Genomic DNA, 72,089 nt, shown 5'->3' on the forward strand with positions numbered 1-72,089 from the left:
CTTAGCTCCCGTATGCTCTGGGTATGGAATAAATAGCTTGTGTGTGTGAATGTCTCCTCTGCTAGAAAGTGATCCCTTTGAGGGTGGAGACCATGTCATGTTCATCTTTACAGTCTGAGTGCCCCTCAGAGAGCTGACACATAGTAAATACTAAAAAAATACTGAATATAAACTGATTTGTTTTCTTCTTTCATTCTTGCTCTTCTTTTTTTTATTTTCTTTCTTCTTTTCTATTTCTTTCTTCTTCTTTCTTTCTCCCCTCCTTCCTTCTTCCTTCCTTCCTTCCTTCTTTTTTCCTCCTTCCTTCCTCCTTTCCTTATCCTTCGTTGCTTTCTTTCTTATTTTCTTCTTTCTTTCTTTCTCTTTCTTTCTTTCCTTCTTCTTTCTTTCCTCTTTCTGTCTTCTTCTTTTCTTTCTTTCTTTTCTTCTTTATTCTTCTTCTTTCTTCTTCTCTCTTTCTTTTATTTCCTTTCCTTCTACTTCCTTCCTTCCTTCCTTCCTTATTCCCCTTTTTCCTTCCTTTTCCTTCTTCTTTCTTTTTTTTTCTTTCTTTCTTTCTTTCTTTCTTCTTTCTTCTTTCTTTCTTTCTTTTTCTTTCTTTTTCTTTCTTTTGTGTGTATGTATGCACACACACAATAAAGGTGGGGCAGTAGGAAATCCATGTACTGGAGACCACAACAAATGGCAAAGAGTTTGAGACCAAAGTTCCTGCATGAAAGAGAGCACTAAAGAAGGTAGGAAGAGGTAGAAAGGAATTGAGGTCTAGGAAGCACCTATTGTAAGCCAGGCTTATGAGTCTCAGAGAGCGTAAGTCACTTGCCCAAGGTCACAAGACTAATAAGTAGCAGGGAGAAAGTTGAAGGGAGTAAAAAAAGACCAATAGGTTTGGGTGAGCTATGGAAATACAGGAAGAAGGGAGAGGAGTGAGTGGTTAGCCAGGCAAAATAATAATATCTAATATTTATTAAACATTTTTCTATGGACCTGGAATATTCTAAGTGCTAAAAATGGATGAACCTATTTAATCCTCACAAGGCATCAATGAGTTATGTACTATTATTATCTTAATTTTATATACATAGAAGGAAAAGCCCAAGTTACCACAGCTAGGAAGTGTCAGAGCCAAAGTTCAAATTCATGAATTCTAGCTCTCTATAGCAGAAAGAACTTTTGTCTGAAGATCTAAAGGATTAGAATTAAACCCTAGCTCTGCCCTTAAGTCACTCTGCAGCCTTTCCCCTCCTGAAATCAGGTTCAATATTTGCAATATAGTATGTAATAAAATGTAAACCAGGAGCTTCAATTAGCGGACTTTAAAGTTCTTCCAGTGCATTCATTCAGTCAGTCCCCAAATTGTTACATCCTCAACGCCAGGCCCTCTGTGAGCTAAACACCATCTTTTCCTCGTAGAACTCCTGTTTTAAGGGAGGAAGGAAGATCACACTAATCTTCGCTGAGTCTGGGGATGTGTTGCCTGTGTGTGTATGTGGGCATATGTGTGTGTGTGTAAGTCCAGAAGGGAATGGGATGTTTAGCCTGGTGCAGTCAGGCTGCTCTCAGAATTGTAGAGGAGGCGAAAGACCAGGGAGTGGCCTATCTTGTGCTCTCTGTGTCCCCTAGATGCTTCCCACGATCTTACTCCAAGGATTTCCACTGGAAACCACACTTTCAGCTTGTATTTGCTAGCCTCAGTGGATAAATAGCTTCTTTGTAAGGAATAATAACTTGGCATCTGCAGTCCATAAGTGTTTCTGAATCAAGGCTCCTAAAGGGATCCAGGGTAGGGGACACATCCTGATGACACAGAGGGGCACAGCTGGGAATTTTGACAGGAAGTAGCATGAAAGAGTTTGGGAGACAAGTGGGAGCAGGAGGGAAGAGGTTAGAAAGGAGGGAAGGAGGAAACCAAGGGGTGGACAGGAGGAGTGAGGGAGAGAGGGAAGTCTTCCTAGCTGGTCTGTGGAAACTGAGTTATCTATAAATACTTCTCTACAGACTTTCGGTTTTGGAGCCCCACAGGCTTCAGGTGACTTATCTAAGAATACAACATAATGACACAACAAGGTGAGTGTCAACTCTAGCATTATCTCTTCTGTGTGGTGGCTTCTAAAGGGTGTAGAGAACCCAGGAGGCTCAGACAAGCACTGAATACAGCCTTCACCTAGGAAGTTTTATTTTTCCTCCATGCTCTGAACTTTCAGCAGCCATTTTTGTGCTATGTGCCATTACCATCAGGTCCAAGCTGTCTCTCAACCAGTTTTTACTATGAGGCCTGCTAATAAGTCGCAGGCTGTTCCCTTTGCCTTCCCAGAGGCAAAGAACACCAGTGGTGGAATTTCATGCATTGGGCCAGGTGATAGGGAAATATATTCTAAGATCTGGAATGATAGTCATGTAATAAAGATGCCACCATTCCCGCTTCCTGTGCCTGTGCACAAATCACTAATTGATCATACCACTTTCTTCTACAGCACTTAGATACTGCGTGGCAGTATCCTCTGGCAATGAGTAAGCATTAGAATAACAAAAATTATATTTATTTGCAACTCTGCTTAGGCTTATCAGATCATGCTAAGTAGTCAACTACTTGCTTCATATGTGCAAAAGCCAATGGTTGGAAGAATCTTTCAGTCCTTAAGGGCTTATTCAGTGAATATTCTTCTATCTATCCTGAGCACTACCCTAGAAAGACCGAGAAAAGATAGCCATCACCAAGGTTCTTAGATCTCATCTAACGCAACTAAGGCACTTAGACTGCTTGCTCTGGTAAGTTTAGTGTTTGAGCTTCATACAGGCTAGAGCAAAAAAGGGAAATATGGTGGGCTACATAATTTCTTTGTTTGAGAAAAGAAAAGTTATTTATGCTAAACAAAGATTCCCCTGATGTATATGAAAAGAGAACATGAATTATTTCCTTTCAACTTTGCAACAACCATGTTAGATAATATTTATTTTGAAGATGATTAAATTAAATATCATAGTGATAAATAATCCTGCCCAAGGTCAACATCTAAGATATGATAGAGTCAAGATTTGACCAAGATTTGATCAATTTTAGTCTAAAGAACCTTTCGACATACTATGTTGCCTCCAAAAGTAACACAGAATGACATAATGGAATTTCAGTCAACTTATTCCACAAATATATATTGAGTTCTTGCTATATTCTAGGAGGAACTGCTCTAGGCACTGTGTGAAACAAGACAGTGAGGATTCTTGCACTTATGGAGCTTAAGCCTTAGGTCTGGAGGCCTAGGAGTCAAAGAGGACACAGGCAGTACTCAAATTATTACTCAATATACTATTGTAAACTATGAAGGTGGTAGTAAGGTGAAATACAGGGAGCCAGTAAAGCATATCACAGAGGGGATTTGATGAACTCTTGGAGATTTTAGTTGAAATCTATAGGTGAAGAAAGGTAGAGAGAGTAATCAAACATTCTGGGCTGATGGAAAAACGTGTGCAAAACCTGTAACAAAGGAGGACCTGTTAAAAGGTGAGTATGTCAGGAACACAGAGCATGAGGAGACTGATTTGGTTGAAGAACGAAATCTCTCAACTACTCATTGTCTCACCTTGGGATAATCGTAATAGTCTCCTAAGAAGTCTCCTTGCCACTATTTTAGTCCCACTCCATTCTACTGGCTTTGAGGTTTCAACTCAGAGAGAAGAACCAATTGTTTCTCAGCTCCTTCAGGGATCTGGAACAGGAGGGATAGGAGACAGGGTCTCCTAACTGCTTTTCCTACTTTCACATGTTCCTTTTTAACTCATCCTTCTTTAGCTACTAGAATGATCTTTCTAACACAGAGATCCACATGCCACTCTCCTTCTCAAAACCACTCATAGGGCAGGTGTGGTGGCTCACGCCTATAATCCCAGCACTTTGGGAGGCCGAGGTGGGTGGATGGATCATCTGAGGTCAGGAGTTCGACACCTACCCGGCCAACATAGTGAAACCCCGTCTCTATTAAAAATACAAAAATTAGTCAGTCGTGGTGGTGGGTGCTTGTAGTCCCAGCTACTCGGGAGACTGAGGCAGGAGAATCACTTGAACCGGGGAATCGGCAGTTGTAGTGAGCCAAGATCACGTCATTGCACTCCAGCCTGGGCAACAGAGTGAGACTTTGTCTCAAAACAACAATAACAACCACCACCACCACCACAACAACAGCAATATTCAAAGGCTCCTCTTATTCTCTAGAATAAAGTCTAACTATTGAACAAAGCATTCAAGTTCCTCTAAGTTCTGATCCTATCCTCCAGTGGCTTCCCACTTCATTCAGAATAAAAGCCAAAATTCTTATTGTGGATTACAAGACCCTACATGCTCCGCCTCCCACCTTGCCCTATAATCCTAACCTCTCTGTCCTTGTGTCCTACTACTCATCCTTGCTCACTCTGCCACAGTCTTCCAACTTATTCCTTGAACATAAGAAGTATGTTCCCACCCTGGGATCCTTGTACTTATCACTCCCTCTGCCTGGAACTCTCTACTCCAGATATTCACATGGCTGATTTGTTATTTTTTTCAGCTTTTTATTCAAATGTCATCTTCTCAGTCATCGTACCTTATTTAAAATTACAGCCCCAGCAGGCCCCCACATCCCATCCTTTTATCTGCTTTACTTTCCACCATACCATTTAATATGAGTATATAATATTTTTGTATTTACTGTGTAAATTCCTATACTAAAAACTAAGCTGCATGAAGGCAGCAAGTTTTGTTTGTTGTTCACTGTCATATTCCTGACACTACCTTTACCTTCCCATCTGGATGTATTCTTCACACATCTTAATGTAGTGCTCCCACAGTGTTATATATTTATCCCTATGGTAGCACTAATCACTCTGGACAATATCTTTCTATTTCTTTCTCTATTTCCCTCACTAGTTCTGGAGCTTCATGTGGTATTTTCATGGAGTCAGTGTCTATTATTTAATTTACTTTCTAAAGTTTCATTTTGTTTTTAATTGACACTACACCTAGATTTTAGAGCTGAGGTACAGGACTTTGCACTTGAAGAAGATTAATACATCTTGTCAGCTGTGGTGTGAAACCCCAGTCTACATGCACCCTCCTTCGACTGAGGATATTACCCTGGGCTCGTGTTTCCTGACCCTACCCATTTACAGCCTGTTTGCATTTGTAACTTTGATTGAAATATTCTCTAGCCCTCAACAAAACAATTGGTAAAATTATTGGGCAAAATGTTAAGATAGGGTTGGGGAGGGAGTGCTTTGTGTCAAACTACCAAAGATGTCATCTGGAAGGACTCTACTGTATAGGTCCATTCATGCAGTCACCTCCACACACATCAGCCTGAGCTATTCTCTACGTGAGTTTTTTATATTTTCTTAGATTTCTCACAGAAGGCAAAGAGGCCTGAACCATCCCATACACACACCCTCTGGGCTCCAACAATGATGTTTCCATTTCACGGGATGCTCAGAGGCTTGAGGAGCGCCAACATCAAGGCACTTAAGTTAATTGGATAGTGTCAGAGGCCTTCTCTCTCCCAGGTCCTGTGAGTAGTAGTCTGAGAGATCTTGAGGGCAAGCATCTTATCTTTCATTTCTATATCCCTGTTACCTGTTAAGGGCTTAGCACAAAGTAGGCACTTATCCTGTGATTGAATGGATGAATGACCAAATAAACCAATAAATAAAATTGCTCATAATCTAGAATACCAGAGGGAAAAAGAAAGCTACTTCTTAGGGCTATCTAGCAAAAAGCAGCAGGTGCTAGCAGCCAAAGATCAAAAGGAGAAAACAAAGGTAAGAGTCTAGAGGCCATGTAACTTCCTCACTCTTGTATTCCAGGTTATCCACTTACATTTTCCTGATGAAATTATTAAGAAACCATTCAAAGTTCAAAGGAAATCTATGCTCATGAGAATATAGGAAAATAAGAAACCTTGTCTTCTACTGAGAAGCATATAAATTGCTCTGGAAAGCAGTCTCAATGCAGCAATTCCATCCCTAGGAGCTAAACCTAAGGAGATGGAGAGACTATTAGACTACAAGCTCCAGCACAGCAGGAAATTGACATGTTTTACCCACCATATTTCCCCAGAGCCTAGCACAATAAGTACCTGTAAGCATTCAATCAATCTTTCCTGAATAAGTACATTTTAAAACACGTATTTTATACACAAGAATATTTTTTAATTTTTAAGTGTTAATATAATCCAATTCATCATTTTTTCCTTTTTTAATGATTCATGATTTTTTCACCCTAAGAACACCTTGAATAACCCAGTGGTTCTCAACTTGAGGGCTAGTCATTTTGTAGGGGACATTTGGCAATGTCTAGAGATTTTCTTTCTGTTTTTTTTTTTTTTTTTTATTTTTGAAAATGGAGTCTCCTTATGTCACCCAAGCCGAAGTACGTTGCCTATTCACAGGCATGATCACATAATAGCACACTGTGACCTCAAACTTCTAGTTTCATGTGATCATCCCACCTCAGCCACCAGTGTAGCTGGGAGTTCACATGTCCACCATCACACCTGGCTACACAAGAGTACTTATTATGATGTTTGTACTACTGAAAAATTATCCCTGGGACAAAGCTCCCAGAGAGAGGAGCAGGCTGCCATCTTTGCTGTTTGGCCAACTTAGACTTTCTTGCTTTCAGTCTTTGCAGAGTCTGAAGCGACTAGGGCTTGCAGTGGCCTCCCAGCACAGCACAGCTGCTCTACAAGTGGCCAGACTGCTTTTTAAAGTGGGTCCTTGATCCATTTCTCCTCACTGGGCAGGATCTCCCAGCTGGGGTCTCCAGCCTTCTTCCTACAGGTGCATTCAGGCTGGCAACAGGTCCATACCTCCCTGTGATGGAGTTCCCAGAGGGAGGGGCAGGCCACCATCTTTGTTGTTTTGCAGTCTTCTCTGTTGGTACTTTCAGGTACTGGAAAATTCAAAGTGACTAGGGACTGGGCCAGAACCCCATCATACTGCAACAGCCTTGTGGAAAAGTGCCCAGACTGTTACATAGGTGCCCATTCCCATATTTCCTCACTGGGCAAGTCCTCCAGGCCTGGACCTTTAGCCAACCCCCGCCAGGGTTATCGAGTCAGTAGCAACTCTGAAGCTCCCTGGACAAAGCTCCCAGTGGGAAGGTTGAGTTGCCATCTTTGCTGTCTTTCAGCCCTTTCCCTTGCTGTCTCCAGGTTTGGAAGAGTCTGTGGGGACCAAGGGCTGGTTTGGAACCCCAGCACAGAGTAACTATCTCACAGAAAAGTGGCCAGACTGTTCTCCATGCAGGTCGTGGTTCTCACTTCTCCTCAATGGGCAGAGCCACCCAACCTGAGACTCCAGCACAACCAACCTGCCCTTACCTGATCACCATAATCAGAGGCAGGCCAGCATTTCTCTGAGGAGGAAATCACAGAGTCAATGCACAACCACTCCACCACTACAGTTGCAGTAGTACAGCCATAACAGTCCTCAGACTTCAGACTAGGCAGGGAATAAAAGGTCTAGTCATTACACTGGCACTTCCAGCACACCACAACCATTATACGAAGTACAGCATAGCCCCTCTTCCCTGTAAACCTACAGCACCCACTCTTCACCAGGCAGGGGCCCTGGCTCATGAATGCAGAACAGCCACCCCACCCATGGATAAGTATGCCCACTGGTAGTGGCCCAGAGTTTCCCCAGGGAGAGGCTATCAGAAGCATATGACAGCCCCTCCACCACTGCCATAGTAACAGTTCTATCCCTGCTGCCCTTCATCTGGAGAAGAAACAAAGAGCTTGAGGGCTACATGCAAGCTTATGGCATGCCACAGGTACCATACAGAGAGGCGAACGATCTCTCCTCCCTGTGAGCCTTCTGCCCTTGCTTCCCAACAAGTGGAACCCCAAGCTCACAACAGCAGTGCAGCCACCCCACACCAGTGACTGAACACCCCCAATAACAGTGGCTCTGTGTTTCTTGGAGGCAGAGCTCCCACAGCAACTGAAAGCTTCTCTACCACTGCTTCTGCAGTGGAACTGCTCTTGCTCCTCTTACACTAATGAAGGAGCAAAGACTCTAAGTGCCTTATCTACACCTCCAACAAACTGCACTCAACCCAAAGAGAGGAGGCTAGTCCATCTCCCATGGGTTCCACTTACTTCCTTGCTGATCACCACACAGAGAACCCCTCATTTAGGCCCACAGCACAGACCTTCCATCCTGGGCTAATTGCACCAAGCAATTGCTGACCTGCAGCTCTCGGGTGGAACCCCCGGGAGGCAAGCAAAGGACTCTTGGTCACAGCCACTACTAAGGTCCCTTCCTCTGTTGCCTCCAAATTGGAGCATGGGGACATAAACCCAGATATCACCCTAGAGCTGTGGTGGGCAGCCCAAAAATGCCCAGCCACAACCTATGGCCAGCACTCAAGTGGGAGAGGAGCGCACACTTTCAGACCATTGAGAGGGAGCACAGCTGCAACTGTGAGGAAATATAGGGGAGCCATGTGACTGGGAACGAGTCTATCAACTAACCAATATACCTAAAAACTACCTATAGATCATGCCCCAAAGCTTCAACACAAAGAAAAATACCTCACTAACATACACCCCTGTGAAACCAAAGGCAAGAAGTCAGCTGCAAATAAGGACCCTGCACAAAGCCTCAGTCCTGTGAAAACATTCAGAAAAGAAGTCCATCAACTGTGCTCAATCTACAATGCAGTAAAGGAACACTCACAGGCAGAGATGAGAAAGAACCAACACAAGAACTCTGGAAGTGCAAATGGCCTGAGTGCTGTACATCCTCCAAACAACCACGACAGTTCTCCAACAAGGGTTCTTAATGAGGCTGAGCTGGCTGAGATGACAGAAATAGAATTCAGAATATGAATAGGAATGAAGATAATCAAGATTCAGGAGAATGGCAAAACCCAATGCATGGAAACTAAGAATCACAATAAAATGATACAGGAGCTGAAAGATGAAATAGCCAGTATACCCGAACAAATATGACAGAGCTGGGAAACACACTAAAAGCATTTCACAATGCAATCACCAGTATTAACAGCAAGACAGACCAAGCTGAGGAAAGAATCTCAGAAACTGAAGACTGGCTCTCTGAAATAAGACAATCAGACAAAAACAAAGAGAAAAGAACGAAAAGAAATCAACAACACCTCCAAGAAATATGAGATGACGTAAAGAGGCCAAATCTATGAATCAATAGCATCCCTGAAAGGGATGAAGAGAAAGCAAAAAACTTGGAAAACATATTTCAGGATTATGCCCATAAAAACTTCCCCAACTTTGCTAGAGAGGCCAACAGTCAAATTCAGGAAATACAGAGAACCACTGCAAGATTCTACACAGCAATATCATCCTCAAGACACATAATGATCAGCATTTCCAAGGTTGAAATGAAAGACAGAATGTTAAAGACAGCTAGACAGAAAAGGCAGGTCACCTACAAAAGGCATACCACAGGCTAACAGCACATCTCTCAGCTGAAACCCTACAACCCAGAACATATTGGGGCCTATATTCAACATTCTTAAAGAAAAAAAGTCTTCAAGCAAGAATTTCATATCCAGCCAAACAAAGCTTTCTAAGTAAAGGAGAAATAATATCCTTTCCAAATAAACAAATGTTGAGGGAGTTTATTAACACAAGACCTGCCTTACCAGAGATCTTGAAAGAAGCACTAAATATAGAAAGGGAAGACTGCTTCCAGCCAATATAAAAATGCACTTAAATACAGAGACCAGTGACACTCTAAAGCAATCACACAATCTGGCATAATAACCAGCTAACAACACAATGATGGGATCAAATCCACACATATCAATACTGACCTTGAATGTAAACAAGCTAAATATCCCAATTAAAAGGCACAGAGTGGTAAGCTGGATAAAAAACAAGACCTAATGGTATGCTGTCTTCAGGAGACCCATCTAACATAGAATGAAACCCATAGGCTCAAAATAAAGGGATAGAGAAAAATCTAACAAGCAAATAGAAATCAGAAAAAAAGGAGGGTTTGCAATCTTAATTTCAAACAAAACAGACTTTAAACCCACAAAGATCAAAAAAGACAAAGAAGAGCATTATATAATGGTAAAGGGTTCAATTCAACAAGAAGACATAACTATCCTAAATATATATGCACCCAACAAAGGAGCACCCAGATTTCTAAAGCAAATTCTGAGAGACCTACAAAGAGACTTAGACTCCCACACAATAATAGTAGGATACTTCAACACCTCACTGACTGAAGTAGACAGCTCATCAAGGCAGAAGATTAACAAAGATATTTAGAACCTGAACTTAACATTGGATGTAATGTATCTAATAAACCTCTGCATAACTCTTTACCCAAAAACAACAGAATATATACTCTTCTCATCACCACATTACACATCTCCTTAAATAAACCACATACTTGGATATAAAACAATCCTCAGCAGGTGCAAATGAAACTAAAGCATACCAAACACACTCTGAGACCACAACATAATAAAATAGTAGTTCAGATATTTAAAATAACTCAAAACCATGCAATTACATGGTAATTAAACAACATGTTCCTGAATGACTTTTGGATAAATCATTAAATTAAGGCAGAAATCAAGAAGTTCTTTGAAACTAATGAGAACAAAGATACAACATACCAGAATCTCTGGGACACAGCTAAGGCAGTGTTAAGGGACAAATTCCTAGCACTAAATGCCCACATTAAAAAGTTAGAAATATCTTACATTAACAAGATAACATCATAACTGAAAGAATTAGAGAAGCAAGAGCAAATCAATCTCAAAGCTAGCAGAAGACAAAAACAACCAAAATTAAGGCTAAACTGAAGGAAATTGAGACAGGAAAAATGATTCAAAAGATCAATGAATACAGGAGTTGGTTTTTTTGAAGAAATTAATATGGTAGGCCACTAGTTAGAATAATAAATAAGAAAACAGAAAGGATTCAAATAAACACAATTATAAATGACAAAGAGGATGTTACCCCTGACCCCACTGAAATAAAAGTAACAAGCAGAAACTACCATGAACACCTCTATGCACACAAACTAGAAAACCTAGAAGAGAGGAATATACTCCTGGACACATACACCCTCCCAAGACTGAACCAAGAAAAAATTGATTCCCTGAACAGACCAATAATGAGCTCTGAAATTGAATCATAAATAAATAGCCTACCAATCAAAAAAAGTCCAGAACCAGATGGATTCACAGCTGAATTCTAACAGATGTACAAAGAAGGGCTGGCACCATTCCTACTGAAACTATTCCAAAAATTCAAGAAGGAGGGAACTCCTCCCCAATGCATTCCATGAGATCAGCATCATCTTGATAACAAAATCTGGTAAAACACAACAAAAAAAAGAAAAGGTAGGGCCAATATCCTTGATGAACATTGTAGTAAACATCCTCAACAAAATACTTGCAAACTGAATTCAGCAGGAAATTAAAAAACTAATCCACCATGATCAAGTAGACATCATCCCCAGAATGCAAGGTTGGTTCAACAAGCAAATTAATAAATGAGATTAATGACATAAAAAAAAACTAAAGACAAAAAACACATGATTATCTCAATATATGCAGAAAAGGCTTTCAACAAAATTCAAAACCCCTTCATGTTAAAACTTATCAATAAACTATGTATTGAAAGAACATACCTGAAAATACTAAGAATCATCTATGACAAAACCACAGCAAACATCATACTGAATGGGCAAAAGCTGGAAGCATTCCCATTGAAAACTTGCACAAGACAAGGATGCTCTCTCTCACCACTCCTATTTTAACATGGTCTTGGAAGTCCTGGCCAAAGCAAACAAGCAAGATAAAGAAATAAAGGACATCTAAATAGAAAGAGAGGAAGTCAAACTAACCCTGTTTACAGACAACATAATTCTATATCTGGAAAACCCCATACTCTCTGCCCAAAAGCTCCTTCACCTGATAAACAACTTCAGAAAAGTCTCATGATAGAAAATTAATGTCCCAAAAGCACTAGAATTCCTATACACCAACGATACCTAAGCTGACAGCCAAATCAGGAGCAAAAATCTCATTCACAATTGCCACAAAAGAATAAAATGCATAGGGATACACCTAAGCAGGGAGGTGAAAGATTGCTACAATGAAAATTACACTCAAAGAAATCAGAGATGAAACCAAAAAATAGAAAAACATTTCATGCTCACGGATAAGAAGAATCAATATCACTAAAATGGCCATACTACCTGAAGCACTTAATAGATTCAATGCTATTCCTATCAAACTATCAATGACATTCTTCACAGAACTAAAAAAACTCTTTAAAATTCATACAGAACCAACTAAGAGTCTGAATAGCCAAGACAATCCTAAGCAAAAAGAACAAAGCAGGAAGTTTCCCGTTACCTGACTTCTAACTCTTCCGCAGGGCTACAGTAACCAAAACAGCATGGTACTGGTGCAAAACAAACACATAGACCCATGGAATGGAATAGAGAGCCCAGATATAAGGCCACACACCTACAACCATTAACAATGACAAGCAATAGATAAAGGACTCTTTATTCAATAAATGCTCCTGGAATAACTGGCTAACCATATGCAGAAGATTGAAACTGAATCCTTTCCTTACACTATACACAAAAATCAATTCAAGATTGGTTAATTACGTAAATGTAAAATTCCAAATTTTAAAAACCCTGGAAAACAACCTAGACAATACCATTCAGGACAGAGGAACGGGCAAAGATTTCATGATGAAGACACCAAAGTAATCACAACAAAAGCAAAAGTTGACAAATGGAATGTAAACTTAAGACCTTCTGTGCAGCAAAAGCAGCTATCAGATTAAACAGACAACCTACAGAATGGGAGAAAATTTTTGCAAACTATCCATTTGACAAAGGTCTAATATCCAGCATGTATAAAGAACTTGCAAATTTATGAGAAAATAAACAAACAAACCCATTAAAAAGTGGGCAAAAGACATGAACAGACACTTTTCAAAAGAAGACACACAGGCTGGGTGCCATGGCTCATGCCTGTAATCCCAGCACTTTGGGAGGCTGAGGCTGGTGGATCACCTGAGGTCAGGAGTTCAAGACAAGCTTGGCTAACATGGTGAAACCCCATCTCTACCAAAAATACAAAAAATAGCCAGGCATAGTGGCACATGTCTGTAATTCCAGCTATTCGAGAGGCTGAGGAAGGAGAATCACTTGAACCCAGGAGGTGGAGGTTGCAGTGAGCCAAGGTTGTGCCACTGCACTCCAGCCTGTACAATAGAGTGAGACTCTGTCTCAAAAGAAGAAGAAGAAGAAGAAGACCCACATGCGACCAACAAGCATATAAAAAAAGCTCAATGTCACTGATAACTAGAGAAATTCAAATCAAAACCACAATGACATACCATCTCACATATCAGAATGGCTATTATTAAAGTAAAAAAATTACTGTTGGGGATGAGATTCCAGAGAAAAGGGAATGCTTATACATTGTTGGTGGAAGTGTAAATTGGGTCAATCATCGTCAAAGCCATGTGGTAATTCCTCAAAGAGCTAAAAACAGAAGTATCATTCGACCTAGCAATTCTATGACTGGGTACATACCCAGAGAAATATAAATGGTTCTTTTATAAAGATGCATGCACATGAATGTTCATCACAGCACTATTCACAATGGCAAAGACATGAAATCAACCTAAATGACCATCAGTGATAGACTGGATAAAGAAAATGCAGCACATATACGCCATGGAATAATATCCAGCCATAAAAAAGAATGAGATTGTGTCTTTCGCAGGAATATGAGCGGAGCTGATGGCAATTATCCTTAGCAAACCAATGCAGGAACAGAAAACTGAATAGTGCATGTTCTTCTGATAAGTAGGAGATAAATGGTGAAAACTCATGGACACAAAGAATCAACAGACACTGGGAAAATAAAAGCTAAAAAGAAAGAAAAATTAGAAGCAACCTAAATACCTCCCAAGAGAAGTACCTATGGGATGTTATGTCATTAGCAATGATGCTTTAGATCTGAATGTTTTGCCAATGCATATTTTCAATAGTATAACATTGCATTAGACACACACACACACACACACACACACACACACACACACACACACACGTGAGTTTGCCGATCTAAGATTTTCAACAGAATGTCAAATAATGGTTTGTGCCTGAATGGTGGGACTGTAAGAATCTTGAACATGCCTTCCTTTTTTAAAATGTTTTACCATGTATATGTATTCTTCTAAAATAAAGTGTTAACATAAAAAGATATAAGCTTTTAAGGGGACTGGTAAGAAGGAGGCTCTTGGAATATCACAGCCCTTTTTGCCATCAGTCTTTTCTCCAAGACTGTCAGGAATACAGCCAGTTTTAAAGAGCTGACTGCTGACGGTCACTGTTGGAATCAGGCCAGCCCTCCAAGGATGAAGAAGGGGTTGTGACATAAATGACTAGAGGCCCGTTGATCCTGAAAACTCCTGAGCCATCAGAGGAATCAGGTTGATGTGCTGATGTGCCCTTGCTTGGCCTGACATCCCAGGGCTTCATCTCTGGTAGTCAACTGGAAATCTTACTCTATCCACAGCTGAATGAGCCAGCCAGTGTGTGGGGTTCTCCCTGGCAGAGGCCCAGGTAGGCTGAGGGAGATGTTGCTATTGGAATTGCTTTCTCCATCAAGCAGCAGTGAGCTGCTGGTGCTTACTGATCAAGGTCATTTTTATACCACAGGCTTTGAGAACTGCCCCCAGGAGCACCCACAGAAGGTGGCCCCTACCCTCCTGAAGGAATGAATGAGGGACTTGATGTCTCAACAAAATAGCAAAACAGTCTCATATAGAGAGAAGAGAGGAAATTACTACTAAAGTTTGAAAGCTAAAAAAGATGGAGCAATATTTCAGGCCATGGAGTTAGGCTCCAAAAAGATGTCAACAGGCTGAAGTAAGTGGTTGAACCTGATCAGATGATTGACAGTTACAAATGGAGAGGCCTGCATTTGAGTGCAGAAAACCAACTGACTCTTCACAGGATGGAAGAGACTGTCCTACACACAGTTTGCAGAACAGGAACTTGAGATTTTGCCTTACAGGCATCATCACTGAGATGATAAAGCCCAAAAAATCTAATGGGAACTTAGGCTGCAATAACATATGAATAGTGTTTAAATCAAGGGAAGCAACAGTCCTTTTCCACTCTGTACTGGTTAGACCCTTACTGAGGGACTTCCTTTTGGCTCAGACTACCACACATTAAGTGGGTGCATACAGAAGGGAGTGAACAAACAAGGGTGTATGAATATTCTGTATGCATATGTAGGATGTGTAGAGAAAGAAGGGAGTGAACAAACAAGGGTGGGGGCTGAAAGAATTTGGAACTATGGCCATTTATGCTAGTGTTTTAGTCCATTTTGTGTTGCTATAAAGGGATACCTGAGACTAGGTAATTTATGAAGAAAATAGGTTAATTGGCTCATGGTTCTGCAGGCTGCATAAGCATAGTGCTGCTGTCTGCTTGGATCCTGGTGAGGCCACAGGAAGTTTACAATCATGGTGGAGGACGAAGAGAGAGCAAGAGAGTGAAGAGGGGTCCTGGACCTTTTAAAACAACCAGCTCTTTCATGAACTAACTGAGCGAGAACTGATTCGTCACCAAGGAGCTAGTACTAAGCCATTCATGAGGGATTTGACCCCAGGTTCAAACACTTCCCACTAGGCTCCACTTCCAACATTGGAGGCCACATTTCGACATGAGATTTGGAGGAGACAGACATCCAAATCATATCAGCTGGAGAAGAGAAGACTTAAGAGAAGTGGTCTTTTTGTAGACCTCTAAGATATTGTCAGGAACAGAGAGAGCAGATGGAGTCTGAGAGGCTTCAGAAGGCAGAAACGAGACCCTCGGGTGGGAACCAGCAGGAAACAAACTTCAGCTCAACACAAGGAAGGAATTTTTAACTAAGCAGCCTATAAATGAAACAGGTTGAGAGGAGACACAAGGAGTTGTCTGAGAGACAGGCAGACAGACAGACAAGACAGAACTTTCAGGAAGGTGGGGCCAGATGAGGGAAGAAGTGGGGAGTGGGTAGAAGAGGCCAGACTGCCTTAAATGTACATTCACTGGAACTCTCATTACAATGACAAAGCTCTCATTATAGTGACTTTAATAGTTAAACAATCTTTGGATTTCTAAGTGCTTCCTAAATACTGATTATTTTTTAATTGATTCCACCTGAAAGGTACTAAATTGTCCAGTAAATCATTTATCTCTTCCTTGGGGGTTAGGTATTTGTTTTACACAAGGAGAGAGCACAGCACCTGTCCAAGTATCTCACCATCCAGGGAAGACAGCTACAAATCTAGACAGCAATAGCCTTCTGACTCCCCACACCAGCTTCCAGCCTGCCCCTGGGACGCAATTTCCAACCTTGCAACAAAGAGTGCTACAATATCACCTTGGTATGCGGTGCAAAGAGCAGGCAGCAGCTGTGAAGGCAGGCCAAGGGGGTGGGGGGATAAGTACTTAACTAACCAACACACTTGCCAGGATCAGAACCTAAAAACACCAAAAAACTCTCAAGATGAGAGTTTCCTGTTAACTGGACACTCCCCTATTCATTCTCTTATTTAATCCTCACTCATTCATTAAACAGCTTTTCACTGAGTACGCACTATATGTCAATCACTGTTCTAGGCACTGGGCATGCAGAAGTGAATAAAGCAATCAAAGATCCCTGCCCTCATGGAGCTGACATTTCAACTGGAAAGACAATAAGCAAATAAATTATAAAGTATGCAAGAAAGTAATAAATGCTATGAAAATATGTAAAGCTGCATAGAGGGAATTAAAAGTACCCAGCGAGGTTCTCTCCCTGTTTTACTGATTTAAAAACCCGAGTTTTGAGAAGAGAAATGAACTCGCTAGTATAGTAACCCAGTCTGTGGGACTTTTTTCTATTTTGTCATACTGTCTTCAGGGACACACAACTAAGGAGTTGGGAGCCAGAGGGTTGACCTGCTGGCATGTTTGGGGTGGGGAGTGTCCTGTATTAGGCACGAGATCAGGAAGAAGGTTCTAATAGGGCCTAAAAAATCCACCAGACTAACAGCTTTGCTTGCTGGCCAGGGCTTCAAAATGAGACTTCCGGTACCATCCTAGAGAGGCCAAAAGACAGTGGGGAAAAGTGAAGCACGCTAGAAAGAGCTAGGATTCTTGTATCCTTAGAGTGCAGTTCCAGCTCCCTGAGTACTGTATGACAACATATTCATCTCTTTTCCTTTCTGGGTCACGGACCCAATTTGTACAATCAAGGACTCGATGAACTTTCTAAGATCTCTTTCCCCTTTGACATTCTATAGCTGCTGAGCTCAGTGGTAGATCTGGGCCAGTTACTCAAAACTTTCTATAAGATTACTTAGTTATTTTGGTTTCCCCTGGCCCATAAGTGAATAGCACCAAGACCCAAAGTTCCTAACTGCTCACTCTTCAGCAAGGCAAAAAATGAAAGAAGCTAAGGAGACTATATCCAAATCCACAGTTAAACTCCAGTTGAGCATACTGAGGTGGAACCCAAGGAAATTGAGTCAGTAGTAATGTGTAAGACAAATAAGAAGATATAATCCTGGAGCCAGAGGGAAAGAGAAGAAAGGGCCTCAGCAAGGCATGGAGAAAGCACCCTGGTAGCTTCCCCAATAAGACTCCTGGTTCCCTGACACTCCTCCCATCTTCCCCTCCAGCCTATTCAACCACCTACAAATGCAGTCTGGGTTGTACTTGCTGCCCAGATCCAGCTTATCACTACCATCACCTTCTGTTCCTATTCCCCTATGTGCCCAGGAAATCACAGCTTGAAGAGGAAGGTTTAAAGGATTATTGCATAGTGCAGAGTGTCTGCACTGATGTCAGAGGCCTGATTTCTAGTCCCAGCTCTGACCCTCACTAACTCTGTGGCCTTGGGCAAGCTCCTCCCCTCTCAGTGCCTTGTCTGTAACTTAAAGGGTTTGTAATGTTTCTTAACTTTTCGTGGAATCACAGACTTCTGAGAATCTGACGAAATCTGTGGATGCAGATGCCACAATTTAGCATATAATTTCAAGTGACTCATGGACTTGTAGGCTAAGAATTCCTGCCTGATAGCTAAGGGCTCTTTCAGCTCTGAGTCTGTGGTTCTGTGATCTGGGCATGAGGCCAAGATCTGCCTGCCCCTTCCGGAGGAAGAGGAGGAGGAATCCACCTTCCAAATATATCATTTAGTTTGTGCTTCCAGCTGTTTTTGGCTTTAACCCATGATACTCTGAGGCCATGAGGAGTTCTTGCTTCCCTACAAAGCCTGAAACTGAGTAACAAAGACAAAGGCAAAGTGCTAGAGCTTCCTTTAAAACCCAATGGCTCTGAGCTTTCTTCCTAGAGCCTCTTGGGCCCCAGTCTAAAATTAAAGGCAGAGGTAGGAGAGCCTCTGGTTTAGGCAATAAATAATTCCAGAAAGGCTGGCTTGCACTGCTGGCTGGCAAGCCTTGTCCAGACTGTACTGTCCTACAGTGGTTATGAACATGTATAGGACCTTAGCCGGAGGCCTGAAGCTTTAATGTCAACATAGGGATGATAACCAGCTGGTAACACTAGGAGGGGTCCCATAAGTACTTGGATTTTCCCCAGAGCTACTGCTATAAACCAAGCTCACAATGTGGGGTGTGGGGAGAGGGAGGGACAGTATTACCAGTACATTCTGAGGTCAGCCTGAACAAGTGCTGACTTTGGACCTTGGAGATATCATTCTGATTCTAGTGAGGCCCATGCCCCCTCTTTTGCAGCTCCCTGCTATTCTTTCCCTGGAACTCTGAAGTAGAGCTCCCCTATTGTGACCCTGCCAATAGATTAGCCATAAGGAAGTGGGAGGTCGGTCACAGTGGATGCCAGGCCCCCACCTGCAAGGAGGACTAGAGCTCCTTCCCCATTACTAAGGCCAATCTCATATCTTCTTTTAGGTTTAAATCTGTATGGCCAACTGACTATTAGGTATCAAAAACAAAGATGTCAGGCCAGGCATGGTGGGTCATGCCTGTAATCTCAGTACTTTGGGAGTCAGAGGCAGGCAGATCACTTGAGATCAAGAGTTCAAGACCAGCCTGACAAACATGGTGAAACCTGCCTCTACTAAAAATACAAAAATTAGCCAGGCATGGTGGTGCGTGCCTGTAATCCCAGCTACTTGGGAGGCTGAGGCATGAGAGTTGCTTGAACTTAGGAGGCGGAGGTTGCAGTGAGCCGAGATTGAGCCACTGCACTCCAGCCTGGGTGACAGAGCAAGAATCTGTCTCAAAAAAAAGGAGGGGGGCCCATAAATTTTTTCAAATTCAATATATCCCAACTTAGCTCATTATTTTCCCTCATATCCTATTTGTATCATTTTGGAGACTTTAACGTGCAAGTAACAGAAACTTAAGTAAAAATGATTAAATTATGGTAACAGTGTATTGGCTTTATCTAACAAGTACTCTATTCTGGTGTTGGTCAATTCAGTGGCTCAATGGTATGAAGAATCCAGATTGTTTCTGTCTGTCTGCTCTATTATCCTTAGCATGTCAGCTACTACTATTATGGTGAAAAGATGGCTGCCACAGTGGCAGGCATCAAGTTTCCATACACTGATAGCCAAAGGCTGAAAAAGAGAGGCAGTCTTTCATTTTCACTCATCTTTAGACAGCAAAAATCTTTCCTGTCACTTCTCTGCCTTTTGGTGAAGATCAAGTGAAGTAACCTTTCCCCCAAGCTCCACAATAGACTTCTCCTCACATGTCATTGGTAAGAATTGCACTATGTGCTTTATGTGATTTAGCCGTTAGGATTATATTCTGCAGCAATACAACAGAAAGACAAACAACTGAAACAAAACATAAAACAAAATGGATGTCCTAAATATAGTAACATTATTTCTGTATAGAAGCCCAGGGTCAGGCAGCCCAGGGCCGGTATGACAGCCTCACGAAGTCATCAGAGACCCAGAATCCTTCCAGCCTTCTATTCTGCCATTCTTATAGAATTGCCCATATCTACATGGCCCCAGATGGCTGTTGGAACTCCAGTCATGACATTCATATTCAGAAAGGAAAACAGAGGAGACAGAAGAGAAGACACACTATCCATTTTAAGGAGCCTTCCCAGAAATCGAATACAACACTTCTACTTAAATCTCATTGGCGCATGGCCACCATGGTGAAATCCTGTCTCTATAAAAATACAAAAATTAGCCAGGCATTATGGCGGGTGCCTGTAATCCAAGCTACTTGGGAAGCTGAAGCGGGAGAATTGCTTGATCCCGGGGTGGGAAGGGGGCGAGGTTGCAGTGAGTCAACATCATGCTATTGCACTCCAGCCTGGGCGACGGAACAAGACTCCCTCTCAAAAAAAAAAAAAAAAAAAAAAAATCTCATTGGCAAAAACCTAGTGTCATTCCTACATCCAGCTGCAAGAGAATTTGATAGCAATGAACCCAGCTAAAAAGTGGCACTCTATTGCAATGAAAGAAGTGGAGAACGAATATTGGGGGACAGCCTCCAGCACTCTGAAACACACACTACTTCTTAATCAATTAGTAGCAAAGGAAATGAAATTGCCACGATTAGTTTAGACCAGGGTTAGAATAGACCCAGTGATTCCCAACCAGAAGTGATTTTGGTCCCCAGAGACTATGACAATGCTTGGAGAAAATTTTAGTTATCACAACTTGCGGGGAGTAGTACGACCAGCATCTGCTAGATACCAGGGGTGCTGGTAATACTGTACAATGCACAGAATAAGTGCCACAACAAAGATTGATCACACCCAGTATGTCAATAGCACTAAACATTGAGAAACCTTGGCTTAGACTCATCAAGATCTACCACACACCTAACCTTGGTCTTCCAGCTGGAGAACTCAGGCTTCACTAGGCTTCTCCATGTCACTGAATGGCATCATAAGGTATCCATTTACCCCAGCTGAAAATTTGGAGAATGTCCTTCCTCTACTTAAATCTCTATAGTGGTTTCTTATTGCCTTCAGGATAAAGACTAAAACTGTTACTGTGACCTGTGAGAACCTACATGATCTGGCATCTACCAGCTTTATATCACACCACTCTCCCTCCTTGCTTTCTGTGGTACAGCCACATTAGCCTTTTGTTTGTTTCTCAAATGTGCCATATGGTCTTTTTCACCTTTCTGCCTTTGCCTCATCCTTCAGCTCCAACTGTGGTAGACTGATTGCATTAATGGTTTCAGTTATTCACCCTTCTCTTTATCCATGCTCTTTGTTGACATGTGACATTGTAGTGCCCTTCTACTCCGATTCTAGGCCCAGTTATGTGATTTTCTTCTGCTAAGTGAAGGCTGGCATAAGTGACAGCATGCAAATTCTGAAGCTAGGTATTAGGAAGCATTGTGTGTGTCTTCTCATTCCTGTAGCCAATCCAGCACAAGCCCAGCCTAGTCATTACAACCCTAGTTGACCTGAAGTTATTCGAATGAGAAATAAATGTTTATTGTTATGCAGCATTGAGATCGGTGACTGTTTTGGAGCATTAGTAGCGGACTCATAAACCCCTCAATCCAATATTACTCAAATTTTGTTAATCTACTACCAAAATATCTTTTCTATCTATTACACTGACTCAGTTCTGTACTTCAAAATGTTCTCTCTTCTCCCTATTTTCAGTTTTCCCCTCCTCCAGCCAGTCCTCCACTTTGCTGCCATAATTATTATGCAGAGAAAGAAAACAAAACAAACAACAAAATATGATCATGTGACTTCCTGCTTAAAACTCTTCAATGGCTCCTCTTTTCCCCAAGGATAAGACCCCTTAGCCTGGCATTGTGGGCTTCCCTTTTATACCACTCTTACCTGTAAAACTTCATCTACGCTTTCCTCCCTGCTATCCTCCCATCACAAGGTTCAAACATGTTCTGTTTTATCAGGTTCCCAGGCATTTACTCATCCCACTGTTCCCTTTCCCCTCACCTCCCCTGATTTGGGTGAAATTCTTTTCAGCTTTCTAGGCAGAACACGAATGCCAGCTCTTCTGTGCAGCCTTCCTTTCCCCCCACCCCCGCTAGAAGATAGCATCCCCCTCCTTTGTACTTCCATAATGAGCTGTTTAGCTCACACATCCTTCAGCTTCAAGTTACAATTAGCTCCTTAAGCAATCACCTGCCCTACTCCTTGTGAAATTCTTTGTGTAATTTTTCCCTGACACTTTCTCACTCTCATGCCCTTCCCATACCTAACACAAAACCTGGCACAAAGTTGGTGCTCAGTAATGAGTATTGCATTGGAAGAATTCTCTAAGTCTTTGATGCTAGATTTGTAAGGTATTATATTAGTAGTTATATCCCCCAATATTATCCCCCCTCCCCTAACTTCATATTTCCAACTATAATCATCCATCAATGAGAATTCATTGGAGGCAATTAGCTCTCCTTTTGAAAGTGATATGACACCAGGGAGGGAAAATGGCATCATTGGTATTTAACCTAGGCCTTCCTTCCCATATATCTACCTGAGATAAGCTAACAAACATTTTGTTGTTGATAGGGTGAAGCAGGAATGCTATATAGAGTTCTACAGGATGCACACTGCAACTCTAAGGGGTGCCACTCAGCTAGGTATAGACACAACCTACACAACTAAGATGGGGCCTCGGAGTAGTGATTCTGAAACAAAGAGCACAAGGAAGAGAGAGAAATCAGAGAGAGAAACTGAGGAGGCCAAGCGAGGATGGGATAAGTGAAGAGAGATGAGAAGAGAGAAATGATGGAAACCAAGAGCTGGAGGCTATAGCAATTTGTACATGTGCCTCTAGTGTATGAGCCTTCCTCTGCAGCAATCTTTGGAAATGAAGACCACTATCCAGGGCAGAATTGCCTTAGAAAGAGTAAACACACTCTTTGTGTGTGGTCTGCCTGCTAATTCCCTGGCGTCAAATCTCCGCAGCTTTTTCTTCCATCCCCTACTTCACTCTTTAAGAGGTTTCCAAGTACCTCTTTCTCTGTGTCTCCATTCCCTATCTTACCGCTGACTCTCTGTGTGACCTTGGGTTGATCCTTTCTCTTCTCTGGGCCTCTAGTTCCCCACTGATAGCATAAGGGGTGGTTGGATAAGCTGTGTTACAGTGGCTCAGTTCCAGGACACTGTGTGTCTATGATTCCATAATATTAAGGTGTGTTTGTGAGTGTGTTTATGCATGTGTATGAACTCGGACATGTCTCTGCCCCTTGGGCTTCAGCTTCCCAACTTATAAAATGGTAATATTTGACCCAGGCAATCCCTTAAGGCCCTTCCAGTCTTTAAATATCACAATCCCATCATTCTGTACTTTAGATGACCACCAGGCCTTCTCCTTAAGTCAGATCCTAGGGCTTCTCCTTGTATCATTTCTGTGCCTTTGTTATCTTTCTACCCATTTTCTTTGTAGTTCAAGGATGTTTCCCTTCTCGTAACTCCCGGAAAGCAACATGCAGATTCCCAGGCCCTGCCCCAAAGCTAAGGAGCCATGTTTCCTTCTGGCCATACCACTCTCAGCTTCAAAGGGCTATAAGAATGCCAGCAAATTACCTCCTCCCCACCCCAGCCATCACAGGAGAAAAAAAAAAAAAAAAGCCATCTGCTTGGAGCAGTCTCCCACTACTAATAGTTATTTTTTTTCCAGTTGTCTTGAGAAACTAAATTATTCTCTAAATAAAGCCCACTTAAGTTTATAATAGATGTGATTTAAATGAGAAAATTATCACCTTCTCAGCCTGGAAAAAGCACTTCAATTCCTCTAGGGAAGAAATGCCTTCATTAGCCAGGGCCTCTCTCAGAACTTTCAAGGCCAGGGCCTCATGCTGGGGGTGCCACTCAAAAAAAATATATATTAAGAATACAAAGTCTAGGACACTGGAGTGAGCTCAAATTAGCCCCAGACCACCTGCGGGACACAGGCATTCAGGGATCATTGGGCTTTCAAGGGGATCATCCTACACAACCCACTGCCCTCATGCTGGGCAGCCTCTTTTTCAAGCCAGACAGATGAATCTCTCCTGGTTGTAAGGGTCTTTGGATATCTCATTTCACAATTTATGCCAGAATTACAGAGCTGTAAGGTTCTTAGAGATCATCAGGTCTAGCTACCTTGTTGCAGAGATGGGGATATTGAGGCCTAGAAAAAAGAGAACTTACCCAAGGTCACATAGTGAGTCAGTGGCAAAGCCATAGGAAAAGCAGCAACCACATTACAGTGTGATTTTGCCAATTTTCCACAACTCATCCTTCACCCTTTATGGCCTAACACTCTAGTCGAAGTCATCCTTGTCATAGTTTTTGGCTCACGTAAATTCCAAAGTTTTGGGCACAAGGGGAACTACCAAAGAGAGGGCCCTACTACTTCCTTCAGTTTGGTTCAAATAACTTGCCAATCACACCTGATTCTGCTTGGGACCTTGGTTATCTGACAACATAAGCCTATGACCAGCCTCTGTATTCTTTTATGACTGCTCTGGCTTAGTTCCCAGCCTCTTTCTCTATAATCAAGCACAGCTGCCCCATCCTTTCCACAGACAGGAACTGTTGTAGGTCATGAAAGCTTCACCTCTACTCAAGAAACATCTTTAAGAGCATGCCCTATGGGAAAGGAATGGAATGGGATGTATCATCCTTGGAGATCTTAATGACTTAGCCTTCTTCCACCCCAACTCCTGTCCTCCCAAACACCTTCCCTCCCTATCAGCTCCCTCTGCTGATAGCTAGTCCAGTGAGTTCTAACACCCATAGGTTATCATGAATAAAATAGGAGGTCTGGAGACACATTTTAGGACAACATGAAAGAGGGTATTAAATTAAATTCTGCAAAAGTGATGTGTATGTAGCAGAACTTATAAAAGCTGTCATTGGGGAGTCTTGGGAAGGGAGAATATGATGATCCCACTTGTTGCATTTTGTTTTGATTTCATCATCAATTCATTCATTCATTCCCAAACAGCCACCAAAAGTCTGCTGTAGGTCAGGCCCTGTGCAAGATGCTAAGGATAAAGAAATAAGGCATAGACCCTTGCCCTCAAGGAGGTTCCAGATTAGTGATGGCCATGGGCAAAGTGTTGAATAAACCTAAGTGAATCTCTAATTTTGCTTAGGGGACTCAAGCAACATTTAATAAAGGAGATAAATTTGGAGTGATTTTGGAAAGACAAAAGAGAGTTTTCCAACAGGAGAGATGGGAAAGGGTGCTCCAAGCAGAGGAACTAACACATCAAAAGCCCATAGCTGTATTGTAGAAGCTAACATTTATTGAGAACTAGCTACATGACAAGTACCTTATGACTAACTCATTCAATCCTGACAACAACCCTATAAGGTAGGTAATGTTGTTATCCCATTTACAGATGGGTAGTTGAGACACAGTGAGGTTATATGACTTACCCAAGGTTATCCTAAGTAGACAATAGGGAAGGCAGTATTGCACCCTTGAGAGCTGAAGCTCTTAACCACTACATGATATTTATATATCATGTAAATAATATCTAATCTCTTTGAGATGCCAATGGGAAATATCTTGGCTAGCATGTGGAGTTGAAGGGGGTAGGGACACAGAGGGCGAGCACAACAAGAAGCAGGTAGGTCAAGTCAGCAACAAAGGGCCATGTGGAGGAACAGTGAGGAGCCATTGGAATGAGGGAGACATCTGCATTAGGTATGACTCTCAGGTATAAATGCAGGTGTACATGGCATATTTCATTTGCTTACCTCCATGTAAGCCATTAATGTCACCTCCCACATTGGTCCAGGATCCAGCAGGCTTCTGCAGCATCCAGAGAAATGGGAGAAGGGCCTCTAATCTTCAGTTTTTCATTGCCACTGCTGACATCCCTTTTACCTAAGCCCAGTCAATGGACTATGAATGAGGCAGGCTGAAAACTGTACCTGAGGACATTCGGCCCTAGGCAACCCCTGTCTTTGGCCTTGGGTTAGAAAGAGCTTGTGAGTCTCAAGAGAGTGCTCCATAGGTACCTTTGTTATACTTCTAATATTTTCATTACTATATTTATAAATATACAATGCTGTTTCTGTACCAATACAGCCTTGTAAAACAAGCATAATACCATCTGATTATTACAAAAGATACTCATTTTAAAAAGACAGTAAAATAAACAAGAAAGGTGGCATTTGTGATTTAGAAGGAAGCTGGAGGGCAGAAATGTAGTTTCCCGGCTGGTGGTGCTAGTGAGGCCCCACTGAAGTGGTAGGGGTGCCTGGATACTTGTCTTCTGGCCACAAATAATTGCTTTGCAAAATTGAGCTTGTTAATAAGATTTTATTTTCTTGTCATTATTTCCTTCTTTGCTCTGTTTTTAGTATTTAATACAATTATTTGTGAAATGACAGCCAATTTCACCCGTGCTGCAAAGAAGCAGAAAAGATGTGTGGCAGACTGCTTGTCCTTATCCCATATCTACTCTCTTATTCCTGTCTAACAGAACATTAATTTTGTTTGAAGCAGACGTGTGCCCAGCTGAACAAACTACACTTCTCAGCCTCCCTTGCCTTGTAGAAGTGCAGCCAGATGACAGGTATCCAATGAGATATAAGCAGAACTCACTGTGTTGGGATTCTAAAAGTTTGTTTTTTTAAAGAGGGTGGACTCAGTGGGCACACAAGTTTTGCCTTTATCCTGTCCTCTTCTTTCTTCCTGCAATGCACGCATGATGTCTGGAGCTTCAGGAGCTATCTATCCTGTAGATAGATACCTAAATCATTAGGATGATGCTACAGGCAAGAATGGCAGAGCATAAAGACATAAGGGCCTGAATATCTAGTGGTTCCTGGATTTGCTAGCTTTTGATTTCTTGTTAAATGAGAAAAGCAAACCCTTTGCTTGTTTAAACTTCCAGGTTTCTCTGTTTGCTTATTTCCTTTTATTATTTGTGGCCAAATGCAATCACAAATTTATGTAGTTTTCATACCTTCTTGAGCTAGAGTTGGAACTGAACAATGAGATCACTTGGACTCGGGAAGGGGAACATCACGCACTGGGGCCTATCATGGGGAGGGGGGAGGGGGGAGGGGGGAGGAGGGAGGGATTGCATTGGGGAGTTATACATTATATAAATGATGAATTGATGGGTGCTGACGAGTTGATGGGTGCAGCACACCAACATGGCATAAGTATACATATGTAACAAACCTGCACGTTGTGCACATGTACCCTAGAACTTAAAGTATAATAAAAATAAATAAATAAATAAATAAATAAATAAATAAATAAATAAATTCAAAAAAAAAAAAAGAAATTCGAATAGTGGGGCAGTGGTGTCTGCTGAGAAAAAGATCATCCTGAGAGGGGAGCTGTGGACAGCCAGTCCTTCCCCTCCTGCAGGCCTTCCTTCCCAAGCTCTTCTTTGTCCAAACCTGGGAATTTCTCCGTGCTCATTAAATTGAGAATTCTGTTCCCTTACAAGGGGTGACAGTGAGAATCAGTGCCTTCAAGGGAAAGTAAAACCCAGTAGATAAAATATGGGCATCTGATACAAACTGTACCTTCCCTCCTACACCCTTGTCTTTTGGAACTCTTCTTTGGCAAAATCTAGGATGTTCCCAGTTCTGCTTTTCAAAAATATGCAAATGTAGTGATTTAATAGTGATAAGCAAGACAAAATGATAGAATTGTGCTTCCTTTACAGACAGGGGACAATGAAATGTTTAGCCACAATTTTTCCATATAAACCTGAAGCAATATTCATATAGAATAAACAGCCTCATCACATATAACTGATAGATGATAAATATACACAGTTTGACCAAAGCAAAATATATATGGAAAATTGTTGGAATTATTCATATTTTGCATTCAACATGCTCACTCTATTTTAAAATTAATACATGTAGAAGATCATAATAAATTATTTCTATTATCAGACATTACAGAGAAGGTACATTCCATTATTTGTAACTGTTAAAGTAACTATTAAATTAGAAAATGTTACTATGCCCCATACTAAAAAAAAAGTTCTGATTCATTTAAAAATTTAAACATTTCATTTTAAAAATTGCTATAGAATTATAGTTACTGACAGGCATTTTTAAAACACACTAATTCCACCATAGCCAACAAGTAAAATTTAGAACGATATACATAATTTTTATATTCCTTGGTTAAGGGTTTTTCTTTATTACAGTAATAAAATTTAAAAGTAAAAAATGTATTATTGGAAACATTTCAACATTGTAATGATTTGTCAATTTCTTCCAATGGAAAATAATTTAGAATTGTGTATCCACATTTAAAATGTTACAAGATGATAAGCAAAGTTCAAATACAGAGTATCTGCCAAGTCTGAACTAGTTTGGATAACTTGAACAACCATTTCTAAGTACATGAAACACAATATTTTCGTTACTATATTTATAAATATACAATACTGTTTCTGTACCAATATAGCATTGTAAAGCAAGCATAATGCCATCTGATTCTTACAAAATATGTTCATTTAAAACAAGTCAGTAAAAATAAACAATAGTAGCCACTTTTAAAGCACACAAATTGTAAAACTGCTGTTTACTTTCTTAAGATTGTTCTGTGCAATAACAGGGAAGTAAAATGAAATGAAGAACTCAAAATGGTTAAATATGCAAGAAATGGTTACTCACTGTTACATTGCAGCGTTCAATATATAGTCTATGCACCACTCTATGCATATTCTTTTTATTTTTTAAATTTCAAAATAAAAAGCATGTGTTGTCTACAGGTTCATAAAACAACATAACAACAAGAACAATCCAAGAGCATGCAACACAGATGTTAATGGAGATTGACAAACTATGGACCAAGGTTTATGTCTATTTTAGAGTGTTTTCACATTCGAACAGTGTTTACAGAAACCACTTCACACAGAAGAAAACATTGCCTGCCCACACAAAAAAGTTATTTTTAAGACAATCTTCCTTTCCAAGTAATGTATATATGAATGTCACACCTAGTCCATCTTTTATAGTCAAATTCAATGTCACTACAAAAGAAAGCAAATTTGACCACAGTCACATGTATTAGTGTTTGTAAAGCTCTAATGGCATAGAAATACCTATATAAATTAGGAGCTTGGCTGAGCACTATGGCTCACATCTGTAATCTCAACACTTTGGGAGGCCAAGGACGGAGGATTGCTTGAGCCCAGGAGTTTGAGCCCAGCATGGGCAACATAGGGAGACCCCTGTCTCTACATTTAAAAAAAATTAAATTTACTGGACATGGTGGCACTCACCTGTGGTCCCAGCTACTTGGGAAGCTGAGGTGGGAGGATAGCTTGAGCCCAGGAGGTCTAGGCTGCAGTGAGTTGTGATCACACCACTGTGATCCAGCCTGGGCAACAGAGCAAGACCCTGTCTCAAAAAAAAAAAAAAAAATTAGGAGCTGGAATTTTTTTTCCATAACAGCCTCAGTTATCAACCTAAGAATGAAGTTTCTAATAACCCATTTTCTGATGACTTTTTAGGTCTATTGGCAGAGAAAGGTTCATAGTTACCAGTGGGACTGTTCCTGGTGCCACACACATACTGGGCATGTGAGGAAACTGAAGATGAGGAGACTGGACTGGGGTAGTAGGGCTAGGCAAACAAGAAGAGCTAGAGGAAATAACTCCTACTGGGCCATTGGCCTTGTCACTTCCAAAGTCACATTCCAGTTCTCCAGCATTTTTGTCAGTTCATCTCTGGCAACTAACCTTCATTTTTTTACTAGTAGGTCAAACACTGTACTTTAAAGGAAGAAGTCCATTTCTTATCCACATATAAATGTAAGTAATATCCATTAATGTATATTTATCCTTTAAAGATTCCTCTTCATACATGACATTCATCAGGAAATATAAGGTATGTTCCTTAGGTTCATCACAGTCATTCTGGCTGAGCATTGTAAATAACTTTTATCATTCACCTCCTCCTTAAACTTCTCTTTGTCTTTGTTTACTTCCTGTTCTGGTAAAAAAAAAAAAAAAAAAAAAAAAAAAAAAAAAAAAGTCCAGTGGATAAGCTTATTGTTTCATCATCAGCTATAATTCTCTTATCTTCATCTGCAACTTCTCTATTTTCATTAGAGCCATTGGCAGCAACAGCTGAAGAAAGAAATGCATATAGATCCCTTCTTATTTTATTTTTGAAAAGGCCTGGAAGTAATTTGTATACAATAGATTGAGGATTTTTATCTGACGTTATATTCAGGAGCAAAATGGTTTTGTGAACTTGGACATTAGAGGACAATATCTGCTGATCTATAAGTAACACAAAATACAGGTTTCACAGAAGGAATGTAGATATTCTATTATGGTTCTGGCATCAATTAAGTATCTTCCACAAAGCACACACATTAAGTGGGGATTTAGCTCAGTGATTTTGACTTCGATTGTTCAATGCATTTTTGCGTTATGAAAGATCTCAGAAAAGCAGCCACTGAGAGGCTATCAAAGCGAGTGAAAAAACAATGAAAGTTAAAAGTAATTCAACAGAAAATGAATGTGGGCCAACTGGCCATCTTAAAGTGAGCTGCAGATACCACTGTCAACAGCCAAAGAGGAGCCTCTGCTTTGTGGGTGTTCAGCTGGGCTACCTCCCAAGCCTGTCTCCTCTTCTGTGCCCTGGGGAGGGAGCATGAGGATGAAGTGCGATCAATAATAAGTACTGTTCTGCTGGGCTAGAAGGTATTTCTAATTCAAATCAGGGTTTCCTTGACAGCATCCCCTCTGCTCCCACCCCCACCCTCACCCTTGCCAGTTCTCTTTCAGCAAGTGCAGCTGTTTTCCTTGTGTGATGGTAGGAAAAGAAGAAAGGGGGCCTACTAACCTGGCTAGAAAATAGAGGGAGTGTCTAGAAGGCAGAAAATTAATAACAGTAATAATCATGGTTGCCATGGATTAATCATTTTCTTTTTCCCAGGCAATGTGCTATGGGTTTTTTATGTTAATTTCTCATTAACCCTAGTAAGAATGCTATGCCATAGGTGCAATTGTTGTTCCCGTTCTATAGAAACTCACACAGAGAGGTTAAGAAACTTGCCCAAGATCACCCAATCAGGAAACTGAAAGCTGCAATTTTAACTTAGAAGCACTACCCAGGTATAACCTGAAAAACTTCCATAGTATTTTTTATCGTCTCTGGGGAAATCCCAAGCATTTCAAAAGGTATTAAAGATCTAGTATGATCTGGCCCTAAAATACCTTTTTGGCCAAACCTGAATCAATTCAAAGGAACCAAGTCTGTTTGGGCTAGAAGATTTTTAAAGATCATCTAGTCTAATGTCCTTCTTATATAGATGGAGAAACTGAGGCATAGAACTCATTCCTAATGGTAGTACTAGAACTGAGACTCAGGTCTTCAGAATCAGTCCAGTATTTCTTTTCTGGTGTGCCTGGCCAGGAACATGTAATTAGTAAATGTTAATAGATAAATGGATTAAAGTTACACTTAAATGACAAGTGGTTCCGACAGTGCTGTGGGAATGCATAGAAGGGATAGAGTAGGACTATTGATCTTAGACCAGAAGCTCCTGGGAGGTAAGAACACAGTTTCCTGGTCCCTTCCTATATACATACATATCTTATTTGTATATGACCCCGTCAGTACCACCAGGAACCTAGAAAATGCTTCATGAGAACAGTGACTGATTCATCTCTCAAAAGGTTGCATCTGTCTGTCTCTCTCTCCGCCCCCCCCCCCCCCCCCCCCCCCCCCCGTCTAATACACACACACACACACACACACACAAAATCTCTCTCTGGCAGAGTATCCTGTAAGAAAGCTGTCACGCAGTAGTATAGAAGAAAGAGCATAGGAAATGGAGTAAGATAGATCTAGATTTGGATCCAGACTGCTACTTAAAAGCTGTGTGGACTTAGACAAATCTCTTAGCCTCTGTTTCTTCATGTTTCCAGTTGGAATAATAAAACCTACCTCATGAAGTTGTTGAGAAGATTAAATGAGATTATTTTATTGGCTAAGATTGTGCTGACTTTGTGTAACAGAAATTCTCCTAAAGTGGCTTAGATAAATAAGGGCTTTATTTGCGTCACTAATAAAAGCATGGAAGTAGACCACAGAGGATTGGAACAGTGGTTCTAAAGTCTTAAAATATCAGGTTTTTAGAATTTCTGGCCCCCAAATCCTTAGCATGTATATTTCTTCCTTGTGCTCTCAAGTTGCATCACATTCTAGGCACGAAAGGAAAAAGGGCAAAAGGCACAGGATGAGGGCCAGCTCAATCTATCATTGGCCACAATGGGTCACATTATCACACCTAGTTGCAAGGAGTTTGTGGAGAGGAGTATTTTAAGTGGGTGCATTATTTACCCCAAAAAAATCATGGTTCTGTTTAGAAGGAGGAAAAATAGATAAGAGTAGACAACTTGCTGAGTTTATCACAGTGGTATAGGTCAAAGTTTTTAGACACAGAGCCAGTTTTCTATATAAGAGATGTTTAGTAAATGTGAGTGATTGACCTACAAACCTGAAAAAAAAGTTCAAGGAATAGATGAAGCCAAGGACATTCTGGCCCATTAGTGGGGCACTCAAGACCCAGGGTCTCACCTTGGAGGTCTCCACCAAGGTTTCTACTGGGAAATCTGTAAATACAAACACACACACACACACACACACACACACACACACACACACACACACACACAAAACAAAATATAACAAAATCTCACATATTAAGTTCTTGTCCACTGGCTTTAAACCATTCCTGAAATTTCACTATTCAGCTCACTCTTTTGAGCTGAGGTATTGTCTCTAGGTTAAAATACCAACATGGAAGTCCTAGCCAGAGCAATCAGGCAAGAAAAAGAAATAAAAGGCATCCAAATCAGAAAAAAAAAAAAGTCAAACTATCTTTCCCTGCCAATGATATAAACTTTGGAGAACTCTAAAGACTCCTCCAAAAGACTTTGTATTTAATAACTGAGTTCAGCAAAGTCTCAAGTAACAAAATCAATGCACACAAATCAGTAACACTGGTGTATACCACCAAACAAGCTGATAATCAAATCGAGAACTCATTCCCTTTTACAATAGCTGCAACTTAACAAAAAGCGTGAAAGTTATCCACAAGGAGAACTACAAAACACTGCTGAAAGAAATCATAGATGACAAAAACAAATGGAAATACACTCCATGCTAGTGGATTGGAAGAATCAATATCATGAAAATAGCTATACTGTTCAAAGCAATCTACAGATTCAATGTAATTCCTATTAAACCACAGAATTAGAAAAAAAAAATCATACATTTCGTATGGTGCCAAAAATAGAGCCCAAATGACAATTCTAAGCAGAAAGAACAAATCTGGAGGCATCACACTACCAAACTTCAAATTATACTTTGAGGCTATAGTACCCAAAAGAGCATGGTACTGATATAAAAGTATATATATAGACAAATAGAACAGGATAGAGAACCCAGAAGTAAAGCCAAATACTTACAACCAACTGATCTTTGACAAAGTACATGAAAACATAATGTGGGGAAAGGACACCCTACTTATTTTATTTTTTTTTAATTATTTTTTATTATACTTTAAGTTCTAGGGAACATGTGCATAACGTGCAGGTTTGTTACATATGTATATTTGTGCCATGTTGGTGTGCTGCACCCATCAACTCGTCAGCACCCATCAATTCATCATTTATATCATGTATAACTCCCCAATGCAAACCCCCCCCTTCCCCCTCCCCATGATAGGCCCCAGTGTGTGATGTTCCCCTTCCCGAGTCCAAGTGATCTCATTGTTCAGTTCCCACCTATGAGTGAGAACATGCGGTGTTTGGTTTTCTCTTCTTGTGATAGTTTGCTAAGAATGATGGTTTCCAGCTGCATCCATGTCCCTACAAAGGACGCAAACTCATCCTTTTTTATGGCTGCATAGTATTCCATGGTGTATATGTGCCACATTTCCTTATTCCAGTCTGTCACTGACGGACATTTGGGTTGATTCCAAGTCTTTGCTATTGTGAATAGTGCCGCAATAAATATACGTGTGCATGTGTCTTTATACCAGCATGATTTATAATCCTTTGGGTATATACCCAGTAGTGGATGGCTGGGTCATATGGTACATCTAGTTCTAGATCCTTGAGGAATTGCCATACTGTTTTCCATAATGGTTGAACTAGTTTACAATACCACCAACAGTGTAAAAGTGTTCCTATTTCTCCACATCCTCTCCAGCACCAGTTGTTTCCTGACTTCTTAATGATTGCCATTCTAACTGGTATGAGATGGTGTCTCATTGTGTTTTTGATTTGCATTTCTCTGATGGCGAGTGATGATGAGCATTTTTTCATGTGTCTGTTGGCTGTATGAATGTCTTCTTTTGAGAAATGCGACATTTCTTAATGTGGAGATGTCGAGAATAGGAAGGAGAAATAGGATGTGGAGAAATAGGAACACTTTTACACTGTTGGTGGTATTGCAAACTAGTTCAACCATTATGGAGAACAGTATGGCAATTCCTCAAGGATCTAGAACTAGATGTACCATATGACCCAGCCATCCCACTACTGGGTATATACCCAAAGGATTATAAATCATGCTGCTATAAAGACACATGCACACGTATGTTTATTGCGGCACTATTCACAATAGCAAATACTTGGAAGCAACCCAAATGTCCATCTGTGACAGACTGGAATAAGGAAATGTGGCACATATACACCATGGAATACTATGCAGCCATAAAAAAGGATGAGTTTGCGTCCTTTGTAGGGACATGGATGCAGCTGGAAACCATCATTCTTAGCAAACTATCACAAGAACAGAAAACCAAACACCGCATGTTCTCACTCATAGGTGGGAACTGAACAATGAGATCACTTGGACTCGGGAAGGGGAACATCACACATCGGGGCCTATCATGGGGAGGGGGGAGGGGGGAGGGATTTCATTGGGAGTTATACCTGATATAAATGACGAATTGATGGGTGCTGACGAGTTGATGGGTGCAGCACACCAACTTGGCACAAGTATACATATGTAACAAACCTGCACGTTATGCACATGTACCCTAGAACTTAAAGGATAATAAAAATACAAAAACAAAAACAGACTTTAAACAATCAAAGATCAAAAGAGACAAAGAAGGCCATTATATAATGGTAAAGGGATCAGTTCGTCAGGAAGAGCTAACTATCCTAAATACATATGCACCCAATACGGGAACACCCAGATTCATAAAGCATGTCCTTAGAGACTTACAAGGAGACTTAGACTGCCATACAAGGATAATGGGAAACGTTAACACCCCACTGTCAACATTAGACAGATCAATGAGACAGAAAGCTAACAAGGATATCCAGGAATTGAACTCAGCTCTGCACCTAGCGGACCTAATAGACATCTACAGAACTCTCCACCCCAAATCAACAGAACATACATTCTTCTCAGCACCACATCGCACTTATTCCAAAATTGACCACATAATTGGAAGTGAAGCACTCCTCAGCAAATATAAAAGAACAGAAATTATAAAAAACTGTCTCTCAGACCACAGTGCAATCAAACTAGAACTCAGGACTAACAAACTCAATCAAAACCACTCAACTACATGGAAACTGAACAATCTGCTCCTGAATGACTACTGGGTACATAAGGAAATGAAGGCAGAAATAAAGATGTTCTTTGAAACCAATGAGAACAAACACACAACATACCAGAATCTCTGGGACACATTTAAAGCAGTGTGTAGAGGGAAATTTATAGCACTATATGCCCACAAGAGAAAGCAGGAAAGATCTAAAATTAACACCCTAACATAACAATTAAAAGAACTATGTTTATTGCGGCACTATTCACAATAGCAAAGACTTGGAATCAACCCAAATGTCCATCTGTGACAGACTGGATTAAGAAAATGTGGCACATATACACCATGGAATACTATGCAGCCATAAAAAAGGATGAGTTTGCGTCCTTTGTAGGGACATGGATGCAGCTGGAAACCATCATTCTTAGCAAACTATCACAAGAAGAGAAAACCAAACACCGCATGTTCTCACTCATAGGTGGGAACTGAACAATGAGATCACTTGGACTCGGGAAGGGGAACATCACACACTGGGGCCTATCATGGGGAGGGGGGAGGAGGGAGGGATTGCATTGGGGAGTTATACATGATATAAATGATGAATTGATGGGTGCTGACGAGTTGATGGGTGCAGCACACCAACATGGCATAAGTATACATATGTAACAAACCTGCACGTTATGCACACGTACCCTAGAACTTAAAGTATAAAAAAAAAAAAAAAAAAAAAAAAAAAAAAGAACTAGAGACGCAAGAGCAAATACATTCTAAAGCTAGCAGAGGCAAGAAATAACTAAGATCAGAGCAGAACTGAAGGAGATAGAGACACAAAAAACCCTCCAAAATATAAATGAATCCAGGAGTTGGTTTTTTGAAAAGATCAAGAAAATTGATAGACCGCTAGCAAGACTAATAAAGAAGAAAAGAGAGAAAAATCAAATAGATGCAATAAAAAATGAGAAAGGGGATGTAACCACTGACCCCACAGAAATACAAACTACCATCAGAGAATACTATAAACACCTCTATGCAAATAAACTAGACTACCTAGAAGAAATGGATAATTTCCTGGACACTTACACTCTTCCAAGACTAAACCAGGAAGAAGTTGAATCCCTGAATAGACCAATAGCAGGCTCTGAAATTGAGGCAATAATTAAGAGCCTACCCACCAAAAAAAGTCCAGGACCAGACGGATTCACAGCTGAATTCTACCAGAGGTACAAGGAGGAGCTGGTACCATTCCTTCTGAAACTATTCCAATCAATAGAAAAAGAGGGAATCCTCCCTAACTCATTTTATGAGGCCAACATCATCCTGATACCAAAGTCTGGCAGAGATACAGCAAAAAAAGAGAATTTTAGACCAATATCCCTGATGAACATCAATGCAAAAATTCTCAGTAAAATACTGGCAAACCGGATCCAGCAGCACATCAAAAAGCTTATCCACCACGATCAAGTGGGGTTCATGCCTGGGATGCAAGGCTGGTTCAACATATGCAAACCGATAAATGTAATCCAGCATATAAACGGAACCAAAGACAAAAACCACATGATTATCTCAATAGATGCAAAAATGGCCTTTGACAAAATTCAACAGCCCTTCATGCTAAAAACACTCAATAAATTCGGTATTGATGGAACATATCTCAAAATAATAAGAGCTATTTATGACGAACCCACAGCCAATATCATACTGAATGGGCAAAAACTGGAAAAATTCCCTTTGAAAACTGGCACAAGACAGTGATGCCCTCTCTCACCACTCCTATTCAACATAGTTTTGGAAGTTCTGGCTAGGGCAATCAGGCAAGAGAAATAAATCAAGGGTATTCAGTTAGGAAAAGAAGAAGTCAAATTGTCCCTGTTTGCAGATGACGTGATTGTATATTTGGAAAACCCCATTGTCTCAACCCAAAATCTCCTTAAGCTGATAAGCAACTTCAGCAAAGTCTCAGGATACAAAATCAATGTGCAAAAATCACAAGCATTCTTATACACCAGTAACGGAAAACAGAGAGCCAAATCATGAATGAACTCCCATTCACAATAGCTTCAAAGAGAATAAAATACCTAGGAACCCAACTTACAAGGGATGTAAAGGACCTCTTCAAGGAGAACTCCAAACCACTCCTCAGTGAAATAAAAGAGGACACAAACAAATGGAAGAACATACCATGCTCATGGATAGGAAGAATCAATATTGTGAAAATGACCATACTGCCCAAGGTAATTTATAGATTCAATGCCATCCCCATTAAGCTACCAATGACTTTCTTCACAGAATTGGAAAAAAACTGCTTTAAAGTTCATATGGAACCAAAAAAGAGCCCGCATTGCCAAGACAATGCTAAGCTAAAATAACAAAGCTGGAGGCATCACGCTATCTGACTTCAAACTATACTACAAGGCTACAGTAACCAAAACAGCATGGTACTGGCACCAAAACAGAGATATAGTCCCATGGAACAGAACAGAGCCCTCAGAAATAATACCACACATCTACAGCCATCTGATCTTTGACAAACCTGACAAAAACAAGAAATGGGGAAAGGATTCCCTATTTAATAAATGGTGCTGGGAAAATTGGCTAGCCATTAGTAGTAAGCTGAAACTGAATACTTTCCTTACTCTTTATACGAAAATTAATTCAAGATGGATTAGAGACTTAAATGTTAGACATAAAACCATAAAAACCCTAGAAGAAAACCTAGGTAATACCATTCAGGACATAGCTATGGGCAAGGACTTCATGTCTCAAACACCAAAACCAATGTTAACAAAAGCCAAAATTGACAAATAGGATCTAATTAAACTAAAGAGCCTCTGCACAGCAAAAGAAACTACCATCAGAGTGAACAGGCAACCTACAATATGGGAGAAAATTTTTGCAATCTACTCATCTGACAAAGGGCTAATATCCAGAATCTACAAAGAACTCAATCAAATTTACAAAAATAAAAACAAACAAACAAACAACAACCCCATCAAAAAGTGGGCAAAGGATATGGACAGACACTTCTCTTTTTTTTTTTTTTTTTTTTTTTTTTTTTTTTTTTTTATTATACTTTAAGTTCTAGGGTACATGTGCATAACGTGCAGGTTTGTTACATATGTATACTTATGCCATGTTGGTGTGCTGCACCCATCAACTCGTCAGCACCCATCAATTCATCATTTATATCATGTATAACTCCCCAATGCAATCCCTCCCTCCTCCCCCCTCCCCCCTCCCCATGATAGACCCCAGTGTGTGATGTTCCCCTTCCCGAGTCCAAGTGATCTCATTGTTCAGTTCCCACCTATGAGTGAGAACATGCGGTGTTTGGTTTTCTCTTCTTGTGATAGTTTGCTAAGAATGATGGTTTCCAGCTGCATCCATGTCCCTACAAAGGACGCAAACTCATCCTTTTTTATGGCTGCATAGTATTCCATGGTGTATATGTGCCACATTTTCTTAATCCAGTCTGTCACAGATGGACATTTGGGTTGATTCCAAGTCTTTGCTATTGTGAATAGTGCCGCAATAAACATACGTGTACATGTGTCTTTGTAGTAGACTAATTTATAATCCTTTGGGTATATACCCAGTAGTGGGATGGCTGGGTCATATGGTACATCTAGTTCTAGATCCTTGAGGAATTGCCATACTGTTTTCCATAATGGTTGAACTAGTTTACAATCCCACCAACAGTGTAAAAGTGTTCCTATTTCTCCACATCCTCTCCAACACCTGTTGTTTCCTGACTTCTTAATGATTGCCATTCTAACTGGTGTGAGATGGTATCTCATTGTGGTTTTGATTTGCATTTCTCTGATGGCGAGTGATGCTGAGCATTTTTTCATGTGTCTGTTGGCTGTATGAATATCTTCTTTTGAGAAATGTCTGTTCATATCCTTTCCCCACTTTTTGATGGGGTTGTTTGTTTTTTTCTCGTATATTTGTTTGAGTTCTTTGTAGATTCTGGATATTAGCCCTTTGTCAGATGAGTAGGTTGCAAAAATTTTCTCCCATTCTGTAGGTTGCCTGTTCACTCTGATGGTATTTTCTTTTGCTGTGCAAAAGCTCTTTAGTTTAATTAGATCCCATTTGTCAATTTTGGCTTTTGCTGCCATTGCTTTTGGTGTTTTAGACATGAAGTCCTTGCCCATGCCTATGTCCTGAATGGTACTACCTAGATTTTCTTCTAGGGTTTTTATGGTATTAGGTCTAACATTTAAGTCTCTAATCCATATTGAATTAATCTTCGTATAAGGGGTAAGGAAAGGCTCCAGTTTCAGCTTTCTACTTATGGCTAGCCAATTTTCCCAGCACCATTTATTAAATAGGGAATCCTTTCCCCATTTCTTGTTTCTCTCAGGTTTGTCAAAGATCAGATGGCTGTAGATGTGCGGTATTATTTCTGAGGACTCTGTTCTGTTCCATTGGTCTATATCTCTGTTTTGGTACCAGTACCATGCTGTTTTGGTTACTGTAGCCTTGTAGTATAGTTTGAAGTCAGGTAGCGTGACGCCTCCAGCTTTGTCCTTTTGACTTAGGATTGTCTTGGCAATGCGGGCTCTTTTTTGGTTCCATATGAACTTTAAAGCAGTTTTTTCCAATTCTGTGAAGAAAGTCATTGGTAGCTTGATGGGGATGGCATTGAATCTATAAATAACCTTGGGCAGTATGGCCATTTTCACGATATTGATTCTTCCTATCCATGAGCATGGTATGTTCTTCCATTTGTTTGTGTCCTCTTTGATTTCACTGAGCAGTGGTTTGTAGTTCTCCTTGAAGAGGTCCTTTACATCCCTTGTAAGCTGGATTCCTAGGTATTTTATTCTCTTTGAAGCAATTGTGAATGGAAGTTCATTCCTGATTTGGCTCTCTGCTTGTCTGTTACTGGTGTATAAGAATGCTTGTGATTTTTGCACATTGATTTTGTATCCTGAGACTTTGCTGAAGTTGCTTATCAGCTTAAGGAGATTTTGAGCTGAGACGATGGGGTTTTCTAAATATACAATCATGTCATCTGCAAACAGGGACAATTTGACTTCTTCTTTTCCTAACTGGATACCCTTGATTTCTTTCTCTTGCCTGACTGCTCTAGCCAGAACTTCCAACACTATGTTGAATAGGAGTGGTGAGAGAGGGCATCCCTGTCTTGTGCCAGTTTTCAAAGGGAATTTTTCCAGTTTTTGCCCATTCAGTATGATATTAGCTGTGGGTTTGTCATAAATAGCTCTTATTATTTTGAGGTACGTTCCATCAATACCGAATTTATTGAGCGTTTTTAGCATGAAGGGCTGTTGAATTTTGTCAAAAGCCTTTTCTGCATCTATTGAGACAATCATGTGGTTCTTGTCTTTGGTTCTGTTTATATGCTGGATTACGTTTATTGATTTGCGAATGTTGAACCAGCCTTGCATCCCAGGGATGAAGCCCACTTGATCATGGTGGATAAGCTTTTTGATGTGCTGCTGAATCCGGTTTGCCAGTATTTTATTGAGGATTTTTGCATCAATGTTCATCAGGGATATTGGTCTAAAATTCTCTTTTTTTGTTGTGTCTCTGCCAGGCTTTGGTATCAGGATGATGTTGGCCTCATAAAATGAGTTAGGGAGGATTCCCTCTTTTTCTATTGATTGGAATAGTTTCAGAAGGAATGGTACCAGCTCCTCCTTGTACCTCTGGTAGAATTCAGCTGTGAATCCATCTGGTCCTGGACTTTTTTTGGTGGGTAGGCTATTAATTGTTGCCTCAATTTCAGAGCCTGCTATTGGTCTATTCAGGGATTCAACTTCTTCCTGGTTTAGCCTTGGGAGAGTGTAAGTGTCCAGGAAATTATCCATTTCTTCTAGATTTTCTAGTTGATTTGCGTAGAGGCGTTTATAGTATTCTCTGATGGTAGTTTGTATTTCTGTGGGGTCAGTGGTGATATCCCCTTTATCATTTTTTATTGCATCTATTTGATTCCTCTCTCTTTTTTTCTTTATTAGCCTTGCTAGCGGTCTGTCAATTTTGTTGATCTTTTCAAAAAACCAACTCCTGGATTCATTGATTTTTTGGAGGGTTTTTTGTGTCTCTATCTCCTTCAGTTCTGCTCTGATCTTAGTTATTTCTTGCCTTCTGCTAGCTTTTGAATGTGATTGCTCTTGCCTCTCTAGTTCTTTTAATTGTGATGTTAGAGTGTCAATTTTAGATCTTTCCTGCTTTCTCTTGTGGGCATTTAGTGCTATAAATTTCCCTCTACACACTGCTTTAAATGTGTCCCAGAGATTCTGGTATGTTGTATCTTTGTTCTCATTGGTTTCAAAGAACATCTTTATTTCCGCTTTCATTTCGTTATGTACCCAGTAGTCATTCAGGAGCAGGTTGTTCAGTTTCCATGTAGTTGAGCGGTTTTGATTGAGTTTCTTAGTCCTGAGTTCTAGTTTGATTGCACTGTGGTCTGAGAGACAGTTTGTTATAATTTCTGTTCTTTTACATTTGCTGAGGAGTACTTTACTTCCAATTATGTGGTCAATTTTGGAATAAGTGCGATGTGGTGCTGAGAAGAATGTATATTCTGTTGATTTGGGGTGGAGAGTTCTATAGATGTCTATTAGGTCCGCTTGGTGCAGAGATGAGTTCAATTCCTGGATATCCTTGTTAACTTTCTGTCTCGTTGATCTGTCTAATGTTGACAGCGGAGTGTTGAAGTCTCCCATTATTATTGTATGGGAGTCTAAGTCTCTTTGTAAGTCTCTAAGGACTTGCTTTATGAATCTGGGTGCTCCTGTATTGGGTGCATATATATTTAGGAGAGTTAGCTCTTCCTGTTGAATTGATCCCTTTACCATTATGTAATGGCCTTCTTTGTCTCTTTTGATCTTTGATGGTTTAAAGTCTGTTTTATCAGAGACTAGGATTGCAACCCCTGCTTTTTTTTGTTCTCCATTTGCTTGGTAGATCTTCCTCCATCCCTTTATTTTGAGCCTATGTGTGTCTCTGCATGTGAGATGGGTCTCCTGAATACAGCAGACTGATGGGTCTTGACTCTTTATCCAGTTTGCCAGTCTGTGTCTTTTAATTGGAGCATTTAGTCCATTAACATTTAAGGTTAATATTGTTATGTGTGAACTTGATCCTGCCATTATGATATTAACTGGTTATTTTGCTCGTTAGTTGATGCAGTTTCTTCCTAGCCTCGATGGTCTTTACATTTTGCCAAGTTTTTGCGATGGCTGGTACCGGTTGTTCCTTTCCATGTTTAGGGCTTCCTTCAGGGTCTCTTGTAAGGCAGGCCTGGTGGTGACAAAATCTCTAAGCATTTGCTTATCTGTAAAGGATTTTATTTCTCCTTCACTTATGAAACTTAGTTTGGCTGGATATGAAATTCTGGGTTTAAAATTCTTTTCTTTAAGAACGTTGAATATTGGCCCCCACTCTCTTCTGGCTTGTAGAGTTTCTGCCGAGAGATCTGCTGTTAGTCTGATGGGCTTCCCTTTGTGGGTGACCCGACCTTTCTCTCTGGCTGCCCTTAAGATTTTTTCCTTCATTTCAACTTTGGTGAATCTGGCAATTATGTGTCTTGGAGTTGCTCTTCTGGAGGAGTATCTTTGTGGCGTTCTCTGTATTTCCTGAATTTGAATGTTGGCCTGCCCTACTAGGTTGGGGAAGTTCTCCTGGATGATATCCTGAAGAGTGTTTTCCAACTTGGTTCCATTTTCCCCCTCACTTTCAGGCACCCCAATCAGACGTAGATTTGGTCTTTTTACGTAATCCCATACTTCTTGCAGGCTTTGCTCATTTCTTTTTCTTCTTTTTTCTTTTGGTTTCTCTTCTCGCTTCATTTCATTCATTTGATCTTCAATCGCTGATACTCTTTCTTCCAGTTGATCGAGTCGGTTACTGAAGCTTGTGCATTTGTCACGTATTTCTCGTGTCATGGTTTTCATCTCTGTCATTTCGTTTATGATCTTCTCTGCATTAATGAGTCTAGCTGTCAATTCTTCCACTCTTTTTTCAAGATTTTTAGTTTCTTTGCGCTGGGTACGTAATTCCTCCTTTAGCTCTGATAAGTTTGATGGACTGAAGCCTTCTTCTCTCCTCTCGTCCAAGTCATTCTCTGACCAGCTTTGATCCGTTGCTGGTGATGGGCTGCGCTCCTTTGCAGGGGGAGATGCGCTCTTATTTTTGAATTTCCAGCTTTTCTGCCCTGCTTCTTCCCCATCTTTGTGGTTTTATCTGTCTCTGGTCTTTGATGGTGGTGACGAACTGATGGGGTTTTGGTATAGGTGTCCTTCCTGTTTGATAGTTTTCCTTCTGACAGTCAGAAGGACTCTCTGTTGGTCTGTTGGAGATTGCTTGAGGTCCACTCCAGACCCTGTTTGCCTGGGTATCAGCAGCAGAGGTTGCCGAAGATAGAATATTGCTGAACAGCGAGTGTACCTGTCTGATTCTTCCTTTGGAAGTGTCCTCTCAGGGGTGTACTCCACCCTGTGAGGTGTGGGGTGTCAGACTGCCCCTAGTGGGGGATTTCTCCCAGCTAGGCTACTCAGGGGTCAGGGACACACCTGAGCAGGCAGTCTGTCCGTTCTCAGATCTCAACCTCCGCGTTGGGAGATCCGCGGCTCTCCCCAAAGCTGTCAGACAGAGTCGTTCGCGTCTGCAGCGGCTCCCGCTACTTCCCCTGTTGGTCTTCAGCTGTGCGCTGTCCCCAGAGGTGGAGACTACAGAGACAGGCAGGCTTCCTTGAGCTGCTGTGAGCTCCACCCAGTTCGAGCTTCCCAGCGGCTTTGTTTACCTACTTAAGCCTCAGCAATGGCGGGCGCCCCTCCCCCAGCCTCGCTGCTGCCTTGCGGATAGATCGCGGCAGACTGCTGTGTTAGCAGTGAGGGAGGCTTCGTGGGCGTGGGACCCTCCCGGCCAGGTGTGGGATATATTCTCCTGGAATGCCTGTATGCTTACAGCGCAGTATTGGGGTGGGAGTTACCCGATTTTCCAGGTGTTGTGTGTCTCAGTTCCCCTGGCTAGGAAAACGGATCCCCTTCCCCCTTGCGCTTCCAGGTGAGGCGATGCCTCGCCCTGCTTCAGCTCTCGCTGGTCAGGCTGCAGCAGCTGACCAGCACCGATTGTCCGGCACTCCCTAGTGAGATGACCCCAGTACCTCAGTTGAAAATGCAGAAATCACCGGTCTTCTGTGTCGCTCGCGCTGGGAGTTGGAGACTGGAGTTGTTCCTATTCGGCCATCTTGCTCCGCCCCGACACTTCTCAAAAGAAGACATTCATACAGCCAACAGACACATGAAAAATGCTCATCCTCACTCGCCATCAGAGAAATGCAAATCAAAACCACAATGAGATACCATCTCACACCAGTTAGGATGACAATCATTAAAAAATCAGGAAACAACAGGTGCTGGAGAGGATGTGGAGAAATAGTTACACTTTTACACTGTTGGTGGGACTGTAAACTAGTTCAACCATTGTGGAAAACAGTGTGGTGATTCCTCAATGATGTAGAACTAGAGATACCATTTGACCCAGCCATCCCATTACTGGGGATATACCCAAAGGATTATAAGTCATGCTGCTATAAAGACCCATGCACATGTATGTTTATTGTGGCACTATTCACAATAGCAAAGACTTGGAACCAACCCAAATGTCCATCAGTGACAGACTGGATTAAGAAAATGTGGCACATATACACCATGGAATACTATGCAGCCATAAAAAAGGATGAGTTCTTGTCCTTTGTAGGGACATGGATGCAGCTGGAAACCATCATTCTCAGCAAACTATTGCAAGAACAGAAATCCAAATACTGCATGTTCTCACTCATAGGTGGGAATTGAACAATGAGATCACTTGGACACAGGAAGGGGAACATCACACACTGGGTCCTATTGTGGGGAGGCTGTAGGGGGAAGGGATAGCATTAGGAGATATACCTAATGCAAATGACGAGTTAATGGGTGCAGCACACCAACATGGCACAAGTATACATATGTAACAAACCTGCACGTTGTGCACGTGTACCCTAGAAATTAATGTATTATTTTAAAAAAAGGGTAAATGTCATGAATAGACATTTGTCAAAATAATATATACAAATGGCCAAGAAACATAAGAAAACTCATTACATCAAATATTACTACATTGCCTTCAGGTAAATGCAAATTAAAATCACAATGAGATACCACCTTACCCTAGCCAAAACGCTAGGTAAAAAGTCAAAAAACAGGATTGGTGTGATTACCCACACCTGTAATCTCAGCATTTTGGGAGGCTAAAGTGAGAGTATTGCTTGAGCCTAGGAGTTTGAGACCAGCCTGGGCAGCATAGTGGGACCCCATCTCTTCAAAAACTAATAATTTAAAAAAAACATTAGTCAGGCCTGCTGGTACACACCTCTAGTCCCAGCTACTTGGGAGGCTAAGGTGATTGAATCTCTTGAGCCCTGGAGTTTTAGGCTGCAATGAGCCATGATTGTGCCACCACAATCCAGTCTGGGTGACAGAGTGAGTGAGACTCTGTCACAAATATATATATATATATATTTTAAAAAAGATGTTGGTATGGATGTGGTGAAAAAGGATCACTTATATATTGCTGGTGGGAATGTAAATTAGTACAATCTCTATGGAAAACAGTATGGAGATTTCTCAAAGAAGTAAAATTAGATCTACCATTCAATCCAGGAATCCCACTATGGATATCTACTCAGAGAAAAAGAAAATATTAATGTAAAAGAGACATCTGCATGTGTGTGTTTACTGCAGCATTACTCACAGTGGCAAAGGTATGGAATCAACCCAAATGCCCATCAACTGATAAGTGGATAAAGAAAATATGGTATATACATATACCATGAAATGCTACTCAGCTATAAAAAAAAAAAACAAAAAGTAATGCCTTCTGAAGCAACATGGCTAGAAGTAGAGGCTATTGTTCTACATGAGGTAATTCAGGAACGGAAAATTAAATACCACATAGTCTCACATACAAGTGAGAGCGTGTAAGCTATGGGTAAACAAAAGCAATCAGAATGGTATAATGCACATTGGAGACTGCAAAGGGGGAGAGTGCAAGGGAGTGAGGGATGAAAACCTACCTATTGGGTACAATGTACAGTACTCAAGTGATGGGTACACTAAAATCCCAGACTTTACCAATATACAATTCACCCATGTACTGAAAAAATTATACCCATAAAGCGATTGTAATAAAAAAATTAAAAATATATAAATAAATAAAATAAAATACCAACATGTTATAACTTTAGGTTGGATAACATGTTGGTCTCTTAAGCCCTTTGCTTAACAGCACAACTAAAAATGTGAGCATTAGATGTGCCCTGAAAGAATAAGGGGCACTTATGAAAAGGTGGAGGTGGGGTTTGAGAAAGTCCAAACAATGGGGGAAGCTCTGTGGAAACAGGCAACCAGGTTTAGAGTTAAATGTTGGGCACGGAGAACCCAAAGGGAAGACATAAACCCCGCCCACTTGACTATTTTTCTTTGTGATGGATCTGCTGAGTTGCTTTTAAGTCAATTGTGGGACACAGACACACCAACAAGTTTATCAGACTCTTGGGGCCCAACTCTGCTTTCCAAGTCACTAACAAAAGTTGACCTTATACTTTTTCCCATTACCATGGTTGGGATTTTTGTTTTTTACTTAGAAAATAGGAGTCAGGAGGTCTGTGTTCAGTTTCTAATTCTAGCAGCCACTTGTTGATAACATGGGGAAATTGTTTAGCATATGCATTCCAAAGTTTTACTTCCCCACATATCAAATGAGGATAAGAATCTCCACCTAGCTCACAGAATTATTGTGTGGATGAAATCTCATAATTGAAGGAAAGTACTTTAAAAATGATAAAGTCTAATGTGTTATTCAAATGTAAGAAATTACTTTCTGGGTTTATCTATTCAGTAATTCAACGGTATTTATTGAGAGCTTACTATGCGCTTTGGAGTCTGTTTTAGCATAGGGGACGCTACTGTAGGAAGCAAAAATTTTATTTTTATAAAATTTTAATTCTGTTAAGAGATCTAGAAAATAAGGAAATATCGACTAGTAGAACGTAAGTGCTATGATGGAATTGAAAAGGGTAATGTGATTTGGAGTAACTTGTGAAGTAAAGAAAACTATTTTAAAATTCATATGGAACCAAAAAAGAGCTCAAATAACCAAGGCAATCCCTAGGCAAAAAGAACAAAGCTGTAGGCATTACAGTACCTGACTTCAACCTATACTACAAGGTAACAGTAACTAAAACAGCACTGTACTGGTATAAGGACAGACACATAGACCAGTAGAACAGAATAGAGAACCCAGAAATAAGACCACACTCCCACAACTATCTGATCATCAACAAACCTGGCAAAAACAAGCAATGGGAAAAGGATTCCCTATTTCATAAATGGTGCTTGGATAACTGGCTAGCCATGTGCAGAAAACTGAAACTAGACTACGTCCTTACACCTTACACAAAAATCAACTCAAGATAGATTAAAGACTTAAATGGAAAACTCAAAACTATAAAAACCCTAGAAAACCTGGGCAATACCATTCAGGACATAGGCATGGGCAATGATTTCATGATGAAAATGACAAAGGCAATTGCAACTAAAGCAAACATTGACAAATGAGATCTATTAAACTAAAAAACTTCTGCACAGCAAAAGAAACTATTACCAGAGTAAACAGACAACCTACAGAATGGGAGAAAAGATTTGCCAACTGACGAAAGTCTAATATCCAGTTTCTATAAGAAACTTAAACAAATTAACAAGAAAAAAACAACCCTATCAAAAAGTGGGCAAAGACATGAACAGACACCTCTCAAAAGAAGACATACATGCGAGCCGGGCACGGTGGCTCAAGCCTGTAATTCCAGCACTTTGGGAGGCCAAGGTGGGTGGATCACGAGGTCAAGAGATCGAGACCACTCTGACCAACATGGTGAAATCCCGTCTTTACTAAAAATAAAAAAATTAGCTGGGAGTGGTGGTGTGCACCTGTAGTCCCACCTACTCAGGAGGCTGAGGCAGCAGAATTGCTTGAACGAGGAGGCGGAGGTTGCAGTGAGCTGAGATCATGCCACTGCACTCTAGCCTGGCAACAGAGCAAGACTCCATCTCAAAAAAAAAAAAAAAAAAAAAAAAAAAAAAGACATACATGTGGCAACAATCATATGAAAAAAAGTTCAACATCACTGATCATTAGAGAAATGTAAATCAAAACCACAACGAGATACCATCTCTCACCAGCCCAGAATGGCTATTATTTAAAAAGTCAGAAAACAACAGATGCTTTCAAGGTTGTGGAGAGAAAGGGACACTTTACACTGTTGATGGGGGTGTAAATTAGTTCAACCATTTTGGAAGACAGTGTGGCAATTCCTCAAAGACCTAAAGGCAGAAATACCATTCTACCCAGCAATCTCATTACTGGGCACATACCCAAAGGAATATAAATCAATCTATTATAAAGACACATGCACATGTATGTTCATTGCAGCACTATTCACAATAGCAAAGACATGGAATCAATCTAAATTCCCATCAATGATAGACCGGATAAAGAAAATGTGGTACATATACACCATGGGATACTATGCAGCCATAAAAAAGAATGAGATTATGTCTTTGCAGGGACATGGGTTGAGTTGGAGGCCATTATCCTTAGCAAACTAATGCAGGAACAGAAAAGCAAACACTGCTTATTCTCATTTATAAGTGGGAGCTAAATGATGAGAACACATGGACACATAGAGGGGAACAACTCACACTGGGACCTACTGGAGGGCAGAGGGTGGAAGGAAGGAGAGGATCAGGAAAAATATCTAATGAATACTAGGCTTAATACCTGGGTGATGAACTAATCTGTACAACAAACCCCTTACCTATGTAACAAACCTGCACATCCAGTATATGTACCCCTGAATTTAAAAGTTAAGGAAAAAATGAGTGATTGTGCCTATCAATTAGTTTGGTCCGGAAAAGAGAAGCTACTCTGTGGATTCCAGTTGTGAAGAGTTTTCTTGTAGGAATTAGGAGATGATACAACTGTTGTATGAACTAGGGTAGCAAAGGTGAGGTATGCTGCTAATAATGATTGTATTCTGAAGCACAGAAGTGGGTGGTTTCTAAGAGCTCATGAGAAAATCGCTAAAATTCTCCAGAATCCTTCAGGGATATTCTCATCTACAATTTTAGTCTTAGTGAAGCAGGTAGAGAGACCTTCAGAGCTCACTGGAAAAATGCTGTAAGTCTCACATTTGCTTACATGTCTTGCTGCAACTGCCTCCACAAAATAACATCTAATTCCAAATCTGATGCAAGTGCCCTTTGTTGGCAAACTGTAACCTAAAACCATATAAAGAAGAGGATTCTGAGAAATATGGTTCTGAAATTGATAATATCAAGTTGACAGAGACAATCCAGCATATTGGGAACTACTTTAGACTGTGTCATGAAAAGTCTTTCTGACAGGACCTTCAGAAATGATTATACAATGTATACTGCACAAAGGCACTCAACAGAGAACAGAGGGGCTGAAATTCAGCCCATTATCTGCTTGCCAAGACTTGAGCCCTGGCTTGGGGTTGTGTCAGAATAAAAAGAGTGCTGCTTCCTAATCAATTCCTGAAGTTGCCTTTTTACAGTTTATCTTGGGTGGGGAGGTGCCTTTTAATAATTTACACAAAGGTACTATATGTCTTGGCAATCCTCTCCTGTCTCAGAAGATGACAATCGAGATGTGAGATGTGACCCGAGCCATGATAGGACATGTCTATCTCACCCTCTGTTGTTACCACCTTCAGGTCACAAAAGGGCCCATATATTAGCCTTCCCCTGTGTTGGTTGGCGGTCTGGCTGATTAAAATAAAGTTTGGCTGGCTGGCTTACCGACAGAATTACTGACTGGTTAACCAGCTGCTGTACTAACTAAATTTCTGATAGGCTGGCTTACAAACACACAGAGTGAGTGGCAAATTTATTTAGTTGATAGGATAACTTTTGGATACCCTGACTGATTGAATGATTGGCTCACTGACTTATTTGTGCTCTATTGAACAAGCTTTCTGTGTGTCTGATTAGTGGTCTGGCAGGCTGATTCCTTAGTTACTGTTTTCTATCATATAGATGATTGATAGATTATCTGATGGACTGTCTGATAGACTGATTCATTGACATACAAACTTGGTGATTCTCTGTCTGACACTCTGACTGACTGGCCTACTGGCTGGTTTCATACTCGGTAACAGATTATCTAGCATTCTTTCCAACTGATAAGTCTTTAGGCCTACAGGCTGACTGACAGGCTAGTCAATTGTGGGTGGAAATGGCCAACTGGATAGCTCTTATTTTGTCTGAAAGACTTTCCAATTGTGTATTCATGTAAAGAGACAAGGGTGAAGAAAGAAGACAGATAATACATACAATTCAAGACACTACCCTATGCAGATGAAAAAGGAGGGCAAATTGGTGACAGCAGAAGAAAAGGGCATTTGATAAAGGGGTTAACAGCTTTTTCCTGATAGTTCAAAGGGGAAAATGGCTCTATATAAAATCAACCCATTAATAATGAGGCATGGAATTAATGTTAGCTCTAAACTGCCTGAGACACAAAGTTCATTACTCAACTTGATCGTTAACAAGGAAAACAACAGATGACACTTGAATAATAAAGAAACAGTAAAATACCAGGAATGGTCATAAAAGAGTCACTTATTGAGCCAGCAGGATGAAGACTGAGAGGGCACAAATCCCAGAGCCCGCTGATTAAGCCCCAAACACTTAGTCATAAAGAAGCAAGCCCAGGAAGAAGAGAAACTCAAAAGCTATACTTGTTTTCTAGTAGAAAAAAGGTGAAGGTATTATTTTCTCTTTATTCTCTGATTAAACTGAACAGCTGAATCTTTGAAATCTCCTTTTGCCCAATTCCCTTTGACTTTATACTAAGACATACCAACTGGTAATTTACATACTGTGGTCTATACATTATTTATTTTGTATTAGATATAAATTGTGATGCCTGCTCACTCATGGTTTCTTATAGACAGCTGGTCATGACTTCAGACCCTACTAAAGGAAAATGTGACTTTACTCTCATGTATGGCCATAGCTATTAGACTATGGGGCAAACTTAATAAAATTTTAGCCTAACCATAGATTTGCCAGTGAACTATTACACTTTCTACTACAAAAAAGATGTGCTGGGGCAACTCTCTAACTTTTGGGAAGTTGAACTAAGAAATACAGAAGAGGGCAATTAGCACTACCTGTACAGTAGGCCAGAATATGAAAGGTTATCAGGTAAAGAGAGACAAGAGCAACAATGATGAATCTATTTTAAGCCTAAATTATGTGGAAAAAGAACCACAAATAAGCAGAAGCCAGGAGGCAGAGAAAAGGGTATAAAAGTGGCCATAATTGAAAAGGGAACAGAGAAAATATTGAGAAGCTGAGTTCCATTCATGGAAGACTACTAGCATGAGAAACCATAAAGTCCAGTTGCTGAAGTCCCTGGAACTTCTTTGACTTATTCTGTAGTTCTCTGTACTACTGAATACCAGATGATTTGCTTTTCTTGGTCTCCTGGACACAAGTCCTTAAAATGGATCCTCTATACTTCAAAAAAGAAGTGGACTTCTTTATAAGCAAAAGTACCATATAAAGTCTGTACATAGAAACTCCTAACGTCTTCCTCCTTTCCCCATCTAGATTTCCTTAGAATTTAATCCTTTTGCCAAAATGTTCCCTCTTCTCCATCCCTTCCATATCCCCAAGAGTGTTAAAGTAAAATATCAGATATAACCCTATTTGCTTAGATATGTAATGCTACTTCCCAAGCCCACAAGTATTGGATTTCTAGTGATTATTAATATTTTTACAGAATTTTCACATTCCTTTAAAATTTTATATTACACAACCCTTAGAAGTGGGCAAAGTAGCTGTTTTTATGCTCATCTTTGAGATGAAGTAACAGAGACTGAGGATAAAGAATGAGTCCAAAATCATACAGTAGTCAAGCTAAGACTAGAACCCACTTCCCCTTACTTCCAGTCCTCTACTTCCTCAAATGCTTAAAGAGTCATTCTTTGGGCCCGAGTTCTCAAAAGTGGGGTATGCCTATATCAGGAAATGTATAAGATAATATGTTGTGCAAAATAAACAAAACATTTTATATAGACTTCTGCTTCTGAGAAGGTGGAGCAGATACAATTTTCCCCATTCCTCACATTAAGTACAACTAGAAACCCGAATGTGATATATAAAACAAACATAAAATGACTGAAATCTGCAGAAGAGAAGGCAGACTGGCAAGGGACATTGAGACCTGAGGAACAACATGGTGATAGGTTCCTTTGGGTTTTCCTTTTACTCACATATCTAAGACACGGAGCTGAAGAAGCCAGTAACCCAGAAATACCAATGGGCACAGACCAAAAACGCTACAATAAAAGCCTGCTGTTTTTATCCAAAACATCAAGGAAGGAACAATCTAGCCAGTCAGAAGATTTTAGACAATAACCACTCTACTTCAGCCAAACAATGCAGAAAAAAAATGATGAAATCATATCAATCTTAGTACGGGTTTCCTGATAAACAAAACCAATAGTGGCCTTCTATCCTTCAGAGGTGTGAAACAATAAATTTCTGTCATTTAAGACAATCAATACAGTCAGGTGCCACATGATGACATTTTAGCCTATGATGAACTATATATACGATGATGGTCACATAAGATTATAATACCATATTTTTACTGTACCTCTTCTATGTTTAGATACACAAATACCACTGCCTACAATTGCCTACAGTATTCAGTACAAAAACATGCTTTACATGTTTTTGGCCTAGAAGCAAAAGGTTATACCATGTAGCTTAGGAGGGTAGTAAGGTTATTCCATCCAGGTTTGTGTAAGTGTACGCTATGATGCTCACACAGTGAAGAAATCGCCCTATGACACATTCCTCAGAACACATTCCCCATCTTCAAGTAACACACGACTACATATGGTATTGCGTTATGGCAGTCAGAGCTGGCGAATACAAATACTATGACAGCAGATAAGGCATTCCATAAATCCGAGGATGACAGTTTTAGTAGAAACATGTGCTGAGAAGACAAATCCATATCCAGAATGTCTATTCATATAATAACAAAATGGTGCCCCTTTTATGATGGAAAAAGTTCAATGTAATCAACCTACCACCAGGCTGGTCACCCTAGAGAATGGTGCTGTACTGGGGACTCAGTGTTGGTCTCTGCTGTTGGCGAATTGGGTACTCAGCAGTGGTTGTAGCCATGTCAGCCTTGGTAAATGAAAAACCAAATTGCTAAGTCCATGCAGGACATCCATCCTTGCCTCCATGTCCAGTTTGTCCACAAACTCACTGGGCAATGACTAGAGTGACTGGGGAAAGAGGCTTACTGGTATCCACAGAATGGGCTATCCTATGCACTTAATCATTGCAAACCCATTCAGAGAGGTCTATCCATGCCTATTCCCCAGACCTCCTTGTTACAAATTTTCCAATCATGTTTCTTCCAAGTCCCTGATTATCCATCCAAAACATTGGTCATGATGCATGAACCAGTATACAATTACATGTCTGGCCATTTCTCCTTTCAAGTAAAATGACTGAACAGGTATACCACTAGAAATTATTTCCACAAGGAGTATATTTTTCTTTACCACTGTCCTTCAGGCATGTCCCAGAAAGAGGATGTGGTGCTAAAGATGTCCACTTTGTGGTGGTGCCTCCATACTGCAGAGAAGCATCTGTAAATCCGGCCCTAGCTTTCACTTGCCCTATCAATTGGTTATAGGAAACTCCTCAAAAGGCTTAGGTTGAGGCTGGGAGAAAGAAGGTAAGATAGGAGGAATCAGGGCCATGGACATTTCGGCCACTTCTTTATGTAACTTTGTTGTGCCTTCAGTCCTATTTGAGGCTTCTGTGCACATCCACATTTATGATTTGGTGGGTCAAACAACACCCAGTTTCTGATAGGTAGCTCAGATATGGTAACTTGGTGACCCATGTTTAAGCAGTCAGATCTTATTAAGGTCCAGTAGCACACAAAAGCCTCTTTCTCAAAAGGATTATAGTTACCTACAGAGGATTACCAGGCTTTGCTCCAACATCCTAAGGATCTGAGCTGTGATTCACCTACAGGGGTCTGCCAAAATGTCCAAACAATATCACTATCCACCACTACCACTTCAATTACCATTGGATATGCTGGCTCATATGGCACAAGTGGTAGAGCAGCTTGCGTGGAAGCCTATACCTGTTGCAGAGCCTTCTCTTTTTCTCAGCCCCACTCAAAATCAGCAGCTTTTTGGGCCTCTAACACCAAAATGAGGAACATGTCATCTCCCAAATTCAAAGAATTCCACTATGCACAGGACCACTTTTTTGGTTGTAGCAGGAGCGAGATGTAACAACTTATCCTTCACCATAGAAGAGATATCTCAACATGCCCTACACCACTGAGCCCCTGTACATTTTACTGAGGTAGAAGGCCCCTGAATTTCTGCTGGATTTATCTCTCATCCTCTGACATGCAAATGCTTTACTGACAAGTCATTGTAGTTTCTACTTCTTGTTCACTATGTCCGATGAGCATAATGCCGTCGATGTAATGGACCAGCCTGATGTCTGTGGAAGGGAAAGGCATCAAGATCCCTCAATCTAAATTATGACATAAGTCTCGAGAATTGATATATCCCCAAGGTAGGACAGTGAATGTGTACTACTGGCCTTAACAACTGAAATAAAACTGTTTCTGGTGGTCCTTGCTACAAGTTATATTTTTTTTTAAAAAGAAAGCATTGGCCAGATTAATAGCTACATCAGAAAATTTGTTATTCTGCTCAAGCAATGAAACTACATATGATACAGTAGCTGCAATTGGGGTAACCAGCTGGTTAAGCTTATGATAATCCAGTGTAATTCTCCAAGACTCACCAATTTTCTGCACAGGCCACATAAGAGTGTTAAATGTAGACTGAGTGGAAAACCTAAGCTTCCATCCCTGTAAGGCTGTAATGAGGTACTCCAAAACCTCCCAGAGTGGTGTCAGAAAAGGCTAAGTAGAAAATTGAAACTTTCACAAAGCTGGCTATTAACATGCCCCTCCATCACAAAAAGCATTAGTGGAGACCACTCGGCAACCTAGACTTCCCCCATCAATTGCCGGTAATAAGGAGCCCCACCACCTCTTAACTGTAGTGGTGTCAGAGTTGTAATAGTGGAGAGTCAGGGCTTTCGCTATTACCAAGTGCTAAATACATTTCCCCCAGCACAGTGTACATGAAGACTTTGCAGAAGTCAAAACTCTCACCCCCACCTAGCAGTAATGAAGAACTCTGCCTTTCTGTCAATAGAAGCTGTATGAGAACTTCTACTTCTACCTGGGAGTAATGAGGTGGCAACATTTCTTCCCTTCCCAGAGTGGCCTTTTTAAAAAGTCAGTTAAAACACAATTTAAATCAAGTTTAAATAGTGTCCAGAGGCTCCTAACATAACTGAAAATGTTCATGTTTTAATAAAAAATTCTCATTATACCAAGAACCAGGAGGAACCCAAACAGAATAAAAAGACAATAAATAGATGGCAAGACAAGATGATAGAGATGTTAGAATTATCTGGAAAGTATTTTAAAGCATCCATGAAAAAATGTTTTTAAACACAATTACAAATATACATGAGACAAATGAAAACATAGAAAACCTACCCCCAAAAAACAGACTCAGCAAAAAAAAAAGGAAGAAATTAAAAAGGAAAAAAACAAAGACGAAAGAAAGAAAAAAAGAAAATGAAAATACAAAGAACAAGCAAATGGAAAACTAGAACTAATATATACAATAATTGAAATAAAAAGTTACAGTGATGGATTTAACAGCACAATAGAGATGAGGGGACAGAGGAAAGAATCAGTGAACTAGAAGACAGAATAATAGAAATTATCCAATTTGAACAACGGAAAATAAACAAACAAAAAAAAAATAGTGAACAGAGCCTATGGTATATGTGAGACTATAACAACAGACATAACATTTGTCTCATTGGAAGCTCAAAAGAAGAGGGGAAAGAAGGAGAGGCAGAAAAAGTGTTCAAAGAAATAATGACTGAATTTTTCTTAAAAATTGGTGAAGAACATGAACCCATGGATTCAAGAGGCTGAAGAAATCCCAAACAGTCTCAGCCCAAAGAAATCCATGCCAATATACCTCATAGTACAACTTCTGAAAGGTAAAGACAAAGAAAAGTAATTTTAGAGCAACAAGAATCAACACGTTATCAGTAGGAGAAAAACAATAGGAATGACAGCAGATTTATTGTCAGAAACCAAGCATACCTGGAAGAGATGGCATATTCTTAAGTACTGAAGGAAAACAATCCAGAAACCCATACCCAATGATAATTTCTTACAGAAAAGGAAAAAAAATGAAAACATTCTCAGATGAAGGAAAACAGAGAATTTGTCATCAGCAGAGCTGACCTCCCAAAAAAAGGTTAAAGGAAATTATCTAAAATAAAGAAATTAATAAGATAAGAAACCTTGGACAATCAGGAAGGAATAAATGACAGAATAAGCAAAAATATGAGTAAATGCAATAGGCTTTCCTTCCCTTGCACTTTCCAAATAATGTGATAGTCTACACAAAATTATAACACTGTCAGTGTGGTTCATATATGTGTAGAGGAAATAATTTAAGCAATTATATTATAAATAGGGAAAAATAAACATATTTATATAAAGGATATATATATATATATATATAAAGGTTATATATAGAATGAAATATAAGGAAATATATGTAGATATATTTACATATAAACATACCTATATGGAAAGAAAGAGACAGACTCTAGCAAGACTGACAAAAAGAGAAGATACAAATTACCAATACCAGAAATCAATATATAATATATGCACAATCAAACTGTTGGAAACCAACACAAAGAGATGCACACAAAAGCTATAGAGATAAATCAAAATATAATTATAAGGAAATGTTCAAGTAATTCACTTGAAGGCAGGAAAATAAATCCAAGGAAATAAAATACAGAGAAAACCAGAAAAAAAAAAAATAAAAGATGGACTTAAGTCCTAACAGATGGACAATTATAGTAAATAAAAATGGCCTAAATACATTGTTTAAAAGACAGAGAATGGATAATGTGAGTGACGTCAGCAAGATGGTGGACTAGGAAACTCCAGGCCCTTGTTCCTTCAGGAAAACAGTAAAATAATAACTGTAAGCTGCCTAAAATAACTTTATAGGCACCATGGAAATCAATCAAAGGTCTACAGCAACCAAAGAAACACCAACTTATGAAAAAGCCAAATTCAAATAGAGGGAAATTTTGTAGTGTTTTTACTTGCCCTTGCCTCGTCTTCTCTGTCATGGCATGGTCAGAGGAAGCAGTAACTTCCTGGTTTCCTCTCTCAGACTAGAAGGAGCAGAGCAGAACTTATTTGCTATGTTCGAACCTCTCTGTGGACTGCTAAGGGAATAGTTTCTGTTTTTCCTGGTTTGATTGTCAAACTGGGAAAGATTGTGTGAGTTGGATGTCAGGCTACAAAAGATTTTGGAAGGCAATAGTGAGTAAAATAACTGAAATAATAAAATGTACTAGAGAAGATCAATATTGGATCTCAGCAGGTAGAAGAGAGAATCAGAGAACTTAAAGATAGGACAATTGAAATTTTCTAGTCTAAAAAGCAGAAAATAAAAATAATTTTTAAAAAGTGAACAGTGTTTTAAAAATTCAAGGTGGCAGACTAAGGGTTTTCCAGCACACCTTGTCCATTTGGAAACAGCAAAATATGTGTAGAGATTCACGCTGTGAACTTTTATCTTAGAAGGAATATAGAAGTTAAACAGAAAAGAAAGAAAACTTCAAATACTGGGAAAAAGAAGGCAGGCAGCATCCTGCATGGTGGGATCTGGGAAATATGGGAAAGGGGGAGTGAGTGTCTCTGTAATATGCATTCCCACTAGGAAATGATGCAATCCAGGCCATAGGGGAGCAACTCGACTTTCCCAAGCCCTGGATCCAATTTGGGGAGCAGCCTGGAGACTATGAGAAGGAAGAGCACTGGGAAGTGTCACACATACACTACCATACCTGGGCACTGATAGAAGGAAGCCATTATCCAGCCTAGCTCATAGCAAGCTGCGTGGAATTCACCCAGCTAACAAGGACAGCAGCCATCGATTTGGAGAGTCTGGGGCTGGGGACTGGTAATCTGGTCTTGAGTGGAGGAGGGGCCCTCAAGGCCAGAACTGGGAGGCAAATGTGGCATGAGTTCCATCCACGGGTGGTAGAATTGGTCTTTTTTACTTCTTGGGACTGAAGCAAAAGGAGATTTGTCTGAGACACATGAGTTTAATGTGGGCAACCAGTTTTATGGCCTGGGGCAGGTTTGCAGACTGAAAACAAACTGAGTGTAACCTGGCTAACTGCCCTGACTTCTTGCCAGGGTCAGGCTATGGCAAGGAGCTTCACTGGGTCTCAAATGTGAGACCAAAGCAGGTCAGACTCCCACTCATTTGGCTGTGGAGTTGGAACTGCCCCTTCTTCCCCATGCTAAGACTTTGGTGGAGCAGCGGTTGCTCCACTCACCTGGGCATTTCTCCAGAGGCCTGAGGACTTCCTCTTGATGTCAGTCAGGGCCAGCACTTGCACCTGCCATTGGGGGCCCAAGTGCAGTCCCCAGGTCCAACCCCATCTAACTTCGCCCCCTTGCCTCTGAGGCAGAGCATGAAACCAGACTACTGACCATTTTACAGCCCAACCCATTGCCTGGCACATCCTAACACTTCTGGTTAACAAAGGCCAAGCAGTAACTCTACTGTTACCACTGCAGCTGGCTATCACCAGCAAGTGCCACCTACTGGCCAGGAGACCAACCCACAGTCCATTACGACATCTGCTGGCACAAATACATACCACTGGGGAACGAGATAAGCTTCTTATGACCTCTGCTACCACAATTGACCATGCCACCTCAGCTAATCAGGAGACTGTAAACCTGATCACTAACCCAGTACCCTGGCCACTACAACTAGCAATTAGGAAAACCACAAACTAAAACTATCTATAACCAAGGAAACCATACAGAGACTTCACTACTCAGTGCACCCAGAAGCAAAACAAAATGGCCCTACTCAACGTACATCACAGTCACATGCTCAAAGAAAAAAACAGTCTCATCCTAATGAAAGAACATTCAAGAGTAAAAAGTGACTGTTTCTCCATATGTGAAAAAACTCAGTGTAACAATACTGGAAATATAATAAAGCAAGGTATGACACACTGAAAGGAACACAAGGAAGGAGCACAGTAATTCTCTGGTAATGAATCCTAACAAAAAAAATTTAAATTCCAGATGAAGAATACAAAATATTGATTTTAAAGAAGCTAAATTAGATACAGGTGAAATCTGAAAATCAATACAAGGAAATAAGAAAATCAGTTCAGAGTATGAATGAGAAATTTACCAAGAAGGCATATATCTTTAAAAAAACAACAGAACTCCTGGAAATGAAAAATTTGTTGAAGACATTACAAAATACAGTAGAAACCTTCAACAATAGATGACTAAGCAGAAGAGAGAATTTCAGAACTTGAAAACAGATCTTTTGAATTAATCCAGTCAAACAAAATAAACAAAAAGAATGAAAGGAGTGAATAAAGCCTTCAAGAAGTGTAGGACTACATAAAACAACCAAATCTACAAATCATGGGAATTTCCAAGGGAGAAGAAAAGGCAAAAAGTTTAGAAAACCTATTTAAGGAAATAATTGATGAAAACTTCCTTAGTCTAACAAGAGATTTAGACATCCAGATACAGGAGGCCCAGTGAACATAAGGAAATACATTGCAACGTGGACTTCACCATCACACATAGTCACCAGACTATCTAATGTCAATGTGAAGAAAAAAAAAAATCCTAAAATCAGCAAAAGAAAAACATCTAGTAACCTATAAAGAAAACCCCATAAAACTTACAATAGACTAATCAGCAAAATCCTTGCAAGCTAAGAGAGATTGGGATCTTATTTTCAAAGTGCATAAGAGAAAAAAAAAGCTACAAATGACAAATTTTCTATCCTGCCAGAATAAACTTCATAAATGAAAAAGAATAAAGTGTTTCCTAGACAAGCAAATGCAGAGGCAGTTATTCATCGTTAACTAGTCCTACAAAACAATTCTCATAGGGGTTCTAAACATGAAAAAATGGTTGATATTCCTCCATCATAAAGAAACATGCAAAAGTATGAAAATCACAACTCATAAAACAATTGGACAAACCAAGAATTTAAAAAATCTAGTGGCAATGTTACAGAACTCCATCAAACCAGAAAGATACACACACAAAATAAACAGGGGGTGGAACAATATGGCAGAATAAATGGCTTCAGTTATCTCCTCCCCACCCTGCAAGGGCACCAATTTTACAAATATCTACACACACACACACACACGCACACACACACACACACACACATATGAACCAAAAACTGGTGAGTACTCACAGTATCTAGTTTTAATTTCATATCACTGAAATAAGCACTGAAAAGGTAGGAAAAACTTTCCTGAATCACCAACTTAACACTTCCTTCATCCCCCAACAGTGATGGCATAATGTGGAGATCATTCCTTTGCCCTGGAGAGAGGGAGAGCTAGCAACTGTGATACATTGAACTCAGTGCTGCTCTTATTATATAAGGAAGCATAAATGGACAAAACTCAGCTGATGCTTGCCCATGGGAGGAAGCATTTAAACCAGCCCTAGCCAGAGAGGGATCACCAATCTTAGTGGTCAGAATTTGAGTTCCTGCAAGCCTTGTCACCATAAACTAAAGTGTTTTGGGGCCCCAAATAAAGATGAAAATCGGTCTAGGCCACAAGGACTGCAACACCTAGGCAAATCCTAGGGCTGAACTTAGCCAAAATACACTAGACTGTGAGGGCATGTGATTTACTGAGACATCAGCTGGGGCACCTAGGGAGAACAGGCATCATCCCTCCCCTAACATCAGGCTGCACAGCTCACAGGTCTAAAAGAGACCTCTTCCCTCCGGCGAGGAGAGAAGAGGAAAGAGTGGGAAGGGCTTTGTCTTGAATCTTGGATATCAGCTCAGCCACAGCAGGATAGGGTGCTGGTCAAAGTTGTGAGGTACCCTTTCCACAAGCTAGCTCCTGGATGACATTTATTGACACATGCTGGGCCAGAAGTGAACCCACTACCTTGAAGGGAAGAACCCAGTCCTGGCAAGATTTATCACCTGCTAACTGGAGAGCACTTGGGCCCTGAATAACCATCAGATACCCAGGTACTACATCAAGGGCTTTGGGTGAGACACTGAGACTTGATAGCTTCAAATGAGACTTAACACATTCCCAGCCGTGGTGGCTACAGGGCAAGACTCCTTCTGCTTGAGAAGAGTGAAAGAAAATGTAAAGGGGACTTTGTCTTGCACCTTAGATACCAACTCAGCCACAGGGTCCCTGAATCCTGGATTTAGCTCTCAGATGGCATTTCTGGACCTGTCCTGGGCCATAGAGAAACCCACTCTCCTGAAAGGAAGTCCTAGGTGAGGCATCATTCACCACAAGCTGACTGAAGAGCCCTTGGGCCTTAAAAGAACACTGGTGGCCGAAGCGCGCGGATCACAAGGTCAGGAGATTGAGACCTTCCTGATTAATATGGTGAAACCCCGTCTCTACTAAAAATACCAAAAATTAGTCAGGCACCGTGGCGGGCGCCTGTAGTGCCAGCTATTCAGGAGGCTGAGGCAGGAAAGAATGGTGTGAACCCGGGAGGCAGAGCTTACAATGAGCCAAGATAGGGCCACTGCAGTCCGGCCTGGACGAAAGAGACAGAATCTGTCTCAAAACAACAACAACAACAACAACAACAACAACAACAACATTGGTGGTGGTCTCACAGTGGTCTCCTCATGGGCCTGAGGGTGGTGGTAGCCACAGAGTGAGACTCCTCTGCCTTTAAAGGATGAGGGAAGAGAATGGGAAGAACCGAATCTTCTGGTTTTAGTGCCAGCTCAGACACAGTACAACGGAATATAAAGTAGACTTCTAAGGTTTCTGACTCTAGACTTCAGCTCCCAGACAGCACCCCTGGACCTGCCGAGGGTCTGGGGGGAACTCGCTGCTACGAAGGGAAGTATATAAGCCTAGATGGCTTTGCCACCTGCTGATTGTAAAGGCCTAGGGCTTTCAGCAAACATAGGTAGTAGCCAGGGAGTGGTTACTGCAGGCTTTGGGCAAGACCCGGTGCTGTGCTGGCTTCAAGTCTGACCCAGTGCAGTCCCAATGGTGGTGGACACAGGGATGCTTATGTCACTCCACCCCCATCTCCAGGTGGCTCAAAGGAGAGAGAGAGACTTCATTTGTTAGGGAGAAAATAGGGGGAAAGAACAAGAGTCTCTGTCTGGTAATCTAAATAATTCTTCCAGATTGTATCCAAGACAATCAAGGGAGTACCTCTACAAGGCTCAAAGAATGACTACAAGGCTTTGGGTCCCTTCTGAAGCAGATATAGCTTAGATCAAAACACTCAAGTCCTTTTGAATATATGGAAAGTCTTCTTAAGTGAGATACCATCTCACACCAGTTAGAATGGCAATCATTAAGAAGTCAGGAAACAACAGGTGTTGAAGAGGATGTGGAGAAATAGGAACACTTTTACACTGTTGGTGGGATTGTAAACTAGTTCAACCATTATGGAAAACAGTATGGCAATTCCTCAAGGATCTAGAACTAGATGTACCATATGACCCAGCCATCCCACTACTGGGTATATACCCAAAGGATTATAAATTATTCTACTACAAAGACACATGCACACGTATGTTTATTGCGGCACTATTCACAATAGCAAAGACTTGGAATCAACCCAAATGTCCATCTGTGACAGACTGGATTAAGAAAATGTGGCACATATACACCATGGAATACTATGCAGCCATAAAAAAGGATGAGTTTGCGTCCTTTGTAGGGACATGGATGCAGCTGGAAACCATCATTCTTAGCAAACTATCACAAGAACAGAAAACCAAACACCGCATGTTCTCACTCATAGGTGGGAACTGAACAATGAGATCACTTGGACTCGGGAAGGGGAACATCACGCACTGGGGCCTATCATGGGGAGGGGGGAAGGGGGAGGAGGGAGGGATTGCATTGGGGAGTTATACATGATATAAATGATGAATTGATGGGTGCTGACGAGTTGATGGGTGCAGCACACCAACATGGCATAAGTATACATATGTAACAAACGTGCACGTTATGCACATGTACCCTAGAACTTAAAGTATAATAAAAAAAAAAAAAAAAAAAGGATGGGTACAAACAAGCCCAGAGTGTGAAGACTATAATACGTAACTTTTCAGTGCCCTGAAACCGATGAATATCTACAAGTACGAAACCACAAAAAACACAGAATAGCCAAATTTATCTTCAGCAAAAAGAACAAAACTGGAGGAATCATATTACCTGACTTCAAATTATACCACAGAGCTATAGTAACTCATACAGCATAGTACCTGCATAAAAAAGACACATAAACAAATGGAACAAAATAGAGAACCCAGAAACAAACCAACACACCTATACTCATTTTTGACAAAGGTGCCAAAAGCATGCACTGGGAGAAGCATAGTCTCTTCAATTAATGGTGCTGGAAAAACTGTATATCTATATGCAGAAGAAAAATCTAGACCCTTATCTCTTTCCATACACAAAAATCAAATCCAAATGGATTAAAGACTTAAATCTTAAATCTGGGATCTCAACTATGAAACTACTACAAGAAAATCTTGGGGAAAATCCCCAGGACATTGGTCTGGGCAAAAATTCCTTAAGCAATACCCAACAAGCTTAGACAACCAAAGCAAAAATAAACAAATGTGATCACATCAAGTTAACAAGCTTCTGCACAGCAAAGGAAACAACAAAACAAAGAGACAAAACCACAGAATGAGATAAAATATTTTCAACCTACCCATCTGACAAGGGATTAATAACCAGAATCTTTAAAGAGCTCAAACAGCTCTCAAGGAAAAAAAAAAATCTAATGGTCCAATTTAAAAATGGGCAAAATATTTGAATAGACATTCCTCAAAAGAAGACATACAAATGGCTATCAGGTGTATAAAAAAGTGCTCAATTTCACTGGTTATCATAGAAGTACAAATTAAAACTACAATGAGATATCATTTCACCCCAGTTGAAAAATACAATATCCAAAAGACAGGGAATAACAAATGCTGGTGAGAATGTGAAGAATAGGGAACGCTAGTAAACTGTTGATAGAAATGTAAATTAGTACAACTGGTATGGTGAACAGTTAGGCATTTCCTCCAAAAATTAAAAAAGAGCTACTATATGATCCAGGAATCCCATCTCTGGATATACACTCAAAAGAAAGGAAATGAGTATATTGAACAGACATTTGCACTCCCATGTTTGTTGCAGCGTGGCTGGCAATAGCCAGGATTTGGAAGCAACCTAAGTGTCCATCAATAGATGAATGGATGAGGCAAATGTGGCACTTATACACAGTGGAGTACTATTCAGCCATAGAAAACAATGAGATTCAATCATTTGAAACAATATGCGTGGAACTGGAGGTCATATTCCATGTGAAATAAGCCAGGCACATAAAACAATCATTGCATGATCTCATTTATTTTCAGGATCTAAAAATCAAAATAATTGAACCAAATGAGATAGAGAGTAGAAGGATGATTACTAGAGACTGAGAAGGGTAGTCAGAGGTTGAGGGGGAGGTTAGGATGGTTAATGGGTTAAAAAATAGAGTGAATGTATAAGACCTAGTATTTGATAGCATGACAGGATGACTGTAGTCAATAATAATTTAATTGTATATTTTAAAATAACTAAAACAGTAGAATTGGATTGTTGTAACACAAAGAGCAAATGTTTGAGGGGATGGATACTCCATCTTCCATGATGTAATTATTATGTATTGCATGCCTGTATCAAAACATCTCATGTAACTTATAAATATATGTACTACTATGTACCCACAAAAATTAAAAATATGAAAGATAAAAGGAAACAAAAAATTTATAAGACAACTAGATAAAAAATTAACATGAAAGAAACAAAACCTCACATATTGATATTAACCTTGAACATGAATGAATTAAATACTTCAGTTAAACTATACAGATCTGCAGAATAAATTTTTAAAATGATCCAACTGTATGTTCCTTAAAAGAAACTCACCTTCCCTGTAAAGACACTTAGAGACTAAAAGGAAAGAAACGGAAAAAAGACATTCCATATGGATGAAACCCAAAAGTGAGAAGAAGAAGCTATACTCATATCAGATTAAAAATACTTATTTCAATAAACCAGTAAATATAAGACAGAGAGTCAGGCATAGTGGCTCATGCCTATAATCCCAGCGCTTTGGGAGGCTGAGGTGGATGGATTGCTTGAGCTCTGGAGTTCGAGACCAACCTGAGCAACATGGTGAAACCCCATTTCTACAAAAAATACAAAAATTAGCCAGGTGCTGTGGCATGTACCTGCAGTCCCAGCTATGCAGGAGGTGGGAGGATTGCTTGATTCCAAGAGGTGAAGGTTGCAGTGAGTTGTGATTGTGCCACTGCACTCCAGCCTGGGTGGAGACATTATAAGACAAGGGACATTATAGCATGTTAAAGGGAGTCCATTTCCAAGGTTGCAGTGAGTCCAGATCATGCCACTGCACTCAGTGAGTCCAGATCATGCCACTGCACTCCAGCCTGGGTGACAAGAGCAAGACTCCATAAAAAAAAAAGAGAGAGAGAGAGAGAGAGGGAGAGAGTCTATTTCCATTCATATAAAAAAAAATTTAAATTTCTGCCTTAATTTCATTGCTTACCAAAAGATCTTTTAGGAGCATGTTGTTTAATTTCTCGTATTTGTGCAGTTTCTGAAGTTCCCCTTGTATTGATTTCTGGTTTTAATCTGCTGTGGTCTGAGAAGATTCTTGATATAACTTCCATTTATAAAAATTTGTTGAGACTTGTTTTGTGGCTTTATACATGGTCTATCTTTGAGAATGTTCCACATGCTGACAAAAAGAATCTATATTCTGCAGTTGTTGGGTAGTCTAAAGCCCAATTTACATCCAATGGTTTTGTGTGTGTGTGTGGACAGTATATTTGACAGTCTGTCTAGTGCTGTGATTGGGGCAAAGAAGTCCCCCACTATTATTGTATTGATATCTTTTATCTTTAGGTCTAATTGTATTTGTTTTATAAATCTAAGGGCTCTAGTGTTGGGTACCTAAATATTTAGGGTTGCTACACCCTCTTGCTGAATTTTGAAATAAATGGAAATTGAAACACAACTTACCATAACCTTTGGGATACAGGAAAGGCAGTGCTGAGAGGGAATTTTATAGCATTAAAAGCCTATATTCAAAAAAACAGAAATATCACAAACTAGTAATTTAACATTTCACCTTAAGGAACTAGAAAAACAAGAACAAACTAAACCCAAATTTAGCAGAAAAAATGAAATAACAAATGTAAGAGTAGAATTAAATAAAATCGAGACCAAAAAAAATACAAAGGATTAACAAATTGAAAAGTTGTTTTTTGAAATGATAAATAAAATTAATAAACTGCTAGTTAGACTACCAAGAATAGAGAAGATCCAAATGAATATAATCAGATATGAAAAAGAAGACATTACAACTGATACCACAGAAATATAAAAGATCATCAGAGACTGCTATGAACAACTCTACACTCACAAACTAGAAAACCCAGAGGCAAATGGATAAATTCCTGGAAACATACAACCTCCCAAGATTGAACCAGAAAAAAATAGAAATCTTGAACAGAGCAACAATGAGTAGCAAGATTGAATCAAAAATAAAAATCTCCCCTTCCCAAAAAAAGATGAATACACAGCTGAACTCTACCAAACATGAAAAGAGAAACTGGTACCAATCTCCCTGAAACGGTTTTAAAAAATCAAGGAGAGAATCCTCCCTATTTCATTCTATGAATCCAGTATCACCTGTATACCAAAACCAGACAATGACACAACCGAAAAAGAAAACTACAGACCACTCTTCCTGATGAACATAGATGCAAAAAAATTTTTAAAAATCAGCAAATATAACTCAACAGCACATCAAAAAGATAATATATCATGATCAGATGTGCTTTATTTCAGAAATGCAAATATGGCTTGACATATGAAAATCAATGAATGTGCTTCATCAAATAAAGAGAATAAACAAAAATCACATGATTACTTCCATAGATGTAGAAAGAGCATTTGATAAAAGTCAGCATCCTTTCATGATAAAACCTTCTAACAAACTAGGAATAGAAGGAACATACCTGAAAATAATAAATACCATATGCAACAGACCCAGAGCCAACATTATACTGAATGGTGGAAAGTTGAAAGTATTCCCCCTAAGAACCAGAAAAAAGATAAGGATGCCCACTTGCACTACTGATCCACACAATACTGGAAATCTTAGCCAGAGCAATCAGGCAAGAGAAAAATAAAAGGCATACAAATTGAAATAGAGGGAGTTAAGTTATCTCTGTTTCTAAAGTATGATCTTATATCTAGAAAAGTCTAAAGACTCCTCCAAAAAACTCTTAGATTTGATAAATGATTTCAGTAAAGTTTCAGAATTCAAAATTAACATATAAAAATCAGTAGCATTTTATACAACCATACTAATCAAGCTGAGAACAAAATCAAGAAGGCAATCCTATTTACATTAGCCACAAAAAATGTAGAGAAAACATATTTAGGATGTAAAATACCCAGGAATAAATTTAACCAGGGAAGTGAGAGATCTCTACAATAAAAATTATGAAACATTGATGAAAGAAATTATAGAGGCCACAAACATGAGCAGAATATCTCATGCTCATGAATCTGAAGAATTAATATCATTAAACTGACCATACTGCACAAAGCACTCTACAGATTGAATGTCATCCCTATTCAAAATAATATTGTCATTTTCACAGAATTTGAACACACAATCCTAAAATTAATATGGAACCAAAAAAAAAAAAAAAAAAAAAAGAGAGCCTGAATAGCCAAAGCAATTTTTTTTTTTAACTTTAAAGTTCAGGGCTACATGTGAAAGTTTGTCATATAGGTAAACTTGTGTCGTGGGGATTTGTTGCATAGATTATTTCATCCCACAGGTATTAAGCTTAGTACCCATTAGTTATTTTGCCTAATCTTCTCCCTCATCCTACTCTCCACCTTCCGATTGGCCCCAATGGCTGTTGTTCCCCTCTATGTTTCCATGTGTTCTCATCATTTAGCTCCAGCACAGCAATCTTAACACCAAAAGACAAAGCTGGAAGCATCACCTTATTTGATCTCAAATTATGGGATTATAATAACCAAAAGAGCATGATATTAGTATAGAAACAGACACAAAATATAATGGAACAGAATAGAGAACCCAGAAATAAAGACATGTATCTACAGCCAACTGATCTTTGACAAAGGTGACAAAAACATAGCCCAGGAAAAAGCCACCCTTTCAATAAATAGTACTGGAAGAATTACATCACCAAGGCCAGGCATGGCGGCTCATGCCTGTAATCCCAGCACTTTGGGAGCAGAGGCAGGTGGATCACCTGAGGTCTGGAGTTCGAGACCAGCCTAGCCAACATGGTGAAACCCTGTCTCTACTAAAAATACAAAAAAAATTAGCCAGGCATGGTGGCAAGTGACTGTAATCCCAGCTACTTGGGAGGCTGAGACATGAAAATCCCTTGAACCCAGGAGGTGGAGGTTGCAGTGACCTGAGATCATGCCACTGCACTCCAGCCTGGGTGAGAGAGCAAGACACTGTCTAAATAAATAAATAAATAGAATTAGATAACCATATGCATAAAACGATCTCTATCTCTCATCATATATAAAAATCAACTAAAGATGAATGAAATAATTAAATGCAATAGGAGAAACTATAAAAATACTAGAAAAAAGTAGATAAAACTTCACTTGGCATTGGTCTAGGCAAAGAATTCATGACAAAGTGCTCAAAAGCAGAGCCAACAAAAACAAAATAGGCAAAATGAGACTTAATTAAATTAAAAAGTTTATACACAGCACATGAAATAATCAACCCACTGTACAGACAACCTGAAAAAATGGAGAAAATATTTGCAAACTATGCAACTGAAGGGAAGGATATCCAGGATTTACAAGGAACTCAAAAAACTCAACAAAAACAGAAGGGAGGAAAAAGATGGCAAAATAGAAGGCTCCACTGAGTATCCCTCCTGCAAGCACACCAGTTTAAAACTGTCTACACAAGGAAACTCTGAAGATGGCCAAATAGGAACAGCTTCAGTCTACAGTTCCCAGTAAGATTGATGCAGAAGACAGGTGATTTCTTCATTTCCAACTGAGGGTATACTTGAACAAAAGACAGAAGACAGCTTCTCCATACCTAAACATCCCTGCCTGACAGATGTGAAGAGAGCAGGGGTTCTCCCACCATGGCATTCGAGCTCCGATAATGGACAGACTGCCTCCCCAAGTGGCTCCCTGACTCCTGTATAGCCTGTCTGGGAGACACCTCCCAGTAGGGGCGGATAGACACCTCATACAGGTGGGTGCCCCCTGGGATGAAGCTTTCAGAGGAAGGATCAGGCAGCAATATTTGCTGTTCTGCAGCCTCCACTGGTGATACCCAGGCAAAGAGCACCTGGAGTGGACCTGCAGCAAACTCCAACAGACCTGCAGCAGCGAGGCCTGTGTGTTAGAAGGAAAACTAACCAACAGAAAGGAGTAGAATCAACATCAACAAAAAGGACATCCACACCAAAACCCATCTGTAGGTCACCAACATCAAAGATCAAAAGTAGACAAAACCACAAAGATGGAGAGAAACCAGAGTAGAAAGGCAGAAAAATTCCAAAAACCAGAACGCCTCTTCTCCTCCAAAGGAACACAACTCCTAGTCAGCAAGGGAACAAAACTAGACAAAGAATGAGTTTGACAAGTTGACAGAAGTAGGCTTCAGAAGGTCGGTAATAACAAACTTCTCTGAGCTAAAGGAGCATGTTCTAACCCAATGCAAGGAAGCTAAAAACCTTGAAAAATAGTTAGACGAATGGCTAACTAGAATAAGCAGTGCAGAGAAGAACTTAAATGACCTGATAGAGCTGAAAACCACAGTACAAGAACTTTGTGAAGCACACACAAGCTTTAATAGCCGATTCAATATAGCATAAGAAAGGATATTAGTGATTGAAGATCAAATTAATGAAACGAAGTGAGAAGAGAAGGTTAGCGAAAAAAGAGTGAAAAGAAACGAACAAAGCCTCCAAGAAATTTGGGATTATGTGAAAAGACCAAATCTATGTTTGATTGGTGTACCTGAAAGTGATGGGGAGAAAGGAACCAAGTTAGAAAACTCTCTTCAGGATATTATCCAGGAGAACATCCCCAACCTAGCAAGGCAGGCCAACATTCAAATTCAGGAAATACAGAGAATGCCACAAAGATACTCCTCAAGAAGAGCAACCCGAAGACACACAGTTGTCATATTCACCAAGGAAGGAAAAAATGTTAAGGACAGCCAGAGAGAAAGGTCAGGTTACCCACAAAGGGAAGCCCATCAGACTAACAGCAGATCTCTCGGCAGAAGCCCTACAAGCCAGAAGAGAGTGGGGGTCAATATTCAACATTCTTAAAGAAAGGAATTTTCAACCCAGAATTTCATATCCAGCCAAACTAAGTTTCATAAGTGAAGGAGAAATAAAATCCTTTACAGACAAGCAAATGCTTAGAGATTTTGTCACCACCAGGCCTGCCTGACAAGAGTTCCTCAAGGAAGCACTAAACATGGAAAGGCACAACCGGTACCAGCCACTGCAAAAACATGCCAAATTGTAAAGACCATTGATGCTATGAAAAAACTGCATGAATTAATGGGCAAAATAAGCAGCTAGCATCATAATGACAGGATAAAATTCACACATAACAATACTAACGTTAAATGTAAATGGGCTAAATGCCACAATTAAAAGGCACAGACTGGCAAATTGGATAAAGAGTCAAGACCCATCAGTGTGCTGTATTCAGGAGACCCATCTCACATGCAAAGACACACATAGACTCAAAATGAAGGGATGGAGGAAGATCTACCAAGCAAATGGAAAGGGAAAAAAAGCAGGGGTTGCAATCCCTGTCTCTAATAAAACAGACTTTAAACCAACAAAGATCAAAAGAGATAAAGAAGGCCATTACATAATGGTAAAAGGATCAATTCAACAAGGAAAGTTAACTATCCTAAATATACATGCACCCAATACAGGAGCACCCAGATTCATAAAGCAAGTTCCTAGAGAACTACAAAGAGACTTAGACTCCCACACAATAATAATGGGAAACTTTAACACCCCACTGAAAACATTAGACAAATGAATGAGACAGAAAATTAACAAGGATATCCAGGAATTGAA

The 72,089-nt window shown here is 40.2% G+C and overlaps 1 pseudogene; it reads right to left on the minus strand.

Annotated features, from left to right (window-relative positions):
* Positions 1–29,433: 29,433 nt before the first annotated feature.
* On the minus strand, positions 29,434–30,401 carry LOC104668177 (annotated as a pseudogene).
* Between the last annotated feature and the right edge of the window lie 41,688 nt (positions 30,402–72,089).

This window comes from Rhinopithecus roxellana, chromosome 7 (genome assembly GCF_007565055.1).
Source record: "Rhinopithecus roxellana isolate Shanxi Qingling chromosome 7, ASM756505v1, whole genome shotgun sequence".
Taxonomy (NCBI): Eukaryota; Metazoa; Chordata; class Mammalia; order Primates; family Cercopithecidae; genus Rhinopithecus; species Rhinopithecus roxellana.